The sequence below is a fragment of the Sturnus vulgaris genome, chromosome Z, assembly GCF_052056855.1.
Source record: "Sturnus vulgaris isolate bStuVul1 chromosome Z, bStuVul1.hap1, whole genome shotgun sequence".
NCBI classification, from domain to species: Eukaryota; Metazoa; Chordata; class Aves; order Passeriformes; family Sturnidae; genus Sturnus; species Sturnus vulgaris.
Window position 1 is genome coordinate 43,342,659 of NC_142283.1, and position 72,089 is coordinate 43,414,747.

General features: G+C 39.1%; 1 long non-coding RNA gene across 2 annotated transcripts; it reads right to left on the bottom strand.

Moving 5' to 3' along the window:
- Nucleotides 1-33,044: 33,044 nt before the first annotated feature.
- On the bottom strand, nt 33,045-58,471 carry LOC148219825 (uncharacterized). 2 transcript variants are annotated; one of them, XR_015799638.1, is made up of 3 exons: nt 57,805-58,471; nt 57,398-57,660; nt 33,045-34,184 (listed from the first exon to the last, which is right to left on the bottom strand). It is a non-coding gene; the product is annotated as an uncharacterized LOC148219825 (long non-coding RNA). The 2 variants fall into 2 exon arrangements; XR_015799639.1 differs by lacking the exon at nt 33,045-34,184 and adding an exon at nt 52,558-55,537.
- Between the last annotated feature and the right edge of the window lie 13,618 nt (nt 58,472-72,089).

Consider the following 72,089-nt stretch of genomic DNA (forward strand, 5'->3'; position numbering starts at 1 on the left):
AATCCAGTAGGTTCTGATCCCTTTTCATTCCCAGTTACCAAGTTTGAATTCTTGGTGACAGTTTATTTGTCTTTGGAGGCACTTCAGTGACAAATGTTTAAGGGAGTGTGGGACAATGGTGGAGAACAAGGAGGCAGTTCATTGAACTGACAGTGACCATACAGTAAATAGGGGGAGATTCAAGCTTCACTGATCACCCAAGCGCACAGCAAATCTTTTGTATGCAATCACAATGGACATAACATAAGGTCTCTGTTTACTTTCAACAATATACACCAATGTATACAGACAGGCATATATAACTTTAAAATTGTTACGAAATGAAACCTTACAATGGCGATAAGCAAAGCTCTGGTTTGGCCAAGTCTTTTCATGGTCACATTGGAAAGCATGATGGATTTTACTTAGAATCTCCACTCCTCCTAAAAGCTGTTGGTCTACCAGATCTCTCACTACAGACATGCCTCTATAGAGCACATCTTAGATGGGGCTGCAAAGATGGCTGCAGGCAGCTTTACAGGTAGACAACAAGACATTCCATCTCAATGTGATGCAAAACTTGTACTTGATTTTTGGTTTGTTTTTTCTTTTGAGTACACTGGAGTTTGAGAGGTACTCCAAAAGAGCCAAAGTGCACATGTAAGAAGTAGTGCGACAAAAATTCGTCACCATTTGAGTAATGGAAAATGCTTCTTGAGTGACTGAGTTGCACAGTCTTCAAATGTCACCAAAAAAATTTAGACCTTCAATTGATTTTGTTCCTGTCCGCAGTAATAACTTCATGCACTTCCACACTGCCTGTGGTAACACACCCATTGCAAGTCCTAGGAAAAGTAGGTAGTTGTGCAACAGGAAACATTTTCAAATGGGAAGAGCTATGATTTCATGTCTGTGATACAGATTTGTAAGCAGTAAAGTTAAAAGTTACTGTATTTTACTTGAGGCATTGGCTGTGGTAGACAGTTAAAAAGGCTCACACTGACTGTCTGAATGACATAAGTAATGTGCTATTAGCATAAATACTTTCTAAGACATCCATTTAATCAATTTCTTAAATAACAGAATGATCTACTACAAAATAGTGGACTGTATACACTATATTTTGGCACAAAGATGGTCATTCTCCCACTAGTAACCAGGGGCTCTAAATAAATGATTTCAACAATGTTTTATTAAAGGAGGACAAGAGCCCTCGAGCTGCATTAATCGGGGAGAAGTCGAGTGGCACTTTTGTTATGGAAATGTTAAACACATAATAGTTCAGGCAAACAATGTGGAGCCACTTCATTCTCTCAGCCATGCTGACACCTCTTAAAGAGGAACTGCAGGGAAGGATGTGGGAAAGATTTGCTTTCTGAGGAAGCTTTCAGCTAATATTTTGGATATTTACCTCCAAAATTCAAGCAGTGCAAATGTAACTGAAGGGCATAAAAATAAAACAATAAAGAGGGATGATTTATGCAGCTACCGCTAGTGATGAGAGTTTGATGCTCAAAATCAAAATAGCAATTGACAAGCCCCTCTTTTCTTTAAAGATTTTTTTTTCATGAATTTATTATGAGCCAAGTGGATATTATAGTAGAAGGTGAATGTGTACAAAGAGAGATTTTTGTTAACACACAGAGATAATAGTGCTAATACTATACCTTGGACATACATCAGGGAGCGGAAAGAGGAACACCTAGAATAAGGGAATTGGCTCAGGTTTAGTAGGATGGTCATTAGGTGAAGTGTAATGTGTAGGAAACATAAAAATACATTAATAAAGTGATACAGAGTCTGTATAAAGAAAGATCTATGTTCAAATGTGGTATTTTGAATGGGTGAGAAGAACAAAGGGTAGGGAAGAGGAGATTACTGTTGCGTAGAGAAGTTTTGGAGAATTTATAGTGTACTTGCCAATAAGGAGAAAGAAGCTCCTAAACAATATAAAGAAGTTAGCTGAGACACTGAAAATAACGAGGGAATGCAGAAAGAAAGCTGTCTGTCTCTAGTAATGTTGGCACAGCCAGAAGGTAAGGGTAATGGGGTAATAAGATGAATATTCAACCCTGGAAATGATTCTTTTTCCCATTTCCAGAAAATGGAGATGAAAGTTGTCATCCCCATGTTCTTGGTGTTCATGACAGTGCACCTCAAACACTGTGTCCGGGTTTCAGACCACTCCTCTCTCAAGTTCAGGAAGGATGTTGAGAAACTTGAGGGGCTAGTAGAAGGCCACCAGAATGGCTAGAGTTTGTGACCAACAAGGAAAAGATAAGGGAGCTGAACTTTAGTCCAACTGAAAAGTGAATCTAATGGCACCCTATGGGAAGAGAAGTTCTGTAAAGACTACAGGGCCCAGCTCTTCTCAATAGTGTAAGAAGAGGGTATGATAAGGTGCAGCAGGCACCAGCTGTGGCCAGTAGGTTCAGACTGAGCATTAGGAAGAACTTTGCCAGGAGGTGAAGGAGGTAGTGCAGGACAGAGACAAGTTTCTCAAAGAAAACCTGTCACCTCCAGTGTCTGGTCTTGGCTAGCAAGAGATACAGATGACTTCTAGTCTTGGCTGGAATACAACTTCTGGAAAAAGTTGAAAGTAGATGATCCCTGGAGGTCTCATTAAATAAATTTCTATTATACTGTGATTGTAATGTTGACCTGATGATAGGGAATCCAGGAGGCTCCCTAGTTAGATGTAGAATGAGGTCAGGCTCAAATATGGCATATTTCCATGGAGGTGGTGATACATAGTGATTGAGGAGAGAAGGTAACTGTTACACATGCCCACAAAGCCAGAGAGGAAAACAGCTGAAAAAGAGTCAAAGAAGAAGTTTAGGGGGAAAGTGGAGGCCAAAATATATAATTTAGTCGAGGACTTGAAGACAAGTGCAACAGAGGAAGTATAACACAAGGGAAATAGTGAAATGTAAAGGCATATAGTGAGGAAAAGGAAAGTGTTCATCTAAGAGTAACACTTATGAATTGGAAAATAGACAGTTTGATTGGAAAAGGAAAGATAAGACTAGAAAAAAATTTGGAGGAAACTGGGAGTGCAGAAGGCATGTCTCATTCCTTTGCAAGAGAGAAAAACTTGTTTATAAACATGTTCTTTGCCACAGTATCTTGCTGCCTTGAAACAATAGAAATAAAATACAACTGAACCTTCTCCCTTATAAGTATGTCTACATCCAAACATAGACAATGCAGACACAGTTTGTATTTTTAGCTGAGAGATAACAGTACTCTGTGTAGTCACAAAACACATTCTCATGTAAATAAACATAGCTTGCTAAATGTTCTCTCATAATGCAAAAGCAAGACATCTGTTTATATGGTCATATGAAAATAATGCAATCACCTGCTATTTTATAGTGTATATGAGAATGTATATCTGGGTTCCGCTAGTTTTAATTGTTTAAAAAAAAAGAAAAGTGGTTTAAACAGAGTAAATACAAGTTTCCAGTCATCCACTAGCAATGATTTCTAATTCAAACAGTGATAGAAGCTGAAGAAGTACTGCATTCTGACATATTGCATCCCTACAAAGAGAAAATCAGGGAAGAATGCCAGGAGGCCTGCATGGATGAACAAGGAGCCATTGGACAAATTTAAAATACAAACGGGTAGATTACAGAGCACGGGAACAGGGAAAGGTAGCCTGGGAGCAAAGAAATTGTCCCAACAGCCAGGAAGATAGTTAGGAAAGCTAAAGCACTGGCAGTTGTAACTCTGGCCTGGGACATCAAGAGTAACAAAAAAATGCTTCCTTAGGTACATCAGCAATAAAAGAATGACTAAGTAAAATGTGGCTTCTTTCAGGAGGGATTTGGAAGACCTGATTATGCAGGACATGGAGAAGACTGATGTACTTGATGATTTTTAGCCTCAGTCTTCACCAGCAAGTGCTCCAGTCAAACCCCCCCGAGATGCAGAAGGGGAGACCAGGGACTGGGAAAATGAAGAACTGCCCTCTGCAGGAGATCAGGCTCAAGAACATCTAAGGAACCTGAAAGTCCACAAATCCATGTGTCCTGATAAGATGCATCAGATGGTCCTGAGAGGACTGGCTGAGAAAGTGGCTAAGATACTGCCCATTATAGTTGAGAAATAATGTCAGTCTGGTGAAGTTCTCACTGACTGGAAAAGGGGAGATATAAGCCCCATTTTAAAAAAGGGAACTAAGGAAGACCCGGGGAACTAAAGGCCAGTCAGTCTCACCTCAGTGCCTGGCAAGATCATGGAGTTTCCTCCTGTTCTAAGAGAAACCATACTAAGAGACATGGAAAATAATCAGGTGATTGCTGACAACCAACATGACTGAACTAAGGGCAAATCATTCCTGGCTAATTTGGTGGCCTTCTTCGATGGGGTTGTACCGTAGATCCAGTGGTGGACAAGGGAAGGGCAACAGATCTCATGTGCCTGGACTTGTGGATAGGATTGGACACTGTCCCTTACAACATCTAAACTGGAGAGATATTGGTTTGATGGATAGAATACTCAGTGGATAAAGAATTGGTTGAATGGTCATACTTCAGTAATTGTGGTCAATGGCTCACTGTCCAAGTGGAGAGCAGTGCCCAGTGGTGTCCCCAGGGGTCATACTGGGACTGGCACTGTTCCACATCTCTGTTGGTGACACGGACAGTGGGACTGAGTGCACCCTCAGCAGGTTTGCTGATGGCACCAAGCTGAGTGGTGCAGTCAACACACTCAAGGGACAGGATGTCATCCAGAGGGACCTTGGCAGACCTGAGAGGTGGGGTCATGCACACCTCCTGAGGTTCAGTAAGGCCAGGTGCAGGGTCCTACACCTGGGTTGGAGCAATCTCAAGTACAAATATAAGATGTTGGAGGAATGTATTGAGAGTAGCCGAGGGGAGAAAGACTTTGGGGTGTTGGTGGATGAAAAGCTCAGTGTGACCTAGCTGTGTGCAGTTACAGCAAACCATGTCCTGAGTTGCATCAGAAGAGGCATGAGCAGCAGCTCAGGAAAGGTGTTACTGCCCCTCTAGTCTGCTATTCTGAGACCCTACCTGGAGTACTTCTACCTGGGGTACTGCATCCAAGCTGGGGATCCCAAGCACAAGAAAGATGTTGACCTGTTGGAAGGAGTCCAGAAAAGGCCACTAAGCTGAGCAGATGGCTGAAGCACCTCTTCTATGAAGGCAGGCTGAGAGACTCCAGTTGTTCAGCCTGGTGAAGAGCAGGCCTTGAGAAGACCTTCTAGCAGTCTTTCAGTACCTAAAGGGGAATTACTAGAGAGCTGGAGAGGAACTTTTCACAAGGGCATGTCATGATAGGACAAGGGGGAACGACTTTAAGCTGAAGGGTGGTAGGTTTATATTAGCTATTAGGAAGAAATTCTTTAGAGGTAGTGAGACACTGGAACAGGTTGTCTAAAAAGATTGTGGACTCCCCAGCCCTGGAGGCATTCAAAATATTGATGAGGTTTTGATTATTATGGTCTAGTGGAAAGTTCCCTGCCCATAGCAGGGATGTTGGCACTAGATGATCTTTAAGTTTTCTTCCAACCCAAATATTCTCTGATGCTATAGGTATTCCCAATACACTCAATAGTGACGATTTTCATGTTCTCTTTTCAGGAGTTACAGTGTCCTTCTAAATCCATTCAAACATTTTTGATGTCATGTAAAAATATCTTATAGCAGGAAGTAAAGCAGCAGTCCACAGAAACTCTTATGGCTACCTTATTTTTCATATTGATGTATTCAGGTGTATACCACATGTTTGCAAATTAGTCTGTAGGACCTGGCAAAGTCAAGTATAGGCAGATGTCTATATCAGGAATTGAGGCCATGGAAGAAAATTCAATACAAGACTGTGGATTTTATAGAAAGAGCTGAAAGAATATATGTGCAAAATTGTCCAAAACATTTCACCTTTCTCTGATGTAAAGTCTTGTTTGCATGGTTCCAAACTGTGGGAATTGCAAGCACAGAGAGGTCTCAGGGCCTTGTGCATACAGGCTCAGACATAGAGATGGATACAGTGTTTGACCTAAGACCTTGGAAAAGGCTTGGAGGATAAGGACACTGTAGTGAAACAGACATAAAACAAGAATATAAGTTTGTAATGTAAGTTTGTAGTTTAAGTAGAAATATGTTCAAGCAAACACATTTGCATTATGTAAGAAAAGCAGTATGTTAAGTAAGATAGTAGAAGTTATAAAGTTAGTTTATAACTTATTTCACAGACTTACAGTGATTCATCTTAGGCTTCTAACAAGTTCTATTGCTAAACTTTAAAATCTTCTTCTATCTTTCTCTCTGTGCTTGCAATTCTCACATCAAATCACTGACTCCTGTTAGAGATAGTTTTAGTTTTCAGTAGTGTAACTGTTGTCAGAACTTAGACTTTGGCTTTCTTTCTATACTTAGAGAGAAAGATTACTCAGTTGTTTAAATGAAGCTTATGCGAATCAACAGGCAGCTAACCCTTAGGTTTGGCCTGGTGTAGCTAAAAGCTGGCTAAAACCTACTAAGTGAGCTAAAACCTATTGAAGTGAGCAAAGCTGAGTGCCTGGATGTGTTGAAGAACATCCAGGTATTGCTAGCATGGGGAGGATATATTTGTAGAATGACTGGATAAGAATGATACATGAAATTTGAAAAACTGTGAAATCTTTTCCCTTTTGGGCTGCTCAAACCTTGAGTGCTTCAGTTTTTGGCAATATTAGGCTAAATCTTAGAACATACTGACTGCATGTAGAGCCTGAATATAGTCTCTCATTATTTTCAGGAATAATTCTGACTGTTTTCAAATCTCATTGAGAGCACTTTGGTCAGAGCACTGTCTGGTTTTCTCATGTCTGTGCGCAGTAAGCAAGGAAAAAAGCTGTAGCAACCAAGCTCTTCCTCTGTATTAAGAAACATCCTGTTCTGCAAGTTAGTGAAGTCTGCATTTATGTTATTCATGGGAACAAATTTTATTTTCTCAATTAATGTTATAGGGAAAATTTGTTACTTAAGAGAACTAGTGAAAGCACTGTGTGGTGTTGCTCTCTCAGTCCAGATTTTAAGCCCAGCATTGTCTTAATACTCTGCTGTGCTAATCAAGGAAGATGGTTACACATTGCTAGCTCTGACTCAGTAGATGTTCCTGTTTTGCAGTAGGGATAACTGAGGCAGAAACTGTTCCTAACCCTGTCTTGATTTCTACTCAGGTCCTACTCTCATCCTGGGGTATAGAAATGTTTTAAAATACACGTGCCATTGAGGTGTCTTCCAGAATGCTACATCAGTAGTGCACTGCTGTTTGGAAATTATTTGAGCCTGAATCTCTTTTACTCCTGCTGTCCTTCTGGGTGAGAAGATTAAGAGAGGGTGCAAAAAGCTGCTTAAATCACCTCCTTTCTGACTGGAGACACTTCTGAACTAGGGCATTTCTAAATATCATATTTGCTGCCAGAATGACAGGGGACCCATCAAAGACTTTTACCAGCAGAACTTATTTTTAAAAAAGAGAATAATAGTAGTATATGAGGTACAGTCTTTTGAAATGGTACAAATACATCCTTGACTCATTGTAGTCTGCAGGAACCATGTAACTTCCATTTGCTTGGACTGGTTTTCAGATTCTTTAGTCAGCAAGCTTTATGGCAAATAGTTCTACAAACAGTTAGAGCTGCTTAATATTTTATGTTGTCTGTTTTGGAAGGAGTAGTGTGGAGAAGAGATAAAAATGTGTGATGAAAATAAGCTAAGTGAAAACATTATTTTGGAAATATTCCCCTAACTGTTTATATCTTTTATGAGCTTCAATATTTAATTATCAGGAGTGTATAAATACTGACAAAATTACTATGAATGTATCAAGAGTCAAGGTCAGGGGGAAAAAATATTAAAAGGAAAAGTATTTTCTTCAAGATTGTAGTATAAATTGTTTACATGGAAGATAACATATAAGTAGCCCTAAGTCAGCAAGACAATCTAATGTCTTCTGTCATTAAAAAAATCCCCATTATTTTAGATTCATTAAACTGAAGATATAAACCCTAAGACCGACATGTCACTTCAAAACCAATTTAATCTTTAAAACAATGGCACTTTTATTAAAAATTGCATTTCTCTTTTCTGAGTTTCCTTAAATAATTCTGAGGGTATACATATCTTCAAAGAAAACCATTTAATATCCCAGAGGGATTGGACTTTAAACATAAAGACCTTCGGGAAATTCTGGTCTAGATAAGTGATTTTTTTTTTAAATTAGATGGGTTTTTTTTAAAGTAACTACCTATATTTAACAATAGTTAAATACTCATGTGAAGGAAAAGTGATGAATTGTATATATATACCAGCCAGGCTTGCTTTTCTCCTGAGATTTCTATTCTTCTATTTGTTTCAGATTTGCTTAAGAAAAAGAATGTGAAAGACACGGTTTCAGAAACACACTGCCACTTTAAGAGGATACAACATGCCTATTAATAATTGTATTACTCCTCTATTATTGTTAAGAATAATGAAGGAATGGGAGCGTTGGCCCCCAAGCTGAATTTATCCTGAAATGTTTTCAATTAACTCTTGGCACCGGCAGGAAAGCATCAAACCTTTCCCATGCTGAAATATGGAAAATCTGCAGGGAACATCCCAGCAGGAGTGGAATTTCATTAAAACAAGCACATCATAATTCAACGACTTCTGCACCCTCTTTAAGCCTTTCTATTGATAAGGAGTCCGAGGTGATTTTTATGGATTTGCAAAGAGAAATGATTTCATAAGATCTTTTCAAAGAGTTTGTTTTGGCTGAGGCATTTGAGTTATTATCTGCTCCCTGATGAAAAAAGAGTAAGACATTTGGCATAACTGTGACTACTAAATAAGAGGCAGAACTGAAGAGACTTTAAGCAAAATTTTATCCCTCAGACAGACTACTATAATCTCTGTAGGAACTGGCTCCACAACTATTTTCCCAGATCTTTTAAAGAAAGTATTGCCTTAAAACCTGCACTTTTGAACAAATACATGTGGAGACTAAAGCAAGCTTGGGGTTAGTTACACATTCAAATACAGATGCAGACATTTTAATACTAAATATACCCATGCATTTAATAGTGATATATTAGATAGAGGTGTATATTGATTTAATAATATGCATATTGCTTTGCCCATACATGGGTTGTCTTAAAATGTTTGGCTATCCTATATGTAAATAAAATTAACACGTGTGGGATATAGTGTACTATTAAACACTGCTGAAGGCTTAATACTTGTTTTGCTAAGTGTTGTATGACTTAATCTTGATATAACTCTCTATCCCCTGCAAAATAATTTTTCCTGTCAGGATATGGCAAAGGTATAGAGATGTGAATTGTTGCTCATTACAGAATATTAGCATTTATGTTTATTAACGGGTATGATAATCAAGTATTTTTGCTAATCCCCAGTGAAGGCTCAGGCTGGTTGCATTTAAAGTGTAAGATTGAATGTCTGTGTCACTCTTGGTTTCTCTGTTATGAAGTGGTATTGAAAATTTACAGGAATGTCTTGTCATTTTTTCTACCCAGTGTTCAAAAAAATCACTTGCATATTTGCTGCCATTCTCTCTGTGGCACCACTACTCTTGAGGCAGGAAGAGCATCATGGAGAGTTAGGAAAGCAAGCTGCTGAGGCTGAGATCACACAAAGACAGGTTATGGGGAAGATGCTAAGAAGCAGACGGCACTTTGGTGTGTTTTCCATTGGTAGAGGAAGCTTTTTTTCCCCATCCCTGTCCCGTCCTCCTAAAAGGCTCCCAGACAAAGCATCATCAATACTGACTTGAGTACACAGCCTCTCCTTCTGAGACTAGAGTGGCACATGTTACATGATACCTCGGTTTTACACATTAACAAGTAGTTGTTAGATTCACATGGTTATCCTTTATGGATGACAAGAGCTCTTTCCAGCCAGGCCAAGACCGGAAAACTCATAAAATCAGCCCATGTCTGACTGTCACAATTTCACTGCATGCCTGTTTTTTAACATGAGCAGGAGGACTTAACAGACACATATATACCCATATTTTCACAACAATCTGTTTTTTTCTTCAGCAACGAGGTTTTATTCTGAGATTTCAGTAGAATGATACTCATTTGTAGCTTACAGTTTTTCCTTCACATGTATGACAAATGAAGAAACAACATAGGAGTTAGAATACTAAGGGTTTTATGTCTCTGGATGTACATGGGGATTTTTCTGCCTTCAGTTAGCCATGTCACACCTACACTTCTCACATCCTCGACAGCCTGCAACAAGGAGTTCCACTACTTAACTGTACAGTTTTGAGAGGTTTCTCTCTTCTTTGGCAGGACTTTGCCACCTGACCTTTCCCTTGCTCCACACTGATTTTATAGCACTTTTCCACATCCCTTTTCAAGCTTTCTTTTTCCATGGAACCATTCCATCACTTTGATCATTCTTCCTGCTCTTTTATGTACTACATAGAGTTTTCTTATAATATGGTGGAGATAGGAGGAGCAGAGCAGTAGGAAAACACTCTTTCTCCTTCTTTTAATGGCATCTAACTTCAAGAATATGGAGATGGATTTGAACCAAATGATTCAGAGAATTAATCATGACAGGTATTTTTAGCTTGGGATATCTGAAAAATAATGACCAGAAATGGCTACTAGTGCCCTTAATGCAGTGACTTGGATGCCTCAGTTGAGTTTTCAGTGGATGAGTCTAGTTGAGGATAGGAATGCAATGAGTGCAAGAGGATTAGATTTTACATTTCTGTCAAAGTTCATTGCACGATAGAGCAGGCCCTGCGGTCTTTCCTTTTGATGCTGTTAAAAGATTGATAACATGCTGTGACCTATGCAGACATGAAAATTTAAATTCAGTGAATTTTGTGATGCTTTTGATGCCCAGTAATGGAAAGATTTACCAGGGAAGGATTGCACCACACAATTTCCAGTTTATACTCATTTCCTTTATTTTTAACCATTATAGACCAGGATTTCTTCTGCCTTGGTAGTCTTACCATAGTCCACTCAACGAACATGACACAGATTAGAAAAGAAAGAAACTGGTTGTTAAGGACAAACTCTACTTTGATCTCTTACCTTTCCTTTTTTAAGGAGTTTTTTATGTTCTCACAATTAGAAATCTGACAATGCACTGAACCATAAAATACCCAGATTTTCTTGCTACCCTCTCCTTTTAGACTCCCAATCTTCCTACTTAAATAAAAAAACTAGCATTTCGTGGTTTGGTTTTTTTTCTCTGTTACAGCATCCTGGCATTCTACTGAAAGATTTTCAATAACATAAAAACATTGTTTCAAGGAAGAAGGGAATAAGTTATTTCCTATATTTAGAATTAAATGAGTACCTCCTCAGAAGTAAATTTTCACTCACTGACAATTTCTAAGAACATCTGACAAGATGTAGCTGGTCTGGAGTAGCATTGTGGCTTAACCCTGTAAGCACTGAGCAGCAAACAACCTGTTGCTCACTAGCCACCAGGTAATGAGGAGGACAATCAGATGGCAAAACTGAGAAAACTCATGGTTTGAGATAAGGACAAGTTAACAGTTCAATAGGTAAAGCAAAAGGAGGACTTCATTTATTAATTCCTATCAGCAGGCAGGCATTCAGCCACTTCCAGAACAGCTGGCCTTCATCTTCATCATATATATTTGGAAAAGCAAGCACCATAACCATGAGTGTCACTCCCTTTCTCCTCCTTTTATTCAGTTTTTATTGCTGAGCATGATGTCATATGCCATGAGATGGTCATTTGGGGTCAGCTGTTCAGCTGTGTCACCTTACAGTCTCCTGTCCACCCCTAGACTACTTCCATAGAGGTGCAGTTTGAGAAACACCAAGACACAGAGAAAGTCTTGACACTGTCAGAACTATACTGAACAGTGTATTGTCAAGACTCTTTTGGTCACGATTCCAAAACACAGCACCGTATCAGATACTATGAGGAAAATTAACTCCATTCCAGTTAAACCCAGGACAAGTCTTAGATGACAGGACTAGATTATTCAGGGACACTCTGGAAAACTCTAGACTTGCCCAAAAAAGTGTTTACATACAGAGAAACAGCTGAAAGCAGAACTGTAAAAATTAAATAAATTATTAATGCCACAGCGTATTTCTCCATCCATTACCCTATTACCTTGCACAGATTTTGTTACACTGAATTCTGTTTATAGATGCACATCATGCACTACTTTTTTTTAGTATGCTGTTCTTTTTTCTTTTGAAGTCAAGTTTAATAGTTGATATATTTTAAACACGTCTGAATGTCAGTCATCTCAATAAATATGTCTAAATTATTTGAGATTTTCTTAACAGTACAAGCTGAATATAAGTAAGAGTGATATCCCTTGTCTGTAGTTTCTGTCTTTGTCCTTCAGAGAACTTCACAGAAGACATCCTTTTTTCATTCTCTTCTTGTATGGATTTTTACATGTATGGTGTATGGTAAACACTGTATGGTGATTACTAAAGAGCATTGATTGCCATGTTTGTCTTTACTGTAACCTTTAAAGGCTGAATTATTTTGTCCCTTTGTACATTTAGCGTGTTTTCATTCTGAGTACCTACCTTATAAGAGGTTGTATGCGATTTTCTTTGTGTATACTTTCTTATAAATGTATAACGTAGTTTAGGCTTGTGTTTCTAACTGCATGTTAGAAACCTGGCTGTTTCACCTGGAGCCAAGATTAGTATTCGGTTCTATGGAGAAATGTACTTGTATTTGATTGTAAAAATGGAGGAACTACTGACAGGCTTCTCTGCAAAGTGTGTGAATGCCTTGAAGCACTGTAGCACACTTCCCTCAGAAAGACATTGTGAAATAAGTATGCTGCTATTGTCCCCAGTGTGCAGGTGAGGACTGGAAGTTTAGAAAGAGGGAAGGTGACTTGCTCAAAACCATTTGGAGCCTGCACTTTCCTTGGATAGGTCAATGAACTGCTGTAATGTCTTTGGGGTCCTTTAACACTTGGGAAGGACAACAAAATAATAGTAGCAATTACCACACAATACATATTTTTTGTAGCTGTTGTTATTTAGCTTCACCTCTGTTAAGACAAAATCTTCCATTATTGTCAATAAAAAGATGTGTTAAAATCAGATAGAACAAGAGCCACTTATAATTAGTTGACAAAAGTTATTTTACAATAAGGTTACTTTCACTGTAGTAGGTACTATTTTAGAAACAGGATTTTTTTTTTATTTCCTCACGCACAACTTTCTTCTTTATACAGGCATTAGTGCAGTTACCACACATTCATATCCACTGCAGCCATTCTCTCAGATCTAGACTTCAGGAAGTTCAAATCCAAATAGTTTTCAAATCCAAGCTGCCACTTTGATTTCATCACATCAAACCCTTGTTGAGATCAAACCTTTGAAATGAGAAAAGATTTTTAATCCAGTTACCCCAGATGGGGTACAACTCTCCAGGTCCTGAGAGCTGCAGGATTAGGAATTCTCAAACTCCCCTCACCCACCCATGAACACACATGCAGGGAGCAAACAAGCTGCCCAACTTTACATGCTTTGCTCACAAACATTACTACAAACAAACCAATGTCTAAGAATAGAAAAACATGTTTCTCCCCTGATATAATGAAATATGCACATCCCCAGCATAGTCAGCTCTGTCTTTATCTTGCAAATCTATTTTTTTCTAGTCAAATTATTTTGAAAACTGGTTAAATTTCATAGGAAATTTCATGAATTTCATTTCATTTTCATAAATGAAGCCATTCACTGTCTACCTGTAACATGATTTGCAAATAGATGGAGTGAGATTTCTATGTCAAAATAGCTTTGCTTCACTTTCATAATACAATCCTTAGACTTGGATTTAGTCTTCAGACAACTTTCTCAAGATAAATCTGGAAAGACCATGAATAATTTGTTGTGCATGAAAAATAAAAATAACAATTCCATTATCCTGATTATAATTTTCAGAACCAGAAATAGTTATGCTTCTAGATTCAAATTACATTGGAGGATAATTTGTGGCAATAAAAATTACATTTTTCAGCTGACTGATACATTCTTACAATTATAAGAATTCACATACACTGATGATGTTTACTAACACTATATTATTGACATTTTGGTGACGTCATACTTTAACTATATCCAAAAAGTATGTATGTACTGGTATTAAATAAGTTGGTATATTGCTCTGTGACCCATGAAATAGGATCGAGAAATTAGTCATGAGCAGAGAGGCAGAATATGATGGGTAAAAGCATCAGTGAGAAAACAAAGCTATGTTTAGTTTGTGGCAATTGCAGCTGGCATTTCTCCAAGATATTAAGTGTGTGTCTGTTTCTGTATATGTGTATCTGTGTGTAGGCATGTATGCAATTTTACACACAGCCACACAGGATTTATTCATTATCACTTTTGTATTTATTTTTTTGTTAATTTTGTACTGGTTGTTTTAGTCTCTTTAGGATAAGCAGCCAAAGGAAATGACTGTTCACATTCTTACAAATGTCAGATTACTTAGTGCAGTTTCCATTCCATAGGTAGAAAGATAAAGACAGACAAATAAAGAAAATTAAGCTATAAAGTAAGTAGAAAAAAGTTGTGATTGCTACCTTTCTAAGGGAACAGACAAGAATCAAACAAATGTCTTTTGAAAATGACAAGGAAATAAGGCAATATCCATAAACCTCAGGTTTATGCGGCTTGCCTCCCTGCCTCCCCCCGAATGAAAGTAAAGCAGTTAAACTTTAGTCACAATGAGCAGCAGCCCAGAAGTAGACAGACAGCCACCTCTGTGGGGAAGATTTATAGGGACCCCTCCTGGGCCCTTTGCAAGTCCGATTCATGGGCTCCCCTGACCAAGGCTCAGAGCTGTCGCTCCAAAAAGGGAAGAAGGGAAGGCTTGTCTTTTTTTTTTTTTTTTTTTTTTTTTTTCAATCACCATTTGTTATTAGAACACAGGCTTCCAAATGACGAAGGAGAGAAAGGGTTGAGGGAAAGATATTTTCCCCCTCTCCCTTGTGTGGTCCAGCGTATTCAAAGCAGGGGCCTGTCTAGTTTTACTGAGAAGGAGGAATGAGCTGATTTAACATGGATTGCAGCACCGCTGAGAGAGGGGGAGAGCAACTTCCAATCAAAGTGTGAGCTGTTTTGGTGTCCATGTGTGTGGATGTACAAGCAAGAGAAGTGGCCAGTCTCTAGGCACCTTCTTTCTAAGAACTCAAGGGCAGATAATTGATGTGACAGACAATTCTCCTTAACCCCCTGCCAACAAAACGGCTCTTGGGCAGCTCAGAGCTCTCCTCACTCAATAAAGGCCTGAACCTATCACAGAAAAACATGGGAAAGATTTACTTGTTGTGAATAGCAGCAACACAAATAGGAATAGTGACCAGCTCTCCCCCACGCACTGATGTGTGTAAAGCAACTGAGGTATGCAAGTAAACAAGTGGAATGGTAAGTCCATGGGATGAGTTGGTGCCTGATGTCATTGTCTCTGCTACTACCCGAGCAGAATTATTGTAGTGCTGTGAAAGTGGCTTTTATTTAATGTCTATATATCATTCATCTATGTAGGAGATAAACTGCAAGACCCTCATTCTGCCCCCAGCCCCAGCTAATGGTATCCTACAGATTCATTTATCAAATCCTCTGTTCCAGTTACAGAGAGTACATAAAGAGGCCCATGGCTGCTAAAGCTTCTAAAACAATGTTTTCTGGTCCAGAGTCCTTTTAAAGTCTACTTTTCTTGTGAGCTTGTGTCACACCTGTGACATTGCAAGCAACCACTCAGTAAAAATGGCAAACATTTAATTTTTTCCCAGGTCTGGACACTTTCTGGTAGTCTGGTGAAGTTCAGACTGTGTAGGCAAACATCCTTGTAGCATATTGAGTGATACACTGGCTTTGAACAGCGGGTTTTACCTGGGAAAAACTGGGGAAAGTGAGGAGAAAATGCCAAGTCCTATTAACAAATTAATTCCAGTGTAGAATACCTTAATATTTAATCGAACATACATAAACCAGAGGTGGCTGAATACGCAGGTAGTCAGATCACATCCTCTGCTATCAATATGCACAGAAATAGTGGAACAAGTAAAGAGCTTAATCAAAGTATCCCTGCATTAGAGAGCCCTGGCACAAATAATCCCATTGAAATAATTGTCCTGGGTTAGAATAGAAGGCTAACTGCAAACTGTGCAAGTCTAAAGCCAGAAACTTTTGGATAAGTTATTGCATATGGTGTGATGCAAGCCGTTCAGATGGACAATGTTGTTTACATGTAAATTATATCTATATACCCATTTTTAAAGACTGAAAGAGGTATACAAGTCAACAAACATATTCTTCATATCAAAATGGGGAATTTCTACTTGAAGGCTTTATGAATTTACTCATTTTCCAAACAAAAACTTACTAACCACCGTTGATTTGACTGAAGAGGCATAGGGGCTATTTCCTATCATAACTCAGTATCTTGAGGTATTAGAGATATTATATCATATAGAATAATAATTTTCAACTATTGGCAATCTGCACTCTGTAGTTGTGAGCATCCTCAGGATATTCTATAAGGAAATCAGACCACCAAGCCCAATATCAGTATATTTAAATTCATCTTCAGAAGCTGAAGTTTTCAAGGAATTAAAAATCAAAAGGAGATTTGAAATGACTAACACAGAATATTGGTTGTTAGATTTGCAAAGGATTCTTTCATTTCTGCTTCCTCATCTCTTTCTTCCCCTCGTATGTCCCTGCTCTGTCAGACTAAACACTAATGTGATTAATTTCTCATGCTTTAATAAGCACTTTACTCTCCTGTTCTTTACGGAGGGAAGATGCGGGGCCGGGGGGACAGCAGGGATTGCTATTGCTTTTCAAGCGCGATGCTGCGCCTGCTCTGGGCGTGCTTGTGCATGCGGTGTGCACCAGCGCAGGAGGCCCTGTCCTGTGGGAAAGAGGCATCTCCGGCAAGGAGCGTGATCCTGCCGTGGCCGTGAGCAGCAGCGCAGGGCTGTGCCGGTGCCCGATCCCGATCCCGGGGTGCAGAGCAGCGGGAATGGCGCGGCCGCGTCCGGCAGCGCTGGGAAGGCAGAGTAGGTGCTTGCGCCTGAGTGAGCAAGGACGGCTGCCTTTGCCGCTGGGCCCTGTGGAGAGGAGGAGGAACAAAACCCTCCATTTTGATGGCTCTTCTTCACCCATCAGCTCCATTTACTCAGTCTCAATAGCTGGGGCTCAACAGCAGCCGCGGCAGCAGCTCCTGCCGGGCTCCCACCTCCTCCCTGGATGCGCACTTCCCAGCAAAAAGGAGAATGAAGAAGGGGACAGGGAAAGAGAAAGAAAGAGGGAGAGTGAAGGGGGGAGGGTAGGGAAAGAAAAGGGAAAAAAAACCTTGCTGACACGGGGCATAACTTAATTTTCACGGTGCCGGGACAGCTGTATCGTGTAATCTGCCATGGCATGCCATTAAAACTTCAATGCCTTTACTGACCCAGAAGGGAAACTCAGACCGTGGAGAGCCTTTTGAAAAGAAGTGGTGATCTTTCACGATTTATGAGCTTGTCTTAAAGCAACAGACTCCACTCACTTTAAATTAATCACCCTTTTCAGGGTACATTGAAATCTGGGGTCTCTCAGCTGAAGACTGTGGAGACCTTGTGCCTTATGAATGCCTGCCCTATCTTTATTATTATTTTTATTTCATTTTATTTTTATGCTTACCAAAATGGGTTGGTTTTCAGGGGAACTGTATCTTGCAAATTGAGGTGCAAAATCCAATTACACCAATTCAGTGAAAGTCTGAATGGGGTTGCAGTGCCACTTATACATTCTTATCCCTGCATACATTGTGCAAAGGGGAAAAGAACCTGAGAAGTATGAGGAGTTAAGGACTCAAACACTAATGAAATGTGAGACACCCTCTCTGATTCACCAGTTAAAAGTGAAATAGCAGCAAGTCTTCTGCTTCCATTCTTCACACAGTCCAGGGAACAAAGAGCTGTAAACCATACTAATAAAACCAAAACAATTCTGAAATCATAAAAAAGGCCTGCGTGTTACAAGGAAGTGTAGATAAAACACTTCCTTACTATGTTCCCAGAAAAATTTCTGTGATTTACAAGAAGAATGCCTGGGTATAGGATTCACAGAGGATGTAAATCAGCATCCTTCCATTGTCTGACATTAGTATAATATCTGATTTACTCCAGCTGTTTGTCCGGACTTCCCTGCAAGCACTTATTTTCCTTGGCCAGTGGTATTTCTTAATTGGCATATTATTAATGCAGAGCTGATAAGGGTCCCAGGAATATGAGGATTAAAAGCAATGTAGTAGTGATTTTCACTTCCTTAAAGCTTTCCACATTTAGCAGAAGCAACATGCCTTTTGGTTTTTGGTGAACTTAACACAGAGTAACTTAAACCTAAGCAAAAACTATGTGAATCTATAGGCAGTGATAGAAATAAAGTAATAGATTGAAAGATCTGAAATTAAAGTGGAACTTATATATGGAATCTGAACATCTGAATTAATTAAGCAACCACCATCTTAGAATCCCCTAATTCTCTTAAGTACCATTCATTCTACTATTGCTAGAAGTCCAACTTCTGATAAATTTTTAAATTGTTAAATGTGATAAATACCAGAAGTGGCTACTCAGTATAGACTACTCCATATTTTTTAGGGCTTAGAAGTTTTGCCTGTTTCTCTGGAGTCTGTAATCAGCCAGAGTTAGGGCATCCAAACTCCTTTGCATATCCAACTGTTCTTTTAAAGAGCTATCTATACATACCCTGATGTGCTTGCCCATATTTTTCAGGGCTAGAGTACCCTCCAGAACTCTAGTTTGTATAGGCCAGGTTTGTCTGTTTGTGTTATCTGTCTTCCTATGTATGTACATTGGCATGCTCCTCAGTGACTCTGACATGCATTTCTACCAATGCAGGTGTCCTTTTTCAAGTTTTAAAAATGTATGCTGCTGTGGGTACAGTGTCTTTCTGTGAGTCAGCTGTACTAGATATGCAATAGAAGATTGCACCACATTTCCATTTTGTGCATGATCTGGTTTTATTAGGTGTATTTTCCATCAGCTTGTTACATTCAGATCACTTAGCAGTCACATTTCTAAATCTACTTTTTTTTTTGCAAGCAGTCTACACTCTTGCTCCCTGGACTGTGATCCACTATGAGACATAATGGCAGATACATTCATTCCAGGAAAAAAAATACATATGTTATATAAAACATTTGAGTAAGTCTGTCTCAAGGAAGTAAGCTTAACAGTGCTGAGAAAAATCTATTTTGCCCAACAATAGGAAATAAAGATACCTATTTTTCTGCAGAAAATTCAGGTTTTTTGCATCCCTTCAGACTGTTTTCTTTGATGGTTTGAACATCTCATGCACACAGAGCTTAATAGCATCACAACATTCTTCACTTGCGGCCTGAAAAATCAAATTTTTGGATTTTTTGATCCCTACATTGCTGTTGGTATTTGTAATTTTTAAAAAAAAACCTTAGGCTGCTTCAGGCTTAGTATGGGTATGCATTTATATAAACCAGAATCTACTAGTGTCCTTCTAAATGCTGGTAACTGGAGAACAGATTTTCTGGTTATGCTTTGTCAATCTCTTCAATGAGGTCTAGTCCTGCAGTCAGTCCAGCAGTGACATGATGCTTTTTATCTGAGTCTAGACATAACATAATTTTGGATTGTACTTGACCTGTATTTTTGTCAAGACACAGATGTACAGATCTTTCTCATTCACTGAAAAAAGAGTTAAGAGTGGCCAAACAAAAGCAGATAACAAGTTATTTACAGCCATTAAATCTAGACAAAGCCTTGTTGTGGTTTTTGGTTATGTTGTTGTTTGGTTTTGTTTTGTTTTGTTTTCCTAAATAATGTGTTTATACAATTAATGACAGCAATATTTGGAACATGGCATGGGAGTCTATGTCTTGTGATGCCTTTATTTATTTCTCCACCCTGGCCTGACCTGTCAGTTTTCAATGGTGCTGCACTGCTGGCAAAACACTGGCACCAAAGTGGCAAGTGAGCAATTTTACTGGCTCTTCAGATGACAGTCAGTCATTGATATGGTGTGCTGCATTGCAGACTGCAGGAGGACACTGCACCCAGCGTTTCATCTTGTGGCATTTCATTTTTCCCGAGGAGGACTACACAGGTGCAAAACCTGTATTTGTTTAGAGCATACATTGACCCAATAGGACTTTAGACAGCTCATGAAGTAGCACTCTCCTTAGGTTATGCATCATAAACACAATCGGGAAATGAAATGTTTAGTTCTTTGAGCTTCTTGGAGAAATGACAAGCATCTTGTCTTTGTGGAAGTAATATCTCAGCGTTATGTCTGAAAATATTTCTGCAGTTCTTTCTCAAGGAGTATCTGCAAGCTGTGGGACATAAGATGCTACAGGAAAGGGTGTGAAATAAGAAAGGGAAAGGTTGAAAGACGCTTTATCAAACTGGTGAAGTCATATAACATGCTTGCTGAGATGAGATGTTATTTCAGTTTTGGGGCATTTTCAGAATCAACCAAACACAGTGCAAGAGAGAAGGATGGAAAGTGTCAGCACCTTGCATCCTAAGTGGGAAGTTAAATAGCGGTATAGTTGTTTCATTTCATGTTTGTAGGAAAGTTACATGCAGGTATTTTTCCATTTTAAAGCTTTAAGATTAGAGTATATGTAGGGTGAGATTATAGCTAAAATAAAGGCTTAACACTGAAATTAATTCTTCCTTACAATTGTAGTAAAGACAGCTGAATTCTTTTGTGTGGTAGTAGGAGTTTTTTCCCCTGGAGATGCAGGAAATTAAAGCCATTATATTAGCAATGCATACAGACTGCCTAATTCTTTACAGGATTGAAAGTCAGTATAAATCCTGGACAGAAAATAAAGTACTCAGAGTTAATCACCTGGGTACAGAAATCCATTCTGGTACTTTAGTTGTCATCATCACAGGCCATACACTGCTGGCACTGATGCAGGGCGCTGAGACTGAAGGAAATGGCCCAGCCTAGAAAGTTTTATGCAGGTAAGAAGTCCAATGAAATCCTAGCTTTAAAGTGTTAAGATTTTTTTTTAAATTACTCTCATACCACAGCTAATAAATTCTGTGACAGAAGAAATGTCATACTTGAAAACTTTATGAATGTTATGGATACATATGCCAAGGAAGCACTCTGACCATGGCACAACCATTTAGTACATCATAATATCCTTTTCTTTTTGTTTTTTTTTAAATCCCATGAGGAAAAAAAAAGAGCAATTTAATCACAGAGAAAGAGGTATTCAGGAATCAGGATTAGAATGTGGTACAATAACTTAAGCAGTATGTTCCTAAATAGTCTGAAAATGAAACAGGAACAGTTTTTGAATAGTTAAGTCATCTTTCTCCTCACCTGAAAGTTCTCCACATTTAAGCCAAAAATATATATTTAAACCATTTTACTTAATGTTTTTAAAGTTCATAATTTACTAGAGAATAGTTGTTAGTATATAAACAGTAACTAAAGACACTTAAGTTTGTGTGGATTTAAATGTTCTAGATGTTAAAAAGGAGACATTTGACATTAACAAGCCTCACTTAGACACAGCATGCAAATAGTCTAGATATCCTCCTGGGTTACCAAAAAAGTTTGTGGAGGTTGCCTGAAAAATTTAATCCATTCCTCGTAGGCTTCTGACATGTAGAAGAACATGGGTTTTAAAGGCCTTTTGATTGATCTGGAGCATGCTCTGAAGTTATGTTGTGGAAGAGAGAAGATTGAAGATATAAGGGAGATTTTTAAGAGGTTAAGCATCCTTCTGCAGCTGAGATTATCCAAAGTCTTACAAACTCCCTGGTGTTCTTCCAACATAAATTACAAGCATTTCATTTGAAATAATTTTGGACCTAGAAAATTACACGTGAATTCTGGTTCTTTAGTCAGACTGCAATTTTAATGAAGGTTCATGTGTCTAAGAAGACTCTCACAGAAGGTGAAATTTGTTTTTGTGATTACAGGTTGATTTTCCAGTCTGTGAACCTTTTACCTTTCACTTCTGGATAGAAATTCTGTGTTATGTTCAAGTCAGTATGTTAAGCCTGGGGCAACTAAATTTCCTGTGAAGTTTTATACTGCGTTGGACCTTTCATATTCTGGGTCCAGACTTCTTTGGAGGGTTAGTTAAACCAGAGTACAGCTCTAAAAAGAAGAATATTCATATACTTGGAAGTAAAACTGCATTAGGTGCAATTCTTTAAATTGATTGATGTAATCATTTTAATTTGTTGAGACTTGTGCTAATGAAATATCCATTCATTGTAATAAAAACTTACTCCACTGTAAGAAATTTCGTTTTCTCCCTGGTTTGCTTTGTCTTATTGCAGTTCTCCGCTCTGCAGTGAGTATCCCGCCTTCTGATAAAACTAGCTAAATGGCCGTAGTCCATGGTTTCACATGGAAGCTTATCCTTTCTAGAGCATGGGACCATGTAGTCTATAGGGCTGTGTTTGCAGAGAAATAAACCCATTACATAGAGGATACTTTTGCATTCACACCAGAAGCTGAGAAGTGTCAAAAGGGACCTGTGGGAGGAGGAAAAACTACCCACGAGCCAACTGATGGGAAGACAGTAGAACCTTGCTCCATCTTTGTTATTTTATGTGAGGCTGGATGGCCTTAGGATATGTCATTAACTGAATGTTCTCATGTTCTGTGCATGTCTCTTCAGACACCTGAGGTGAAATGAATGTCACCAAATATGGATGTCTCAGACACATTTAATCTAAGTGATACATGAGCCTTTATAGTCAGTAGAAAGGTACAGCCACATCTGGAAGATGGCTCATTCCACTTCCAGGAATATAGCTAAGATAAGTGATACAAAGTTCCCTTAAGAAATTTCAGAGTTTCTCCAGGGACTTAGTGATACCAAGTGAGAGGAATCTCTTGCCAAGAGACAATATGGCATGCCAGAGTGTCAGCAAGAATCAGTAGAAACAAAGAACCTTTAAGACTGCTGAAAGATAGATTGCACCAGCAACTCAAAATAACAGAAAATAAGTGGACATCACCATGTTGTGACTATTATTTGTCAATGCATAAATTACCAAAGGCTACAATTAGAATAATTGTAGAATTAAATTCTATAATAGAATAATAATTCTCAGTATTGGGAGGAAGTTTGAAAGATAACTCCATTAATGCCTGAATTTCATTGAGGGCACAAAGCTGTTTTAACTACTACACTTTATACACTGGACATTGAGAGAGAAGACTTAAGACAGCCTGCAACAGTTCTGCAAGAAAGTCTTTTGCTTCTTATCGTTTACTGCTCCTTAATTATCCTTAATTATCCTTAATTATCCATTGAGATCAAGAAGAATTGGGCATGATGGAAACAACAGCATGAAAGCAAGTTATACTTTTCCTAAACTTGTAGAATCCAAAGGGTGAATGATTATATGTATTACATAGACATGTCTAGACATGTCTTCAGGTAACTGATACATAAACACTATGTTAAAACTATCAGAAATTACTATTATCTGATTTATTTTAAGGATGGAAAAGGGTTATGACATAAATAATTTTATGGGTTTATGTGCATCAATAACAAAATCTGAACATTTGTTTTGTATTCAGATTTGATCCTTCTATTTCCAGAAGAGAGCACCTAACATAGAATAGTTCTTTATGTCAGAACACGGCAAGATGTCAAGCAACAAGACCTTTAAATTGGAGATGTCCCTAGTTCTCAGTTTTTCTAGAGGACATCTTTGGGTCTACCATTAAAAACAACTGAGTACAGAGGCCAGTCTTATAGCAATACTTAAGATGACCTTTTTCTTTCTTGTTTTAAACTTACTTATTAACATTATTTTTGTAGCACTATTTCCCCTTAATTTTCTGAGCATTTCATTTTGCACCTGCTTTTTATGATGCCTTCAGTCCTCCCTCCCTTCTTTTTCCCCTTCTCCACAGTTCCCTCTCCCCTCTGAAATATGCTGTTTGACTTGGAAGTTCTCCTAATGACTTTAAGGATTAGAAAAGCGAAAGGGAAAGTGAATGCTTTAAAAAAGTGTAGGAATACACCCTTTCAGAGCCAAGAGCAGCACATAGGCAAGGATAGAAAAAAAACAGCGACTGTGCAAAGGTACCTCAAACTCTAGTCCACTTAGGAGAACAGATGTGGAGATTTGTCACTGATCTTTGCAGATACCCTGAAGTTTTTGAAAAACTTTCATACTGAAACAGGTGTGCTCCAGTCTCAGTCCCTGAACACGAGACATTCCCAGGCTAAAAGGAATAATCTTTTTTGTTAATATTGTATCTATATGGTCTTTTGAAAACATCAGGTGCTACTGAAATATTATTATATTCAAATAATAAAATTAATACTTGAAGCATCAAACATTTAACCCTCTCTTTCCCAGAAAACACATAAATACAGTACTGTTCTAATAAATCCTTAATTTTACAGATTTCCTGCTGAAGTTTCTGACTAATGGTAAGTTATTTGTTCAGAAAGATTTTATGATGCTCATAAAAATTCAATCACAGTTTTAAAATAACTTGTAGTTTTTCTGTAACATGATGCTGCCATCTCAGTTCCCAGAGGGTATATTAAATTCAAGTAGCAATAACAAATCATTTAAGCAATAAATAAATAACCTGAGACTGAGTTGTTAAGAGTTAATAGTCTCCCATACACTCAATAGAGACTGAGGCTCCACTCTATTAAAGTGACCCCCGGGGCCATGGGCCAAATTGCACCCAGTTGTTTTGTGGAAGGTATTCATCCCTCACACATTCATTTCCTTCTTTATGTTGTCTCCTTTCATCAGTGAAGGCACTCTGCAGTTCCTGAGTCCAGAGAACAATTACGGTACAGTCTCAGAGAAAAGAAAGAAAACTGGGGTCATAAATATGTTAAATGGGTACGTGGGTTTAAGTGGCTTTGTAAACTAAACACGAGGGAAACCTCAGACTAATTAATGAATATGAAGCGGCATGATAGGAATGTTTTAAGGGGAAATTCACATTACACACATACACACACATACACACAGAGACTTAAAAACATTTTTTTTCCTTCCAGTCTAAAAATTTATACCAGCAGGACAGTCATGACATAACACATGCTTATGTTTTACTGAAATGGTAACCAGGTAGGAACTTACTGCAGAGATATCTGAGCTATCATAATTCATTCTCATCATCTTATTAGGAACTAAATTCTTTCCTCCACAAAGATCGGGCATTTATCATGATAGGGTAGCTGTGCAAAAAAAAAAAGGCAGGAAGATTTATGACTCAAGCCCAAATCACCATTTAACTTCACCTTGTATATCAATTCGTGACCTGACTTATACTCACTGCTAAAATAAGCATGGATTCATTGAAAGCCAGTGGTATCAGAATTAGACCCTATTATCCCAATAACATTATGGGGCCCAAACAGCAGTATTCTTTCAGTTCTAGCAGTGGGACAGTTTTTGCTCTCAGGGTCCTCTCATATGCAAAAGCCAGCAGGAGGCAGAAGAGGGGCAAGAGGATATATGGGCTTTCCCTTACTAATAGTCTTTTCCTATATTTATATTGGTCCAAATTCTGGGGAACTTTGTTCCTGAGATCTATTATAGTTTCTACTTCCAGTCTCCAGTGCTGTCTTCAGGTCAGCAGCTTGCTTCAAAATACTAGTTGATTTCTATGGGGAGTTCTCTGTGTCTCATTTTTGAAAAGAAAAACAACAACAACAACAACCAAAAAAAACCACCAAAAAACAAACAAACAAACAAACAAAAACATGTTAGAAAGCAAAACTATTAGTTTTAGCTGGAATCAAACTCTATATAGCGAAAGATCAAAATACAGGGGGAATATTTTTTTTCATCACAAACCTTAAAGATAATTGATATTTCTATGCAGATTTTTTTGGTATACGGTGTAATGACCCCATAGTCAGTACAACTCAGGGTGGTGTCACCAGCAGCACAGTACAACTTTCCTCTGGAGGTCCATGGCATCTTTGCCTTTTTCAGACCCCCTCCACAGGACACTGCTCACTTGCCATGAGATTGATGCTGTTTTTGTGTCCAGTGGCTGTGCCAAATCCCTGGTTACCCTAGTAAGGTTTAAGGAGGAAACAAGATTCATGGGGACCACAGCTGCTTCTGTGTGCTCTCCTGGAACAACAAGACATGAGATGATTGGAATTGGGGAGAGATGAATTGCTATCCCTGATGCTGTTTGTAACTCCTTTGTGGTTTCCTACAGTGTTTCTGTAAAACATGAGATACTTCCACCCTCAGCAGTATGGCCAGGTGCTCTTTAGAGGACAGGGACCATCTCTGAAGGGAGATGGAGGAGCAGAAACTAACTAGTGTCTCCACCCTTGGTGGAGTGGCTGCAGAGAAATACCTACTTTGCTCAAAACATAAAGCTGTGACTTTGCAGATTTTGGGTGATCTTTGTAATAAATAATGTCTTGCCTGGCAGGCAGTACAGGAGCCTCTCAGTCTGTGAAAGGTAACTAGAGAGCAATCCATACTCCCCTTCAGGTAAAATGGGATAGGCCACCTTAAACTGGTGGTGGAAGTAGTTTGAGGTGCTCTGACTGATTACTCAGGGAGTTGAAGTGGGCAGGTGATCCCTGTCACCTGCAGTACTGCTGAGCTGTAGATGTCTGCCTTATAGGTGGTGTGGAGCTGCTCATAAGGCTCTATTCTGATGATGATGGTCCTTAAAGACCAGATCTGCTCATATCCCAAGCTTTTGTTCTTCCTTTACCTCCAGAGGGTCTGTAGGTTGCATAAAAAGCTCCTTTGCATGGAAAGTTTCAAAATCCATTATGAGTATTTCAGAAGGCTACAAATGACCACAACAGAAGCTTACCATATATTTCATTACTGCTGCAATTAACACACATATATTACAGCATTGATATCTATGATTGACACTTTGTTTTGGTCATAATCCTCTGCTTTCTTTTGTTTCTTATTCTCCAGTTCAGGATACCTAACAAATTTGATCACGTCAGCTTTTAGACAATCACAAATTCATAGGATATAGAGACTAGGAGGCCGCTGTTGATGTCCCTGGTCTGTGCACACATTGCCTCTTATGTTAGGCACCAGGTTCCACACAATTAATGTCAAGGAGACATTTTAGTTGAGTTCAAAAGAGACAAACCCCAGTTCAGAAGGATGACAAAAAAGCCACTGCTCCTGCTAGGCGTGGAGGGGACAACCTTTTGACAAGGCTTTATTCCCGGATTTTGGAGTATGTGGTTTGTAATCTTTATAATATATATGTTACAATAATAAATATGCTTTTAATTTCTCTGTTTAAAAGCACTGTTGAAAAGCAGCCATAACATAGAAAGAGGGGCAATGACACAATTAAACCTGTGCAGTTAGCCTGCAATACTGTCACTATATTATTGACATAGTTACACAGAACAGTATCTATAGTGTTTATTCACCAGCACTCAAAATATTCCCAAGTCAAAGCATCCAATGGAAGGCAATGGAAAGAAATTTTCAGAAAGGAGTGAGCTGGTTTAACTCTTTGCCAGGAAAAGACCATTTTCTTTCTGTCTGTTTGACCAGCTTCTCAGCTGACAAACCACCATTGTCTTCAATGCAGTGACACTGATCTATACCAGCTTTTCAGCTAATGGATAGATCACAGGCCACTTCTGGTTTTTGTCAAGTGTAGTCAAGATTTGTAAGTATTTTCAGCTTTTCTTTTTTTTTACTTTTTTTCCCAGCTCTTTTACTTGATGGCCTATCAGCTCACTGATCTGCTAGTTTAAATGGTCTGAGCAAGAGAAGAGTCATTTGCATCCTATAAATGAAATTAAGGAGTGATTAATGTAAAAGAACTAAAACAAGCAGAAAGCTTTCAAGATCAAAAGCCGTTTTCTGAACACCACCATGTAACAAGTGGCACCACTCCACGTTTAGAACAGAAACAAAGACAGTGCTTTCATTGGGCCATTTTTTCATCGTTATTATTTATTTATTTTTGCTATTCATTCAGCTCAAGACCAAGCATGGGCTGGGAAAGGAATTTAGGATTACAGCCACCCTCCCAACATCAGCAAAACTATAAATAGTGTCCAGTCTTTTATCCTTTGAATACTCTGAAGATCCCTGTGTGTCTACGGAAGTGTTAAGCATGCCGAAGAAGCCCTGAGTGGGGCCCTTAATGAATAGACTTCGTTGTGCCTGGTGATTACACAGGTAGAGGGTGACAAGGCAGACAGTGTCCAGTCCTAACAGCAGTCTTTGTGTTTGGGAGATGATTCTTTCAAACCCTCTGTTCTGCTCTGTCTGATCTTTCTGTTCTCTTCCTAGGTAGGCTGGATGGGAATAAAGCTACATCCCGTTCTCTTCTGGCTTCAGCAAGAGGGCAAGCATGAAACAGACTGAAATTGGCATTTTCTTTCTGGACCAGTGGTTAGCAGTGAGCATGCTGCCAACAAGGCTGAGTGAGGTCTGGAGCTGTTCACCTGTTGCCTCTTCTTTCCAGCTCCCGGCATAAGGCTATGCTTTGAAACCACAGAAACACTGTAACAATTTAGTATTTTTTTTCTGATTACACTGAGAGATGTATCATCTACATTTGGCCTGTCTGAGCTTTTCTATTCAAACCAAATAGAACGCTAGGTGTTAACTTGGTAGTTTCTTCCACTTTGGTAGCATTTCAAGAAAATGTGAAAATGAAAGATGTTCAGCAATAAACCTCAGTCTCTTTCCCTAGTAAAATTGTCAGGATAGTAAATCAAAATTTTTAATGGCTAGGAAAAAAAATCAGTAAATTTAAAAACAAGAGAATGTCTTTTGTGGCATGTCTAAAAACATCACCTGGTACCAGTTAGCTTAGAGAGACACATATGTGACAAAGTTTATAGAGAATACATGGATGCACACTTCAGCTTGAAACAGAGAGCCTCAAAACACACTCTTCATGTTTTCAAATGGCTTCATGTGTGATGTGATCTGTGGCAAGAAGGATAAGCATTGTCATCTAGTCAGTACTGAGAGCTTCATAAATGCTGCCTCAAGCATCTGATTGATTTTTAAAAATCTAAATATATGCAGTTTTGATTTTTAGATACATAGAATGATGAGGACCACATAAAAAACCACAACTGAATTTGCAGGATAAATTATGGTGCATGTAAACAATAACGGATAAGTGAAACAGAAAAAGAAAATCTGCCTTTGAGGTGATTGATTGATCCTGCAGTTCTAATGCCACCTGAAGTGAGGTTAAAAGGAGTTTTGGCACAGGCTGGAGGCAATGAAAATTTGTGCCTAGTAGCCTTTTTGCCTTTTTTTCTTTTTTTTTTCCTGTGGAAGATCAATCTGTCAAACTAAAAGAAAAATAGACTTCCTGTCCATTACATATACAAGTCCTTGAATTATCTTTAGCATTGCCTTTTCATTGAACTGTGAGACAACTTAATTTGAAATTACTCTTTTTGGAAATCCTAAACCCTTGACACATTTCATTAGGCACAAAATTATTACAGTTATCAGTTAATTTGTTTGAAGACTTGGTAAACACTTGTTACAAAGAGTTTTAGAGACATCTAGTAGTTAGCAAAAAAGGGAAGCTGTCTCCAATCCTTAGTTTATTTACTTAGCACTTATTAAGCACCACTTCTGTATCTACCCAAAAAAAGAAATATTTTAAGCAAACCGTAAAAGTAGGCTTGACCCTTTCACAGGCACATCATAAATCAATTGTTAAAGCAAGGGTGAAAACTCTGAAAGAGGTCAGAGGTGGAAGAGAGGTCATCTCTGAGAAGGGACAGTGTGAAAATCCATGAGGGGTGGAGCTTAGCCAGAGATAAAGGCTGGAAAAACAAAATTCTAGCAGTGGCAATGTTCTTACACCATGAAAACGCCAATAAAATCATAACTATCAGAGTGCTGAGGTTATTCACAGATGACTTCTAAGCCTGCAGCTTCAACTGCCAGATCAATGATGCCAGCTCCTCTGCCTAGTGACAGGGGCATTTTTTAAGCACAGCATTTGCTTTTAGCCATACACGAAGTCAGTACAGCACTTCTATTCTGTTTCTCCAAAATTTTACTATTTCTTCAGCTAGACTTTGCCTGACCTAGCTGACATCAGGTCAGAGAGGTTTACCTCAATGACATAACTAATTCTGTGGGCAAACTTTGATAACTTGGGAGCAAGCACTGTATGTTTGCTGCTATTCCCCGAAAAAGCAAGGAAGTCTGCATATGTTTGACTTCAGTGTCTTTGTCTTCCAATGTTAATTACCAATGCACTGCTATATTCAGGACTCCAGACAGACTCAAGGAAACTGTATAGTGGCATGAGATGGAAATAACTCTCTGAATACATTTGGAACAGCGTAAATAAAGCACTACCAACCACACTAATTTGCCACTTTGTCAACTGTGGTTTCATCTCATCTCCAGTCAAAAGGCATTAAGTGGTGCAACTGTAAGATTTGTTCAGTCTTTTACCAGCCTCACAGTTGTTGGTTTGTTGTTTTGGTTTTCTAATGCAGGTTTTAGCTCAAACACAGAATTTCAATGAAGAGCTCTATTTAATCATTTGTTTCTCTCAATAGACTAAAGTTTAAATTCCCAACAATTAAAGTTATTCAGATTTAAATGGGAAGATTTTCTGATTGTTTTGTAACTGCACAATTTATAAGTCATAATGACATTCCTTCACTTTGTCCAGAAAAAACAAAGGCTGATTTATTTCCTAATAACAAAGGCAAATGGTGAGGCTGTATGAAACTGCTTCCTTATTTTCAATGGGTCAGTGCCAGGCTGTTAGGTATGTTTGAGCCCCTCCTCCCATCTATATCTTCCCCTGCAGCAAAGTCCTCCAAAACATTATCAATCTGTGGAGCACACCGCGTCTGGAGTTATGCTGCGCACCCAGATACGGTGCACAGTCCGATACCTGCACAGCGCGGTGCAAGAGACCTGCTTGATATTCATGGTCGGCGTTGATTGCACTGCGCTTACTGCAACACGGCAGGATGCATTCATCTGGCTAATGTATATACCTTCATTGATGCTGCATTGTGATGTAAACAATGTCCTGTTCCTTCCTTATAGTAACCTAATTGACAGCCAGGCATTTTGAGTGCTCCAAAGGGCTATTGTTGTGGTGAATGCGTAACAATAGGATTTCATATAGGTTGGGGCTTAAGAAAAGCACAATGTCCTTTTTCCTGATATAAAACCAAGAATTGTGTACTGGTCAAGAATGGGATAATGGGTTCATCATGGAATTAAGGCTTTAGCTTTGCTGGGAATCAGACACTTATTTTTATAGATACACTTGTTTAAAATCTTCCCTTTGAATTAAATGCATATATTGTCTCAGTAGCTGTATTTTTCAAAACTCGTATCTCTTACTCCCTTGACTGATAGACATAGATAAATAGATGATGCAAAGCTTTAAACTACACTTATTGCTATGTGTTGTCAGCCAGTGGTGAATCTCCTGGTGACTTCTGCAAGGACCAGAAGCAAAGCCACCAAAAATCACACCCTTCATCTGAAGAACAATTTTGTGATGATATTGCTAACAGCTCAGCCCAGAAGTGAGAGTTTTAGGCATAGGAGTTATTTCAAGCCCTTAATTATAAGTGCTTTCTATTCTCTGCCTCCCCCTAGAAACAGAATCTCTTCCTCTTCCATCCTGCATATTGGGATAAACGCTCTGTTTGAAGATCTGACCCTCAGCCTCTGGGGTTGTGAGAAAATATTGAAAAAGAAAGTTGAAAAAAACCCTGATGTTTGGAAGGATCTCACTAAATAAAATGATCTTCGCTGGTTACAGTGCTCTGGTAAGGAGGGCATTGCAGTGCCTTCTGGTTATTAAACTTGAAGATGTTTCTCTGATGGCCATACATTTCATTGGACAGAGGAATCAAGAAGAGGTGGTTGGGAAGACATTTTGAAAATCTGGAATGATCACAAATCAAAGTGGACAAGGGGCTGTCATTTGTGCTGCTTCAAAGAGATTGCTCCCACACACCAGCTGGTGCTGATTCAACCTACCTGATTCCTCTAGATGAATTCCTGAAAGAGCATTTTGTAAGCCACCCTTCCTCATGAGGATGTTTAGTTTCCATAACTGAGAGGATTTTCTTGGATAACCCAGGGTTTTGTCCCTAGAGAAACCACATTTAAAGAGTGCTGAACATTCAAAGCCTCATCTGAAATCAGTCATTTTGACTCTGTCTCGAGTAAGATAACTTTTTTACTTCTGATCAGTTAAAATTATTTAGGCTGAGATTCTCAAAACTGCTGAAGCAGCTTAGGCATGCCTTTCCTACTAAAGTTGAATGAGTCCTATGTTTTCAGACAAAAATTCAACAACACATGAAGATCCAGTCTCTAGCATGAAGTGGGATGACAGTATAATCCTATATACATGGACTCTGGCAGCAGTAAAATCCCATAACTCCTATTTGCTGGGTTCCAACAGATGTAGAAATATATGTGAAGTTTGTACCTTCAAGCACATGGAACTAAATCAAGCCCAGATACTTAGATCTCTCTCTGACTCCTATGTATGTGCTCAGGCAGATGTTTGAATGTTCTTTTCCAAAACACAACATATTTAAATCAAGCTTTTCCCACACATACATTCATATGGTCAAAGTTAATCTTCACATTTATTATTTCAATTCATTGAATATGTTTTAAGAGGTGGGGAAGAGTGGGATTGCAATATTTTCCTGCTCTCCTCTTTGGCATACATGTGAGTCTACATATGCAAACACCTTCCTCTCATGCTCTTTTTCCTGGGATTCCTGAAAAACACTCAAACAGCTTTACACAACTGTTTAGCCACCTCACTTGCAGCTGGACTGTTGTGATGACGGCAGCTGCTAGGCGAAGGATGGAGAAGCTTTTCTTGGCGTCATTGCCAAGTGCATTAGGACAAGCTATCTGCAGATGTTGAAACTTGATTTGGGTGGAAGAGTAATTTCCTATTAGTATTATTACTAGGGATGGGCAGGTTCACATTACCTGAATGGGCTCAGACTCCATAGGCTTGAAAATTCCCTAAATATTCACATGTTATTTATTTTGAGTACCTCTGGAAAAGAAGCAAAACCAGCACGTTTTTTGTCAGGAAAAAAAAAAGAAACAAAATGTCTAGTGAAAAGACATAATCCAGGGTGGAGGACCCAATGCAGTGAAACAGAAACAGAAAATCATAAATAAACCCAGGCCATAGTATATCAGTCTCCTAAATCTAACTTTCTGTAAGTACAGCAGGGATTTAAAGACAGGAACTGACATCCTACAGCCCTGCTATGTAACTGTTTAATGAGTCTCTAAGAATTGCAAAATGAGAGAATAGCTCTGAAGCAGTTTGTTGTTTTGCCAGCCTCTCATTTTTGAAGCTGGTAACATTTTATCCATTTTACACGCCTAAAGTTCCTCCCCAGAGTTTAGCAAAGTCAGTAACAGGAGAGCTTTGCAGGAGATTGCTCTCTAGGGATGGAAAAATATTAGTGTTGATGAGTCTGAGCTGCAAATGATATCTGGGCCGCATATATGAGTGGCATCAGGATAAGTAAGCTTCATTTGCAGCAGCTTATGTCCAAACACAAGAGCACACGTATATCAGTGGAAGTTTTCAAGCAGAAGGCATCGATTAAAGGGGTAAAAGCAAGGAGTAGACCCAGTCATGCTTTAGTCATTAGCTTTTAACTTGAAAGTCAGCTTTAGAGGAAAATGGTCTGAAGAAGAAGCTATCTCAGCAGGAAAAGGTTGAAAATGGAGCATGACATTTATAAAACAGCCTCTGACAGAGCAGAAACTCTCCCTCAGACATACCACAGGTTTCCACATTTCTCTCTAGCAAAGTGCAACATGAGGAGCACGCGTTTTACAGTTCTAAGCATATTTAATACAATGTTTTTACAACAGCTGTTGCTTTCACAGAACTTTAACCCCACTGTGTAAATGCATCACAGGGAAAATACTCTGTTGTCTTGGAGACAGCCTTTGCTCGCAAGTCCTTTTCCAGCGAGCTGGTGTCAGCTTTCAGCTCCGGCTGCATTCCAGGCAGGCAGGCACATCCCGGCCTCCCTCTCTCCTCTGTCTTCATTATTGGCCCCACTGAAGGACGGAGGGCTCAGGAATCCGGGACAATTATCGGAGCTTCGTACCCACGTTTTCCATCAGCACACCTCATGAGAAAACGGAGAAAAAAAAGCCCTTAATAGGGAAGGGGGCAGGGGCAGAAGCGTGGAATTTGTAGATTTTTCTGACGTCCAATTTTTATTTTTTTTTTCTCCCGTTTGGTTATGTTTCGTTTATTGCTTATCAGACCTGGTACAGAGCCAGGTGTCTTTTTCCTGCCAAATTCAAGCCAATTTATTGTCTTAGTTGAAAAGTGTTATGTTACGGCTGACATTTGGAAGACCATTGGAGATATCATGTGACAAATGTCTCCCGTTAAAGGATTCGGGAAACCTTTCCTATCTTTGAGAAAAGTGATACCAGCGAGTGACTTGACCCCTCCAACTCTCTAACATCTGCACCCACTGCTACAGGTGGTACACAGCAAACACTGCCCTCATTACTTGTTTGCAGACACAGCCCAAAAATGTGTTCTAAAACTCTTCCTTCAAAGCAGGACATATGAAAAAGTCATAAGTGGTGAGTTTTCTTAACTCCAGAATATGTGTTTTCATCTCAGCTGTAGACATATGAATGCGGTTGAGGTGGCTGTGCTCTATGCATGAATAAAAATAGTAAAAAATGATGCTACAAATTTCACATATCACCACCAAGTAACAAAGATATTTTTCAAAATGGTGTAGCTGGAACTAATCCTGCAAAGCACTGAATGCCCTTAAATACAGTAAACGTTGAAAGGGCTTAGGTATCCCAAAAGAACACTAAAGTTCTTAAAGAACTAAGGCCCAAAATCTATTAATCTCTGTAATCAGCAAGGTGCAGCCACACCTTTGACTACCTTGCAGACAACATTGCTTTCCTTCATGTATAAGCACTATTTAACTTCCACTATATGTGTGTGCTTGTGTTCTGACATAAGCTGCTGCAAATGGTAGGTGGTGTAAAGCTGATGCAAATCTAAAAAGTACCTATTGTTTGTCCCTGGACATTCTCATTAATGCCCAAATCCAGAATGCACTCCTATCTGGGTCAACATTTAATTGCAGCCTTTAGTAGAAACATACATTTCAGATCCCTTGCTTTAAATGACAATTCCAAGGCATATGTTTAACATTAGGAGGTTTCTTTCCTGAACCAGAGCCCAGAAGATTAGCTGAATGTTTTTTCTAAAGGTTTAAAAGTAAAAATTCCCTGTGTCAGAACAGTTTCGTGAGCAAAGATCTGAGGGAGCCTTTTGTAAAAGGTCCAAACATATTGTCCTCTCTGAAACAGAACAGCCCTCAACAGAAGTAAGAGTTTTGGCTGCTAAACAAAATTGGGATGGAATCCAGAACTGGACCTGCAAATAAGCTCAATTCAGACAAAGGAAAGTTTTAGAGCTATGTAGCATTAAAACAAAGAAGAGATCATAGAAGAGCTGTGTATCCTACAGCATTGCAGAGAGCTCTTACCTGAATTAGGCTGGTTTCTAAGTTTGTATTTTGTTTGAACATGGCACATCACATTGATTCATAGCTGCCGATGCTCACAAAATATTGATTACGAAATGGGGGAAGAGCGACGATGCCTTCAGCACAGGTCTGGGTTAACTGGCACAGACTGAAGCAATGTCTTCCTCTCATGGACAAAGACTAATAATGAAGAGCCCTTCAGATGCAGAGCTACATGACCCAGCAGTGTCTAAGACCACTCTGCTGGCACCCGGGGGGCACAGCACTGCTGTGAGACTGAGCAAAGCCAGCAAATTCTCACATCCAATTCTGCCAGCAAGGGATTTCCCCAGCTGGGCTGGGCAGCCAGAGCAGCAAATACAACTGCAAGTGCTGTAGTGTATGGCTTCACCATTGCCAGAGGGTCGTCTGAACTAGGCTTTCTATTCATCTCTTTGCTCCTGCCCAAGAAAGGATATGAGAACCCTTGGTGCAGTACATAATTCCTGTCCATCTCTTATGATTTTGTCCCAGAGGCACACCAGCAAATAAAGGAAAATAAGATCTTAGAATTTCATCTTCCTTAATTTTCTCTTGCTTCTGCTTATTCTGCTGACACCAGAAAGGAACAATGATGATTTTCCTGATGCATCCAAAGTCACAGTCTAAGCCCCAAAAAGTAAGGGTGAGCAGAGGGTATTTGCTAAGTGTAGCAGATTATGAGCATAGAAATAAAACTAAGAGAATAGAGACAAAGATGCAAGGCAAACGTATCCAGACTGAAGTGAGGAGGATAAGGCCTCTTGGAAGGTGTGTGCACATCTGTCCACAATCTAAAATAATATGCCACATTCTGCAAGTGTCACAGGCCCACCCTGAATAAAGGGGTTCATTAGGAAACTGAACGGGCAAGTGCTGTCAGGCTAAAGCAGACTGAGGAGAGCAACTCTGATCTGAGCTACAGGAGAATTAGCATGTACTTGACATTTGTGTGTATAGCTTTCCTGTAAGGGAGAAGATATTTCTGACTTCAGTATCACACGCCTATTTAAACTGTGCCACCTCTGACTTGGAAAGTACAAAACCTTTCTGAGTTTGTCCTGACAGCTGCCTTTTTTAATTTTTTTTTTCTGTTTCTGGACATTCAAAAGTGCACCTAAAAGTTACACTCCAAATAGGTAGAAGGTTGCAAAGACAGCTGCAAAAATTAATGTGACACTTCAGTTGCTTCCAGTGAATGCTAAGCCAAGGTGAGCAATTAGAAATATATAGTACCTAATCACACATATTTTGTTTTTGTAAAAGGGTGATCCTTATCTGGGTTCAAATGAAAACATGCATGTGAAAGGTTTCTATCCAATCACAGACTATACAATCTGACATATTTCTAGTCGATGTGAAGCAACCCAGCTGGAACACTGAGGCTCTGAATGTTCCCAAATATGCAGGGAGACAGGATTATTAATAAGTGCATTAGCAATAAGCTTGGCTCAGTTCAAGGTATTATATTTCAAAATAGACTTAGGGGGTTTTTTTGTGGTTTAAAACCGACTGAAGTGAGATGGTTGTGATTTATGTAACGCTAGCTCTGACATATAATAATTTTTATAGATTGCAGTCCTGCATTTGTATGTAGTTAGAAGCAAAGATGTCCCGTTATTTTCAAGAAGGAAATACTTCAATGTCAGAGTTATATTCTTGGAATTTCATCTTGGCGTTTCAAGATGTTTAACTGGCATTTTATTTATCTGTGTTCATGACCTCTGATATCTACAGTTTCTTATCCTCCCTGTCTGCTGCCTTCGTCATTTTTGGTGCAGTTGCAGATTCCTAAAAATCTGTCATAAAATGTTCAAGACTTTCATTCTCTTGGAAACAGAACATCTAACCCCATATTATCAGTCAATATATTTCTTTAGCTCTTTCTTTCTGGACTCCAGAAAGAAAAATAAGTGCGTATAGTTCATTATATGAAATCACTGGTAAACAATATTGAGGTTTTTTTCCATTGCTTAGCAAAATATCAAACTAATAAGATAAAAAATTTGAACCGTAGTGTATGTTGAAGCAATGCTATGCTACTTTTGTGGTCATATTTTTCAATGAGATAGGACAAAGGTCCTGATCTTTGAAATGAAAGATTGCATCAAAACTTTCCCAGTCAAGTGGTTAGGTTTGAGCAACAAAAGAAAAACTGCAGCAGGCTGTACGTCCCATTGTAAGATCTCAAAGTGCCTCACTGCATCTCACACGGTCACTCCTGCTGGTTCTGCAGCAGCCTGTGTCAGACAGAACAGCCTGCCCTGGGGCAAATGTCCCCTGAGAGATTGAGCCACAGAAGGAGGTATTCAGTAGTTATAGCCTTCCTTCCTGATACCTGTCCTGATAGACTAATTAACTAAACTTCTAGTTTGTCTTCCTGTTTGACAGTGTGCCAGAGCTGTGTGTTATTAGGTATCGCCAACAGATTATTTCAGTGGCCTTTTCTGGGGAGGCACCTTACAGGTTAAAAAAAACCAAAAAATTTTTGAATTTTCTGCAGTAAGACCCATTAACATTAGATAAGATACAGTGTTACATGATATATTCCAGTAAAAAGCTTTCTGTGGAGGAATTTTCTGTGGAGGAATCACCTGCAGAAATCATGAATCCTCAGATTCAGATTTGATGCACTCAAATGGACTCAGTGATCTCAGAGGTCTTTCCTAACTTAAATGAGTCTGTAATCCTGTAATTTATAGGACCAGTTGCTGAAATTCTTGTGCCCTATCATCTGCTAATGGTGACAAATCCATCATCAGCTGTCAGATATTTGGGAAATAGGTGGAACTCAGAATGAAGTAATTCACACCTGCAGGTTTTAAAAGACTCTTACTGATGTTGGTCAGTCTAAGGAGTACAAATGTAAAGTGAAGGAGGAGATTCCTTCTTATGTGAATTATGTGAATGTTTTAAAAAGATTTTTCCTTGACTAAAGCAAAATGAAAAATTAGATCAGTAGAATCAGAAACAAAATTATTTTCATGAAATGAAGCATTTTCTTATGAGTTTTCATACTTGTTAGTAACATAAAACATAAAAATACCATGTACTAGCATTTGTAATAATTTAAAGAACATCAGGTGAAGTATTTAACACACAAAGTCTCTCAGGTGAATTTAATGCAGATGGAATAGTTTCAAGAAACAGGAACATTCTTTTTTCCAGCAAAAAGACCATTAGATACAGTATACTCCCCTTATCCAAATTAGTTATTCACCAAGGTCCCAGTCAGTAACACAGACTCAAGTTGAGCACTTGTTAGAGCCTGTGGGACCCTTGCCAGAGCTGGGATTGCAAGGCTGATCCCTCAGGGAAGTATTCTAACAATGGTGCTGTGCTGAAAGCCTTTTGAAGGAAGAAAAAAACCCAAAAACCAAACATAAACAACCATGGGAAACCCTCCAGGTACTTCTTGTAATTAGATACAAATTCCGTATCATTTAAAAAGCAAAGAAATAATTACCTTCATTTTTTTATTTGGAACGCTGAAAAAAGCCCAAAACATCCTGCTTTTTGGGCAAGCTCCCCGAATGTGCTGAGGAATGTGAAATACCTACTTGGCTAGTCTGGCTGGAACTACAATTAAACATTTGTTGTGTCTTCTGCTGGTGACAGAGGTGGAAAGAGGGGCATCCAGTGGACAGTTCAGTCGCATGCAGACTAGCCATAGGTACCCAGCCATGCCCATGGCTCCACCTCACCCTTTCCTGCATTTCCAATGCACCATATGGTTTTCAGTCTTTGAAGAGTTTGAAGTCTAGCACAGGTAGTGGTTACTAGTGAATCTGTAGTGTATCTGTTCCACAAATAACAAATGTGTATGATTTCTCTTCTTGAATCACCTGATACTCTCTGACCTGGACTTCCATACAGACACAAAGTTGTTTTGAGAAACAATTTGCATCAGAGTATATGAAATTCATGTTAAATAGCATTTATTTTTATTTAACATATGCATTACATACTAAGCATATGCTGATGAATGATTTCTGAGTTTGACAGTCACTATCACTAGAATTACATTTTCATGGAACCAAAACAATGAGGAGATCATCAGTCTCCTGAAATTATCTGCAGCTCATCAGCTCTCATTATTCTCATTAGTTCTCTTTGCAGCAACATGAACAACTGGCCCACAGAAGGAGTCGCTGCTCTAGTTCTACTAGGTAATACAAGTTTTTTGGTTTAGTTAAGAGAGTGCCTTTAAGGAAGTTTCCCAGTCACTCCAGCACATGGAGTTTCAGATCACTGACTGGTCTCAGGGCACAAAAAATACATTCCCTTATGGTTAAACTAAACTAGAAAACATCACTTAGCAGCACGTTGAATGTATTCCCATTGCTAATGGACATTTAGCACAAACCAGATCAGAGCTACTCTGAAACAAAACTCCTGAAACACATCTGTTGTGAATGTTGTCTCTACAGTACTGCTCATACTGTGCTCTAGAAGTTGTTTACTTACTAGGTACACAGATGTCAGGGTCACTGACGTACATTAGGTTGTTATCTGTGAATGTGATCTTCTGCATTTCTGCCCATCACGGTGTCACAGTTCACACTGTATCCACACAGGATTATTACAGATCATTCTAGATATTACTATATTTAAAGATGCTGTATTTTTTCCTAGTAAGATTCTTTATTTGTTTCCTTAGTCTAAATGACCTTTCAACATGACAGGTGTGCTCAGCTCCTACATCTCAGGCTTTTGCTTTGTGTGGCTTTACCTACTATTTTGGCTCTGAATTCACTTACACACTCCATTCAATAGCAGCTCAAAGACAGCAACTGGACCATAAAAGCATGTGGACCTGACAGTGGATTAATAAAAAATACAAAAACACTATATAGAAAATTCCACTATCTCTTCACTTCAGGCAATCATTTCTCAACTATCCTCAAACTGCTGACAGACTCTTCTGCTGTATTTGCTTAGACAAAATGTGCCCAGCAGCCAGTTATCTCCTTTTCCCAGAACCACAACAAGAGAGCACCCTTGTCCATCATCAACGACTTGAAAGTGTCAAATGTTCTCCTAAGCTAGCACTTGCTTTTTGCTAAGCCATGCAGTTGTGTTAGAGTGTTCTGTGTAATCCATGACTTAACGACATGGAGTCTTGACTTTTAAATCAGAACCTTGTTATTACAGTCCTATTGTTAGCCACACGTGGCAGTATTAGAGAGATACTATTGTGTATTCTGACTTTGTTAGGAGATCTAAACCCTGCCTTTGATGCTGTGTGGTGATAAAATATATACAAAAGCTTGAAATGCAAATACATTAATGTATATATTGATCGGAGGATTTACAGCTTTTGTAGGGTCCTAGAGAAAAAGACAGGTGGTCTTATGTGCTGCAGTTGTTATTGCCTCAGTTTAAGATGCACTTAGATGCTTCAGAGGAAGATGCACTGAGGTAAAAAAAAAAGGTGCTATTTTTACTCAGTAGTTTATGTTAAAGGTTGAATTTCAACAGCCTAGTCTTGTGGACATTGAGAGTTTCATCAAATTGTAACAAATATTTTAGTACAAAACCACACTTCTACTACAAACAAAATAAGCAGCCACTGAATCTTCTTTTCGTCACCAAGACAAACAAGTGAACTAAACGTTACAAAAAACCAAAATTTTACATCTGGGAAGCAATCTGGAATTAAATAGCAAACACAGAGTGGTTAAGCCTGTAATTTGATACATTTTCTTACTTTATTCTAAATGTTGTTTGAAATATAGTACTATGTACGCTTGATTTACACCTAGAGTTAGGAATGTGCTCATATGCTACTGTTCTTTATGTACGGCTTTTGGCTCTGGCAAAAAGCATCTGTTTCACATGGCAGAAAATTGGAATGAAATTGACTTGGTTTAAATTAGTTCATTATGTGCTAAGTAGTGGTTTGGAGCTGTGGGTGTCATTGAAATGTTTTTCTTGTCTATAGAAAACTAGGAAATTACCTAAAGTAAAGGTGGAAAATATTAACCAGTGCCAACAGCACTTGAAAAGAATGGCTGGAGGTGTCAGGTCTTCACTATATGAATCATGTCAGATTATTAGCTGCCTTTCCTGAAGTGCACCTGTAATGGAGGGGTTTTGATGAGAAATAGATTTTAAAAATATGTGAATGATAAATGAGAATATGAGTTGTGTGTCATGTAACCACAAGATTTACCAAACACCGTTAGGTCCATAGCAAATTGTAATTGAATCCCACTGACTTCTTGGGACTTACAAAGAAATTCAAGTAAAAAGGACATTCCTGAAAGAAATACTATCATAATCAGCATTTCAGTAGTTCTGCTAAAAGTGTTTTGCTGTTATACGGGACATGTGTTTTTTAACGAAAATCTGCTTTTACAAAAAGTGCACTTCAGTGATTTGAATGGGAGCTCAAGGGGGTTCTGATAGTCTGCTTTCATGCAGTACCATCTAGGAGGCATGGAGAAGTGGTGACTATGCCTCTTCCAAGGAGCCAGGAAATCTGACTGTGAGCGATCTTATAGCAGGAACATCAAATTTCTGATCTTTGGCCACTAACAGGTCACTAATGTCATCAGGACATTCCCAGACACTGAAAACTCACCCTAAGCAAGTGAGCCAGCTAGTCAGCTACTTGAGTGATGTGCTGAAAAAAATGTGCTGTCTCACATGAAGGAAAACAAAACCAAATCCAAGTTTAGAGATCAAGGCATCTATTTCTCTAATTTTCACCTTAGAACATGTCAGTCTGAAGCCAATAAACACTATCCACAGAAAAACATGGCTACTGAGCAGCAGCCCTTTGTCCAGGCCATTGCTCCTCTTCAGAAGAGATTGCAAAGCAATTACTTAACAGCTTTTGGGCTACCAGGATGCAGAACAAAAACTGATACTGATTTCTTTTCTCTCTCAAAGCTGTTACTTTGTCGTACACAAGCATTTGACATAAGCAACTATTTATTTATGTCCTCAGACATACCAATCATAATTCTCATCAGCTCTCTGCTCCCGTTCTGAACTAATGCTAATTTCTGAACTCTGCTAATTCTCTGCAGCCAAAACCCTCAAGTCTCTGGATACAGCTTTGGTCCCTCCTCTACTTTAGTTCAGTGAACCCTCTCACCTACCCCAAAAAATCCAAAACTATATTTGGCATCAACAAGAAGAATCCTAATGGCAGAGGACATAGTTTTGGCACCTAATAAGACCTTGTAATGCTGCATTCAGAGCCAATCTCTGAAGCACAAGAGGGGTGTAATATATTTGGAAAGCACACATGAGGGAAAGCAAAATGCTTAGCTTGGCAGAGCAGTAGTCTTAGCAGAAGAGCTTAGGAGGACTGTGACTCTGGAGCAGAAAGGAGAGAGCTGGGATATGATATGAGACATCTATAAAATCATAAAGGTAGCGAATAACTTGGATATGTGGATCCTGTCCAGTCAATTTCACACTGCTAGAGCTAGAGGACACTCCATGACATTCATGGATCACCTTAAGTCAGATGAAAAGGTATTCATTTACAGAGCACACAATGAGCTTCTGGAAATTGCTGTCAGAGGAGGGTGAGAAGGCAGGTAGCACCAGCAAGGCTTCAAACAAGAACAGGACAAATTTGTGTGCAGTATCTGTAATCTATATATGAACACTAATATGGCAGGGATATAGTCTGTCTAACCCCTTGGTGATGCTGGGAAAGAAGAAGAGGAATGGCTCCAAATTGTCCAGGCTCACAAAGTCTCCTCCAAAATAGTACCTTCCCTTATGGATAAACATATTGAAAACTGTTCTGAAGCTGTAGACAGGTTACCAGCATTTAGTAGGGTCCTTGAAATGTTTCATCTGTAACACAGCCTTCAACACAGAAATCAATACCAGAGGCTAGAGCTTTCTGTGGCATAGGTGGAAATTATTCCTTTTTCCCTAATTTCCCTTTTCAAAATTGTGACAAGTATTCTTGCTATGCAGTATCTCTGAAGGTCAACTGTTGTTCTGCTTCTCTGGAGACATGGCTTTGGTTATATCTGAAAGATATCATACGTGTTAAATACAGTGTCATCATTGTCATTGTATCTCTACATATCTCCTGACAGTAAAACACATTGAATTCAGCTAATTTACTTTTTAATCTTGGATATTAAATATTTAACTTTTCCTTTTTTTTCTTTTTGTTTTAGAAAGAGCCATTGCAACCTTTCAGCCTCTTATTGCAATAGGGAAAAAAAAGCTTGCTAATGTTTTCTGTCCCCAGCTGCCTGACAATTGTCAATCACTACTTATCATAGACACAGGATTTATAAAATAATATATAAATAAGATTCTGCATTCATGCATGCATGAATTCATGCATGAATTCTGCATTTTCTAAGATATGTGGATTTTTTGGCATACATTGATTTGAAATTTGAGTAGTATCATCAGTGGGACTGTGATATGGAAAGAAAAAAGATTCGGTGGTGTACAAAATTTGCTGCTCACAGACTATGCCCTGTTGTGATTGACATCCTTATGTTGGCAATAAGATTTTTATAACTGGAAAACAGTCTTTGACTGTAGAGAACTGATTAGTAATTTCCTTCTTACACTGGATCCCTGACTCTTGAATTGACTGATACACATGTAACACCAGATCTCAGATCACTTAGCTCCATATGCATTTTAGAGGTCCTATACTCCAGATTTGGTATGTAAACATTTGTCAGTACCATTTATCCCCCCTCTACACACCCCTTTTTTTCCAAACAGACTGGATTACTGCAGCATAGTCTGCAATAACTTGTACGGTTTATATTTAGCACTATGCCTTCTTCTTTTCTTTATGTTTATGGAATTACTTCTGCTCTTAAACAGCAAAGCACACTACCCGTAGACCAGGCCTGTGTTCCAATCTCAAACTGGAATTTCTAGGCACAGCACTGTCTGAAGCACCAGGTCTCCTTATGCGCATTAAGATACCTCTGAAAGTCCAGGGCATGCATATGTCACTGTGACCACATGGGCTTATTCTTTAATAAGCAGCAGCAAGCCTATCAGTAATAATGGAACTGTTCAAGCAAGGACACTTGAATTAAGAAAACTCTTACCTACCTACAAATTTGCAGCCAGTGCTGGAGGAAACTCTGAGGTTTACATATCTGCTGTGGATGCACATCTATATCTCACCCCTAGCCTCACATCCACAGACTGCCTATGCAGCTCCCCTGCTTTCTAGGTGGAAAACCAGGGATCTAAAGATACTCTAGAGAGAGACACAAGATGCTGAACTATTATACCAGTTATATTATACTACTATTTTGCCAGTGTCAAACACAGGGCTAAGGGTTTGGAGAGCTGAAGGTCTATGAGACGGGCATAGGTGCGTAGGAGAAGGGACACACACATGTACAGGCCCTTCATAAAATTCTTGTCTTAGAGTTTACAGTTTGAGGAAAAAAGATGGCAAAGTCTTGGTGTTATTTTGTTTCTAGTAGAGATGCCTTGTGAAATCAATTTCTCAATATGATAGACAACATCTGAACTTTTGTGTATGGAAACCATTCAGAGGAACAGACCTTCAGATATTTTCAAGGCAACAGAGCAAGGCTTAACTTTGTGCAATGTCATAAGTCATACTTTTTGGGATCCTGGAAATTTTGTCAACAGCAAATCAAAGACCTTGCCACAGATTTTAAATAAAGGTATAAACTCTCAGTTTTAGCATGGTTTCTCCTTGATGCCTTTCAGGATAAACAGTAAATGAAATATCAACTATATAAAAGTCACATTTTTTTGCCAGGTAACTTACTCTGTTTTCATTGGAATAACATGGAAAGTTTGGAAGACATTTAATTAGGATTGAAATCAGGCCCTATTAACTAGTGAAAGGCCCTTAATTCTGTGCCAGCCTTGATTTCCCAGCATCAGGTGGCTGGAAAACTGTAGGTAAAGTGCAGCTGAAGGTTAATTGTTATAAAACACAATAAGGTCAACATAATTTAAACAGAGTAGTTTTTTCCATCACAGTTTACACTGTCTTGGAATAAGTGGAATGACATAGAAGTGATGCCCACAATGAAGGGGAATTCAATCCTTTCTGACTCAGAGCATGATATATAAAACTCTTTTCCCCAAGCAGCTGATGTTTCAGCACTGAAGGCCAATCCAGCTACTAAAGAAATGTATTAATTACAGAGACAGTGTTACACGATGGATGTGAGAAATTTGCATTTGCTTTGCTTGCAACAGAAACTTCTTACATGACCTAGAGAAATTTTGTGTTGTGTTTCAGAGTAACACTTCATCGCCTTCCCAGGGGCATTGCCAAGATGAGGGTCCGAGTTGCTAGCAGGAATGACATTGCTTGAGAGAGGTGGTGCAGTTCCTGTCCTCTGGGGGCAGGGGTGGCCGAGCTTTGACAGCCACATGGCTGTGGATGGGCTGCTGGCTTGCGTGGATCAAAGACAGCACTCACAGGCCAGGTGAGGGTGCAGGAGCTGATGGGTTTAATCAGCTAACTGGTTTCAATCAGCTGTAAAATGGGAGAGATGGTAACTCTGTTAACCATTGTGACTCATCACTTGGAGCTCTGAATATATCCTCAACTTGGCTATTCTGATGGTAGTAATGCAAAAAATAAGTATTTGCTTGTATAAGCAAATAAAATTAATGTAATTTGTACTGTTGTTTTTTTTTTTTCTTTTTTGCTCACGTTGTGTCTGTGTGAATCACTGGTTGCTACCCACTTCCCTACTTTAGCTGGGAGCTGTGTATGGGACAGTGGCAGCTGCACTAGGCTGAAAAAACAAATCCAAGGCAGATATAAGGATCTCCATTCCAATTGCAATTGTGTGTCGAAACAGACTGGGGACATAATGATATTAAAAATAGGAGCATGAGCAGCATAAGAACTGCAGGAGCTAGGCTAGGTACCTACCTCCCAATACCTTCTCTCACAATAGTAGGGATAAGAGGCAGTTTGTAGGAATACAAAAATTTACTGAAGAATTGTTTTCATTCCCAAAAAACTAAGCTGAGAAACAGTGACTTAGAATAGAGCAAAGCTGAAGAGCCACATCTCTTGAGCATTAAATTAAAAAATTACCATTAACCCCAAGAAGGGAGCAAGAAGATTTTTGGAGATTTATGCAACAATTTCCTCTTTTAAAGTAGGAGGTTTTATTTTCATTTGATGGTTTATCTTGTGGCACATATGAAAATAGCCTTATTTCCTGTTTGGTAAGCAAACACAGAAAACAAAACATGGTCTTTGGGGCTGAACTTTGTTATTCTGAGTGCAAAGAGTCAAGGAACATGGAATAAGCACTCTTCAGCTTCATGGATTTCTTCCTTGCTAGCAGCTGGTCAGTCACAGGTGCTGGCAAAAACCCCACTAACCACTGAAATGTACTGGGAAGGCCTTTGTTTTTCTATCACCACATTCAGAGAGTTCCTAATTTGCTCTGGTTTGAAGTACTCCTTGTGAATACAGTGAAAATGGAAAGAGCTATAGAAGGAATATGAATAAAAACAGAAGAACTTATTTGCAAATACAACAGCTAAGGAAACAATTGTGCAATATCTGCGCACAAACAACAGTGTATGGGGTGAAATTTGATTGTTATTTCACTTTCTAGCCATGCTATCCCTCTACAAATAGAGTTGTAGCATGTCTGTCCTCTGGTATGTACCAGAGGAGCACATGGAGAGCTAAAAAAACCCCTTTTTAGTGGGTGTGGGAGAGTTCCTGGACACTCAGGAAAACCACAGGATAAATAGTCTCATTACTTCCCATTACTTCTGGGGGACATCCAATAACCTTTGTGATGCCAACACCTTGCCACAGAATTTTCCTGGAAACTGGAGCCCTAGTGTGCACTTGGTTCTCACAGTAGCACCAGGAGGCCAAGAGAGCAGCCACCAGGCATCTGAGGTAGTGCTGGGAAATGTCTCCAGCAGGAGACAGAAAATCATGTTTGGAGGTAACGTGCTACTCCCATCCCAGTAAAAAGCATCAGGCTATAGTCACAAATCACCTATATCAGACAGTGCCATTTCTGGGGCTGGACAGTAGCCACAGGCCAGAGGGAAGCAGAGGTTTCACTGTGGTGTCATATGTGGGGAAGTTTGTTTTCCATTATTTTTGTCTTTACAACCTAAATGACATTTGCTGTGCCAGGAACCTAATAATTTGGAAAATCAATTTTCATCAGTTTGAATTTTAAAAGGCCATCGTTTTTTGTAGGGTAGGGGACAGTAATGAAATTTTCGAAAGAAGAAGGCATATTGCAAAGTAAAAACTTAAAATGATGGAAAATAGAAAACAGCATAGGTTCTGGTGTCCCTGACAAATCTGCTCTTACTCCATGTCCCACTACAAGTTTGCACTTTATACTTCTTCAATACTGATACAAGCTTTGGTGGACATAGTAAGTGGCAGAAAGAATAAATATCCTTTTGAAAAAAAACACAGTTTTTTTCTGGCCACATCTGTATTTCCAGATGGCATTAACTGAGTACCAATATGAAACAAGTTATTGCAATTATCTCGTTCTTCTAGCAGAAATATATTTTCTTGAAGAGAGATATTGTGTGAGGCATTGCATGGAAACCACAGAAGTTGTCTAGAATGATGATATTTTCATCTCTTTACTGAACAAGACTTGTGGCATTATGTTATAGATGATATTCCACAACATTTTTTTCTAATAACCTCTGTTCTTGACAACATTTGACAGTTTCGTCTATGCTTGTACCTAGGTGTGTGTAGGTTTCAGATCTATGTTCCTTTAAGGCCTTTCATAGTTCTGTGCCTTTTTTTTTTCATTTACTGTAGTATAGTAAAGCATGGAACAAGTACTGGTTTCTGGAGTTACATTTTTTCAAGTGCATTCCAACTTCTTCAGACTTGTCAGATTCAAGAAAGGAATGAGAGATGAGTGCATGAGTGCAAAGCGAGGGCAGGAAGATGAGAATAACGTAGCCTAAGGAAACTTAAAGCTTTGTTCCAGGTCTATGTAGAAAGACAGACAATATGAAGTGGAAGATGAATATCCATATAGAGGTCTGAGTGAAAAATGGCATAGATATATCTCCCAAGGTGTACAGTGTTCTCAGATCCTTCCAGGAGAACAAGATCCTTATATTACTTGGCTGCTTATCTGCTATTTTCTGGGTGGCAGTGGATAAGATCTTGCTGATGCCTGTGAGAATGATTGAATTCAACCTTAGGCAGAAGATTGAAATGATATAGATAATCCGTCCCTACAGTAAGCTTGGTGGCCTCAGATAATTTAATTTATGGACTGCTTTTCTTATTGTGCAAATACTAGGAGAAACTTGCATTCACCAGTGGCTTGATCTACAAAAGATGCTAAGTTTTTCCAGCTATGATTAATTTCATGTAAAGTTGTGGGTGCTTGCACCTCTGAAACTCAAGCCTTATGTGTGATGCATGAAGAATCTGCCACATTCAGTTTCTCACTATCCGGGGGCATAAAGGTGATTGAAGGAGGAGAGAAAAAACAACAACCCCAAACTTCATAAACATTCATTAAAGTCCATCATCAGTATCTAAGCAGCATGATAGCATAAGGATATGTCAGTTGTCACTTTGTAGCATGCAAGTTTTATTCCCAAATCACCCCAGTAACCTAAACAAGAAAGGCAAAATGCACAAAGAATATGGCCATCTGGAATACATAATGTGGAAAGATCTGCAATGCATTATATGGTCTGGAAAGTGGCTGGTCGAATTCCAGAGAGCTAAGATAGACTTCAAAGTCTGGCCGCACATCAGTGAAACTGCTGATCAGCTCAGATATTTAAAGTGGGTGTAGATGAATGAATTTATTACATTTTTTATCTGTTGCATTCATATGGGAAAACATGTCTGTGGACAGGTTCTCCACTGATTTCATGCTTGGTTCTTTTATTTGAACTGTATAATATATTTTCATAATTTTACATCATATTGCAGTTTTACAAAAGGCGTACTCTCCCATAATTTATAATGCCATTGTACAAGAGAGAAAAAAAAGCCAAAAAGCTCAAATAATAGTAAAGAGTAAGATATGACTCAAATACCTTAAAAAAAGGTTAGACAATTTTCATTTTTAAAATCGAAAGACAAATCAAGCTGGGTTTCCACCTTTGTTCTGTTTTTAACTAAACACAAATACATCCACCATTTTGGATTTTTCATATTTTAACTGCAAACAGCTTCCTCCTAAATTAATTGATATGTCTGACCCTTATTTACCCAGACTTTCAGCTTCTCTACATTTGTTGAAGAAAGGGAAAGAAAGATGAAGCCACAAGTTCATTGTTTTCATGTGCTGATCCTGGAACTTGATGTATCAGACCTGGGATTTGATGTCTTTAAGGTGTATTTTACCAAGCCTATGGATGAGATAATGAATCTCCAAATTAGATCATCTCTAATGGCACAACTGGATTATTCTAGTCTTCTTTTTCCCCTATTGAATGTTGGTTTTGTTGCAATAGCTCATATAAAACATCCTTTACTACCTTTACTCCAAAGATAAAACTACTCAAACTAAGCATAATCTTATTATTTTACCTGTTATTTAGGCATAGAATTTAACTATGGGTCTTAAATTTTTACTGTAAAAAAACCACAATTCTGTTCATGAAAGTTTTTTCATAAATTATTTCGCTCATGTCAACTTTTGTACTGAGTATTTTTCACCATGCAATTCAATTTCCTGTTTTTACAGCGCAAGTGTCAAGTAAACTGCGGGGAAAGCTGTTTTTAATTGACTTTTAATTATGGTGTAATACATGCACAGGACTGGTTGCATGGAGTAAGAGAACTATCCATGCGAAATACATTTGTGACTAGGATTTCAAGGTTTTGCATTCCCTGGGCCTGTAACAAAATCCCAGTTTATTTCATGCAGTTTCCCATCCTTCAGCTAGGCTAGCACTCAGCCAAGAAAATGCAGCAAAATTCCTTCAAATACTGTCTATAGCCAGATCAGCACATAGAGCACAGCAGAAATTGCACTCCCTCTTAAAGCTGTCTCCTCCCTTTCAGGAAGATAAGAATAATTGTCTCAAAATTGTGATGACCCTGGAAGACAAATTATGCTCTCCACAATATTTTTCCTAGTCATTAATGAAGTCACTGAGGGAGGTGGACATTTTCAGTAAAATGGATGTGGTTAAGGACTAATAATTGCAGTTAGAGCAACTGTGACTATAGATCACTCGATTATTTCAGTGACCATTTCCCAGCCAGGGGACTTCCTCTGAAGTTCTCTGAAGCCTTTTCAGCAGTGCATTCTTCACCAAACCTCAAAAGTTGAGGTTTTAGGTGAATTACCTCATTCTTACCAACAGCTTTGAAATATCCGTAAGGGCAATCCCTATGGACATTTGATTCATCAGCTTCCTGTTTCTACTGAAACACAAATATAAGAAATAATCTACTACGGCTGAAGAAGAAAAAAAGAAAGAAAGAAGTTGGCTGAGTATTTAAAAATTTTCACACACCACGGAAGTTTGGGTGTCATTTTCCTCATGTTTCATTCATACCTTTAAAAGAAGAGGAGAGGAAAACATGCACTTAATCAAAATCCCAGCCGTACTTCCTGAGCCTATGTGTTTTGCAGATGGGAAGACTTAGAAGACAGATTGGTTTTTAATCAATGTTAAATAAAGAAGAGCATCTGCTTCATGTAGTAAAAATGTACCCTTATAGTCCCAGTTATATGGCACAGCTGCTGCTGACATCAGTGACAGGGAAGTGTGGTGGTAGCACAATACAGACCAAAGGTGGGAAAAGGGGTACCTGTGACAGAAAAACTCAGTATTCAAGAGTTTGTTTACCACACCTAGGCACAAAACACCAGATGAAGGGAGCAATTCCTTATAAAATCTATGAAAAAAACCCAACCTTCTTTATTATAGAAATAGATCAAAAAACCTCAACTGCTCGAATAACTTACCTTTCTAAAATGACTGTGGACAGGGTCTAAACTTTGTTGTTCTGTTGCAGTCTCACTGTCTTTTAAGCAAAGGAGAGCAAAATCCAAAATGGCTTGGGTAATTGGCCAGAACATTTTATTCCCTAGCACAACTTGCTATTTGCAAGTGAAGAAATTCCTGAGGATAAGGCACTAGAGCCATATTTGCCATATAGCTTAAGTACACTGCCATGATCTGTTCCAGTTGTTTTCAAGCTTGAGAAAATAAAATTGCAAAAACCATAAAAACAAGGTGTTTTAAGAACTATGAATAGAAAACAAACATAATAGTTGATATAAACAACGTATCAGTAACTTGAAGGCTTACTTTTTATTAAGTCATCCAGAAAAAATATGCAAAGTTTTATGTTTACAAACATATAGGTTCACTTTTAGAACGAACCATCCACATAAAAGAAATGTTTCCTAGATAACTAGTTTCCAAGAAAAATATTTCAACCAGCTGTATAAAGGTATGAAAAACATGCTAAACTAAGAACATGAATCTGTGTGCAGTAATGTTCTAAAGGGTCTGAAGTATACTGGATGTAGATATTTTGGGAAGATGTTTGGAACTCATGTCAAAAGATATGGCTGTTTAGATGAAAATCAAGTGTCGCTCCAGTTAATCATAATGGGATTTGATTTTAAAGCTTCTCCAGGCCTACCTTATAAATTGGACTACCGAGGGCTGTTTAGCAGAAGCATAAGCTAAAATCATACACCATCCACAAAAGAGTACTAGCAGGTAAGAAAAAAGTCTGAACAACTGCTCCTCCCATCCCACCCCTGCAAAAAAATCCATCAAAACCAAAACTAAAAAAACCAAACCAAACCAAACCAAAAAACCCCAACCCCCCCCAAAAAACCAACCAAAAAAACCCCAACACAAAACAAAAAAAAAACCCCAAACCAAAAAAACAAACAACCCCCCCACCCCCCCAAAACCCCCCAAAAAACAAACAAACAAAAAAAACCCCCAAAAACAAAAAAAACAAAAAAAACAAAAAAAAAAAAAAAAAAAAAAAAAAAAAAAAACAAAAAAAGGGAAAAAAAGTCAGGGTCTTGCTTAAGAGTCTCTAGGGCCCAGTAGTCTTTGTCTTCTGAGCATTTTCTGGCAAGTCATGGCCTTACTTTGGCAAGTGTTAGCCCAGTTTGAGGGCAAATACTTGATTTTCTTATCAGCTACCTGCTGCTTACTAAGAGCATAATCAATCTTGTCTATGCTTGCTAAAACATGTAATTCCAGAGGTTCTAGAGTAATTTTTGGAGTCAATTTTAAGGACAGAGGATTTTAGCTGAAGATATTTAGAGAACTAAAGAAATCCAGATTATCTTCACCACCATTTAAAAGAAAGGAGGTGGGAAGCTTTAGATGTATCACCTCCTTGCTAACAAAACAAAAACTGCTCTGTAGTAGCCAGGAAAAAACAAATTGACCCTTCTTCTTTCTAGGGGGCAGAGTACTCCTACTCCCCTTTCCCAGAAGCTGTTGCTTCCAGCTCCTTCCTAACATAGCTGTGGGTTTTGAATTAAATCCCTGTATTATGAAAATTAGGAAGGGAGTGTATAGGAGAAAAATGTCCATATATAAGAAATATATTAAGGCTAGCACTAGAAGGAGAAAAGGGGAACTTGAGAAAAGTGCTAAATAATGCATCTGAGGTGTTTCTTGGGTTATAAAGTCTTACATGTCTTAAAATGGTCGTATATGGCAGCCAGTCAAGACTAGGTTTTCCAATCACTGAAAGTTTACTGAAGTCTGAAAGCAGGACACTTATCTGCTCTGTTTGGTTTTACATGCATGCCTTTTCTCTTTCATCTTCTTGTCTTGCTTCATGTTTTTCCTATTCTTGTTTAAATGTTTCAATTTTTAGAATGTCCTAATAATCCTTTGAAGCATTTAATTTCCTCTTTGCCAATCTAAGCCAAAACACATACTATATTCCATTTGTCTGATGTTTGACTATGAGGTTTTTTTTGTAGCTATGCTTGCACACACACACACACACAGACACACACACACACACATATATACACACAATGCAGGCACACACATACAGTACTTCAGAAACACACCAATCTGTTACAAATCTGAAAGCAATCTTCAGCCCAGATTCCTCAGGAGCTCATTCAGGAAGCTTTTTCAAGGGCAACAGAAGAATATCTCTTGTGTTCACAATTATTTAATGGAGAAACATCTAGAATGCTTTCAGAACTCCATCCAGCAGAAGATTGTGTGTCCCACTAGAAAACTAAGCTTTCTCTGAGAACCACTGATGATGAAAAGCTGTACTTATTTTGCCATGCAAACTATGCAGTTTTATGTGTACTTCCCTTAGGAGGTGACATGGAAAAAGAGACCTAACTAAAGTCTTCTGATCTAATGCCCAAAATATATTGCATTTATTTGCTTTATATATTTTAATGAAAAAAGGTGTTTTGAAAATGTTCACATTTAGACATAAAAGAACCCAAATAATTTAAAATAATTACATTGCAAATGTCAGTTTTTCATAAATGAAGCAATGAAGCATATAGAGCAGGAGCAGGGCGACATTGCCAAGCAGGTACCCACTTTATAATGCTCCACTCCAGCAGCAAACATTTTCAAAAAGTAAATCACTGAAGGGATATTATATTTTTGTGGCTGCAGTTCATTTCTTTTCTCCTTTGACTGGTTTTGAGGAAGGTTTCAGTGCACTTAGCTTGGTCTCCAGGCAGTCTTGCAATGACTGACCCCCACGTGCTTCTCCACTCCCCCATCCAAACAAGAGCTACGCAGTTTCCCTTCGTGCCTGCAGTCACGCAGGAGGACAAAGGTCCAGAAGGGAGGAGAGAGTGTAGAACAATTAAATTCTCACAAGGTTTTCCAGGCTCTAACCTTTCTCTACAGTGTTTTCCTTTGTAGTTTGTTGGGTATGCTAGAAAAAATTTGCAAAGCAACAGGGAGCTCATCCATACAGAACAAAACTTACAGATTCTATCAGTATATGGGTAGGTTTATGTAAAAAATAAATATTTTTTTCTGATTGTTTTCTAGAAACTTGCATGTTCTCTAGAAACCTGCTTCTTTCTCTATTGAGAAAAGCAGCGACAAGTTTTGCTTTATGATTGTTTCTGATTTCCAGAAGGGTCTCCTGCAGCACAGTCAGTACATGACATGAGACATATTAAGCCAAGCAGTATGCACTTCTTTCCAAAAAACCCCAGCCAGTAGGACACTTATGATGGGTTTTCTCCATACAGAGGGAAGGCCACTACAATATAAGAAAGAAACACAAAAGGACTACTTGTTCCAGATAACCCACACTAAGTCTCTGATGAGCTTTCCCTCCTTCTTTCCTCAGGGAGCCCCAGATTGGCTACAGACAAAGAGAAATACTCAGTATAACACTGAATTCTGAGAATACTGAGTATAACACACCTGCACTCTGTCAGGAAAACATTTCGCTGTGCTAGTCCAAAAATTATTTGGCAGAAATCTTACTATTTTTTGTTTTGTGTTTTTATCTACCTTAAAAATGATACAGGGAATAATGAAGTCTCAACTCCAGCCGAAATGAAGAGGATCAGTTAACACATATACATCTCTTTCTTCATGTCTGGCTGTGTTGCCTTTTGCTCAGCGTGGAAATGAAACTTGAGATAACTTTACAAAGGAGATAATATAAAAGAGGATCTTTATATGAAGGCCTTCAAGAGCAGTTATGGAAAGATGTTCACAAAAGCCCAACCCCAGGGGTGAGCACATTTTATAGGTTTTAGGAAACCAGCATAATTGATTAAAAAAGCACCAGTTAGGAGGACCAATTCACCCCCAGGTCAAGTCCCTTCTCTGGAGCCCCCCTTCAGCACCAGTTGTATTCTGTCCATGAGAATGCATCTCCAAGAGTTGTTCTGGGCCTTGCTTCCCAGGAAGAACCAAGATAGAACTGGAGCCTTGTACCCCCTGGGGCTTGGAGCTCTGGAATTTGTTTTCTATTTCTGCTTAGGGAAAGTCCATGGAAAAGTACAGGGAAAACTAGTCACTAGCACAATAGGCTACAGAGTTACAAATATATGTGTGACAAATACAGAGAACATATAAGAGAAAAAAAGGCATAACCTAAATGGCATCATTATCCCCTTTGTTTAGAGACTAACAGGACTCCATCTTGTTTAGTCTCTACTCCATATTTAACTGTACTACCAGTTTATACAACCAGTCATCCCACTGATTGTTACACAGATGCCAACTAGAACTACCACTACTATGAATACTTTTTTATCCAGACTTAGTTTGGTTACCATGATGTGAAGGTGTTAAAGATACTAAAGGTTCAGTGGGCTCCTTTGAGAGCTACCTGGTGTAGAATGCGTTTTGCTTACAAATTTTAACTAAATCCTTAGACATTCTTTCACTCTGATCTGCCTAAGAACAACAGCTAGTGTTAATGATTTTGTGGCTAGTAGGAAATTAGGAGCCATTCTGTTTCGTAAATATTATATTAGGAATCACAGTCCTATGGACAGAGTCCTATGGACACAGGATCTTTATTTAGGGACACAATTTAACAGGCCAGATTCTCATATCCAATACCACCTTGGCAAGTTGTTCTTATGAAGAGTTTTTTGATATATTTTGGACTAGAGCTACATGAAAATTTTTAGGGCCAAATCTGAATAATGGTTACCACAAGAGGCACAGAAAAACCTTCTAATCACATCATCTTAATTTGAATCAGTCTCTGTTTTCCACTTTCCTCAGGAATAGAGGTCTTCCTAACTCTGAAGCAGTGAAATCAGGGTTCTCTGTGAGCACCTCTGGTTTTGATGAGGGTAGTCAGGACTTGGAATGGCCCCTTCTACTTAGCTTGTAAGATTATTATCTCTCCATTTAACATAAACTCAGTCTCTAGGCTGGAACAGATGGGCAAATATGTCCAGATAAATTTCTGGAGCTTCTGTAAAGTGAACTAAAACACTGTTAAATACCTCTGTAAGTCAATTTTCCCCTTCATAAAAATTTCTCCCATAATATATACTATTTGATATGGCCTGCCATGCAAGATTTCATAAGGACTCGTGTTGTCGTTCTTCCCTGACTGCATGCTGATTTTAAGCAAGGCTATCAGCAAGACTTGAACCCATGTCACAAATGTTTCTGAGATTTTACTTACCTGTATTTTGAGCGTTTTACTCACACAGTCAGCCTCACCACTCATCTGGGGTGAGTAGGGAATTTACAGATCCCAAACAATTCCCAACATTTGTTTAAGTTCCCCAATCACTGGGGGACCAACCCCAAAGGAAACCCAAACCTTTGGAATTTCATAATTGAGAAAAACTTTCACCATCTCCCTTGCTGTGTTAGTGCGACAGGGGTAAGCCTCAGACCATCCACTAAAGGTGTCAACTAACACCAGTATACACTTGATTCTTTCTTTGCTTGGTAACTCAGTAGAATCCATTTGCCAATAATCTCCTAGACTATCTGCTTCTGTTATTTCTAAAACAACATATTTGCCCATGTTTGCATTGTTCCTGGTGCAATAGTCTATTTACTTCCCTTGATTTCAGCCTTTGTGCCAGAAAACTGATAGTCCTTTTGATCACATTTTGGGCAAACCTTGACAACATGATTTCCTTTTGGAAATCCTCTTTTCCTTAGTGGAACTACTATTAAGATGGCTTTTTCTGCAGCCCCTTTTACTATTTCATCAGCCATATGATTGTTTTTTTTAAATCTAGGAGTTGTTTATTTTTTATTTTGCTGGGCTTTGCAATGCATAAAAGCTGTTTCACTACATTCCCAAATACTCTGTAGCAGTGCACAGGTCTGTTCAATGTATTCTATTCCATTACCTTGAATAGTTGCCAGTCTTCTTCCCTTCAGATGACTTTTCTCAGTTCTAGATCTTTCATTGATGTGATCAGTTCAGCTCTGTGAGCTGATACATTTGATGGCAAGGCCTATTGCCTGGTTGCCAAGTTACCTGCTTCGTGGTTGTCACTGCATCACCTGTAGTCTGTTTACTATCTTTGATGAAGCTGCTCTCATCTGCACACAGCTCTCAGTCTGGCACATCCTTCAGGTCTGGTCTGCTGGAATAGGCTTCCTCCACGGTCTGCAAACAGTCAGATACATTATCAGTTAGTGCTGGGAACAGAGACATACTATGACTGACAGCAAACATTTTCAGAATAACATTACCCTGTTTCAGTAACATGGCAGAGAGTACATGTCACTGATGTTCACAGAACAAACTTACAGGGGGTTGCATGCAACTGCTGGATGTAGCAATTCTTGGCTGCTGGTTGGATGAAGCAATTCTCAGTTGCTGACTTCTCCAGTTCTCCAATTTCTTTGCCAGCTGACCTATGAATACAGTTGGGCTGTGCCTTAAACCCTCAGGCAGGACTGTCTTGGTGAGCTGGCTCTTTTTCCCTCTTTCAGGATCCTTCCATGTAAGAGCAAAGAGCCCTTGGCCTTTCTAGTTCACAGGGATGCAGGAGAAGGTATTTTTAAAATTCAATTCAGTAAACCATTCTAAACCATCTGTTCTTTTCTTCCTTTTTCAAAATTCCAATTGATCCTTTTCAGGAGAGTTTGGCAAATAGAGAAACTGATAGATCACTCAGTGTTTTTCCAAAGGAAGAAAGATCTCATTTCTCTTACCCCTCTGGCATTAACAGTCCTTTACAATGTCTTGGTTCAGTTTCCATTCTAAGCTATTTGCTAACTCCGGACTCTGCTTACTTACAGCTTGTTTTAAGGAAGCCTGAAAATGGCTTCTTGCTCTTTGGACTCGGTGTTTCCCTTTTGGGTGGCTAGCAGGGAGACAAAGAGCGCTTGCTGCCCGGCGCCGCCCGCCGCCCGGCCCGGGCACACCTGTCCGGGAACACGGCCCGGGCTCGGGCCTGCTCACAGCGGCTCTCGAGCCTCTCCGAAACAACACTCGTTACTATGGAAACTGCGACATAAAGTCGCTCCTGCCTACAAAGGTGACATCAGCTTTCTCAAGCGACTGAATGCCTTTGTCCTCGCTCTCCGCGGCAGCAAAACCGGTGCCGCAGATTTCACACTCCAGGTCTCGTCCGGACCGGCACTGGCGGGCCCAGGGCCGGGCGGTGGCTGCGCAACGGCGGCCCCGGTCCCGGGACCGCTCCCCCGCCCCATGCCTCGGCCATGACCAGGGCAATGGCCGGAGTCGCCTGGGCCCCTCTCAGAGCGGCTCGTTCCCTTCTGTCCCTCACGAGGAGCGTGACCTCCCCGCTCGCGAAGCCGTCCCGGGAGTCCGGGAGCCTCCCCTCCCCTAAAAACTTCGAAAAAACCTTCCACAGACGGAACAAAGGAAGTGGGGGCACTTCCCCCCTGCCTTGCAATGGCGCGAGCCTAGCTTTTCCCGGCCGCTCCACAAATCCTGTGGGAAGTGGGGATTCCTCCCCTCCTGCCGCCAAGGAGAGGGCCAGGCTCTCCCCGGCCGCTCCGGCCCCAGCCGTGCCCAGGCCCATGCTCAATTCAGAACCCGCACGTGCTAAACACGAAAGAAACTTTCGCATTGTAATTTTCTTTTCTCCACCAATGAACAATCTCTGCCAGTGGCAAACACACACACAAGAATGCCCCGCCTCCTCCGCAGCCGATCTGGGGCAGGTTGGAAAAGCGGCGAAAGAAAAAAAAACACTTCTGAGAAACCACTCCAAAAGCAAATTCCCTCGCCGCCGCGGAGGGCTGTCTCGGGATTGCTAACAATTACTGGCCTTACACAAACACACGCAGATATAAAATAAACTACATACTACACAACAAAAAGAGCTACTTTTATATTACCTCCTGCGGGATCTTGGAACCATGGTGTCTCAACCTCAGGCCATTGTCCAGAATTCTTGAGATTGCTGGCAGGAAAGAATTCATTGTAGGATGTTTTCGGTCCGAAGGAAAGGACCAGGTTCTCCCATCCCGTCTGGGTGTGCCAGAATAATTGTTGCCTTTTGCCCAACCTGGAAATGAAACTCGAGGTAATTTTACTAACGAGGTAATATAAAAGAGGATCTTTATTTGAAGGCCTTCAGGAGCAGTTATGGAAAGATGTTCACAAAAGCCCAGCCCCCAGGGGTGAGCACATTTTATAGGTTTTAGAAATTTAGCATAATTGATTAAAAAAGCACCAGTTAGGAAGACAAGTGGTGATGAAATCCCCTCCAGGTCAAGTCCCTTCTCTGGAGCCCCCCTTCAGCACCAGTTGTATTCTGTCCATGAGAATGCATCTCCAAGAGTTGTTCTGGGCCTTGCTTCCCAGGAAGAACCAAGATATCACTGGAGCCTTGTACCCCCTGGGGCTTGGAGCTCTGGAATTTGTTTTGTATTTCTGCTTAGGGAGAGTCCATGGAAAAGTACAGGGAAAGCTAGTCACTAACACAATAGGCTACAGAGTTACAAATATATGTGTGACAAATACAGAGAACACATAAAAGAAAAAAAGGCAAAACCTAAATGACATCAGTTGAGAATGCTCACTTTTGTCCTCAGAAGTTAATGAAGATGTTACAGAACCTCAAGAGTGCGCTTGGTGTCCAAGTACAGCATTAGATGCCTTCTGATCATGAATTCAAGATGTGAGTTATATATAATTTTAGAGAAATTGCATAGAACTAAGAATATTTCTAAGATGTATGATGTTTTATTAGAAGAACTCTGTGCAATTAATATTTTCAAGATATATTATTTATCATTGTCCTTATACTCTTCTGAAAATTACAATATAATGGAAGAAGTAAAAATTAGTGCCATTTTAGCTGTAGCATTGCCTTCTACATGAACAAACAGGAGAAAATTCAGCTATTTAAGTATATTTAGTATAGACAGAAAAAGAACAACCAATGCTTTAGAGGCATACCATCTTATATAAAAGAGCAGAAATCCCTTTTTGGCTCTGAAATTCTGTTCACTTTGTGCAAACAAGTAAATTTATCAGCAAGAAACACAGTATAAGGGAAAAGAGACTGATATAAACCAGGAAGAAAGTCTATAGGAGAACACTTCTCTCACATATAATATCTCACAAATAAACCGAACTTTTGAGAAGATATTATTAGCCCCATGCTACTCATCAAAGAGAGCTTTTTAAAATAGCTGACTTACAAAGAATAATGACATTAACAAATGTTTCTTAATAAAATCTTAATTAAGGAAAGACTTCTCAAAGCCTATATTCCCTAAACACTTCTACAAGAAATTTAAGTTCTAACACTAAATTTAATGCTGCCATAGTTATAAGTAGATTCCACAGGTGATAAGGATTTTTAATGTATCCGTTTACTCCATCCCATTTGGGCTCAACAAGGTTCTTTATAAAATGGTCACACATGCTGTACAGAGTTTTTTTTTTCTTGTAGTGCTTGCTTTATATTTAGTAGTTTCTGTATAAATATTTCCCTTCTGAAATGAGGGGGTGTGGGGGTCAAGCATTTTCTTTTGTTTTGTTGGGGTTTTTTTGTTGTTGTTTTTAGTTTGTTCTGTGAAACTAGGGACCTTGATGGAGATCTTTTTTTTTTTTTCCACTGTAATATCGTCTCCTTCTGTGATGGTTAAGGGGTTAATATGTTGGCATAAGGTATTGATCAATGCACAAGGGTAAGACCGAACCTAAGCTCTTACTTTGGTTGTGCTGGATTAAACAGACTCGTACCATGCTTCAGTTATGATCCCTTTATTCCTTCAAAGATCTGTACAGCAGCTGAGCTTATCACAAGCTTGGAAAAAACCCCCTAGATTTTATTGGCATATGAAACCTAGGAAACAGCAGGTCCTTGATTCAGGTCTCTGCATGTAAGTGTGCAGCTCAGCTCTCTAGGGACAATAGGCTGCAATGTTTTAAATAATGTAAGTAATTCAGCATCTGTTTCTTACTGTAGTTGGTGGGCTGTCTCTAAACTGAGAAGGGCAGTTCTTCAGTCAAAACACTGAAGAACAAAAGAATGAAGTAGAAATGCCCTTCAGTGGCTTCTAACATAACTGATAAATGCTCTTTGTGTTCCTGTATCTGTCAGGTATGATATTAAACTTTCTCTGGCTAATCCTGGCTATAGGATCTTCAGACATATAATAAAATCATAGTTTTTCAGTGAAATTACCCATGGTTTGAGTAGAATTTTGAAAAATTATGGATTTACTTTCTGTATGGAAAAGCCCAAAAGGAACTGCTTTGTGGATTTGCAAATGTGTAAAATACTGGTTTGTGGCTTTAGTTTCTGTTCCAATGTATTTTTCTAAATATTAGTCATTTAAAATTCAAAGTGCATTAGCTCCTGTATGCTTGGGATTATGTTTTTAAAAATATATGTGCATATTTCTAACTGAGCTTCAAAATACATTGCTGTTCTTTAGTTGATATGAGTTAAGCCTATCAAATTACAAAAATCAATTTTTTACCGTCTTTTTTTCCAGATGAATATCTCTATGACAAAAAAGTACAAGAAAACAACATACTAGTGAATTCTCTCATTGCTTACCCTATTATGAACATCAAGTTATTGCCAGATTTCTTATGTGACTGCATGGAAGACCCCAACTGCAGATGCCTAAATGTATCTATGGAAAAGCTGTGTCACACAGTTTGATAAACTCATACTTGTAACTTTCAAGTGTTCAGCTACAAAGTAAAGTAATATTTTAAAGGCAGTTTGTGGGTTGTTTAAAGAATTTTTGTGTGCAAATGTTACCCAATGAAGAGAGTTAAAAAGAAATGCACTTTCCAACTAAATGTACCCAATAAAGTCTAAATGACGCAAAACACATCTGGCTTCAGGTTTTGCAATGCACTCCATAAATAAATTTTGATTAGTCACAGGTTTGCAAATCTACAAAGCAAAGTTGTGACCAGTGTCTCTGCATGTGGAAAGCTACTTACAGTATTCGGCTGAAGACCTTAAAAAATTTGGATTTCACCAGCTTTGTGAACTTTTTTATGGTTGTATCTGAACTGCACTTTAACTTTTGGCTTGCTCAATATAAAGGACAAAGCAAAATTCAAAGCTAAAAGTTCTGTATAGGTAGAAGCAAGAGAAAATGATCATGTCAACCAATAATGCCTTCACAGCCAAATTTGCACAACACTGCTCTTGTTTTAATTTGCCTTTTAATACATGAGCAATTTGTATTTCAAAACTCAAGCCCAAGCACTGGAATCAGGATTTAAAGCACAAGATTTTAAAAACCATGTCCCAGATTCAAAAGCCATTCAGATCTGTATCACTGCAAGTAGCTTTTTCATTTCATTGTCATAAGGAAACAATCTCATTCCAGTACTTTGCAATTGCTCCAAGATTGTCAGAAGAGATTTGGCCTCATATCTAGAAGTAAGGAGGCAATCTCAGTAGAGAGGGTTAGAAAAAATTGTGTGGCCAGAGGGCAGCCTTGATAAAAGAGAAAGCAAGAAGAGGAAGATGCTTGGAAGTAGATCTCACTGTCAAAGTGAATATCCAGTCATCCCCTTCTGATGCTCAGTAAACACAGTAAATATCTTCAGAGGCAGAGCTTCAACATTACTTTTCTTTTGCTAGAAGAAAGATAAGGAAATTTGCCCATAATTAATTTTGCACTAGAGTACAATGGAAATAAATAACCAGAGGAACTTGCTGGCATATAGTCTCCCAAAAGAGACAAAAAGCTATAGGAAGTAAGGGAAACATAGGACCAAAGCCACCTTTGGTTTTATCCTTTATCTCATCTACTCTAGCTCATCTCTGTGAATGATCTGGAAGCAATTATATATGTAACCCATTTTGTGATATTTCAAACATGTCCCAGATGTCACCCGTCAGTATCAGAGTAGGGAAATATGTTTATGGGGAAATGCAATAGTTGCAATTTATGGTCTGACAAAGTCAGTATAATTACTGATTAGTGAGTTAGTGGGTTTCTGGTATTCTGCTTCTACTAACCACTTTTTTCCCGTCAATTGAGACATCTCATTTTGCAACTTCGAAGATGCTCAGAACGATGTTAGAAGACAATGAACAGTCAATAGACCTGCATTTTAATTTAAACGATACAAGTACAAATACAACTACTATTCATCCCGGCTAGAAATTTGCCTTTTAAGTTATGAAAACCATCATTAAACTATGCTGTTATTTCCAGTGCTTGGGCACAACATTAAAAATTCTTGATTTATATAAAGGTCAGATCCTCTACAATTGGAAAACATCTGTTTGAGAAGTTTGGTCAAACCAAACAGGCACTTCCGCAGTCTCTCACTGCACTAGCCAATAAAATAATAATAATAATTTTTAAAAATTATAGTGAAGAACAGCAGATGTTGAGCTCATATCTTTGGCTTTTCCAATGCTGCAGAAAAAATCAGATGAAAAGACCCAGTGGTAATATATTTGAAATTGATTGAGGTGGCTGCAACTATTTTGCACAGCCTTGTTGTATACCCAAGACCATAAATTCCTCTCCAATTGAAATACACTGTGCCACAGGTTTTAAGTGGCAAAGAAGGGAGGTTGGATGGGAAGACAAATACAGGGCTGAAACAGTCTGAAACAGTGGAAGAGACAGGGTGAAAGAGAAAACTGAAGAGCAAAAAGAAGGGGCAGGACTCTTCACATGGGATGGCACTGTGTTGTACAGGCATGCAAGTGAGTATAAGCATGACAGCTACTTGATGACTGGTTGAGCAAGGCCAATACAAGAGATGGGATACATATGTGGCTCTGCAGAGCACATACGCAGAAGAGCCAGTTGAGAGTTCGTCCTTATGACCAAACCACAGTCACTATGGGCACCTCTAGTATTATTTCAGATTCATAGCCCCGGGCATGACAAGGGTGTTGGTCCTGTGCTTTCCAGCAAGAGTGGACCAGAAAACCTGGATACCCCTGCCACAGATGGGCAGGGTCACAAGGCAAGAGACTCAAAGCTTACAAGTCTCAGCAGATCTGCTCATTTCAGCAATGGCCTTTGAGAACCCTTCTTGAGAAGTTTCTTAACAACCTGGCTTTCTGACTGAAGGAGCTGCATGGCTTCATCATAAGGACCCTGCTTTTCTGTAATCAGGTAATCAGGTCCAGGCTCATGCAAGGTGGGCAGGTGTTCTGGAAATAAAAATCCAGACTCATCTCACTGAGAGAGTTGGGAGATAGAGACACTCGAGGAGTTAAACTGAAAATGGACTGTATCCCAGGGCTCCCAATGAATATGCGTGGATGTTGATTTATTTTTGTTGATCTATTTTGCCTAATGTAACTTGTAATGAATCGTAAGAGTAAATGAGATGCAATGTGCATATTGTGTCAGGATCCTTTGTTTTCTGCTGCCCTACAATAACTGCTAAGCCAGGAGAGTCCTAGAAGGTACTTACCTTCCTGCTGGCATTCGTTACAGATTCCCAGAAGCAGAATACAGCTCTCTGTAGCACTGTAGCTCTGTAGTTTGAACAATGCAATGACGAATGGCCAGGATATGCAGGGACAAGGCAGATATCTTCACAGTTAAGAAATGGTAAGTCCTCCCTTGAGAGTGAAAAGTTTGGAAGGCCTGTATTTGGAGAAGAGAAAACCTCATTGAGTTCTTGTACAATGCTGTGATCTTCCAACCAAAAGAACAAAGGATGTGTCTCAAAAGATTGCAGAGGATATGGCTGTACCCTGATTAAACTGAAGGAAAAATCTTGAGAAAAGTCACGGTTATATAGCGACATAGACAACTCTATTGTAATGTAGTCCTCAGAATGGAAGTACACTTGAAGTTCCAGGCGTTCACTTTTTACAATGAGATATTAAATTTCTGATCCCTGCATTCTTCTCTGGTTCACAAATATGTGGGCTGCCTGCAGCCACTTTGCATTCATGAGAAGGTTTGACTAGATCTCCAGAGAAGTGTCTAGAGGCTGTCTGAACTCTGCTCCTGGCACAAGATGTTGTGGTGAAAACCCAGAACTGGAAATGAAGAGACCCCATGCTGCCAGCAGTATGCTGGCCTGTGAGCTTAAGCAGTCTGCTTTAGAGATTTCAAATAAATGTTTTGAAACTGGAATAACTTCAGTCGCCTGTCTCTTAGGAGGGCATGAGGGGAAATTGGATTGCAGAGATGCAAGAGAGGCTGAAAGAGAATGCAGCCGCTTCTGATCCATTGTCACAAACCCAAAGACAGGTCTATTTTGTTACAGTAAGAAAGAAGAGATAAGCAGTTCACAGCTAAACCATGTCCTCTGGCTCAAAACTTTATTCTGGGATGAAAACTTGAGGCTCGCTTATTTGTCTTCTCTGGGCAGGCTGAGGAGCAGCCTTGTACAGCCATCTTATCCCGTGAAACAATGGAGAGAAATTTGAGAGTTTGGCTTTCCATTAAGTGTTTGTCACCTACAGACAGGAGGATCTCATATCTTCCTTGCACGAGCTGCCTTTAACTCGAGACTTTTCTGTTTTAACTCCTCAAAGCAGTCCAGTTTCTGGAGAGGAATAATTGTGCTTTCAAAATTGCAGAATCTATCATCAGTATATTTCCCTACTTCACAGTTATTTTTCATAATTTTGGATCCTTTGCATAAAGTAATCATCTCTTCAAAGGCTTAACATTGGTATTGAAAAGAAGATAATTAAATACATCCTGACAAAAACAAATAATAGAACAGTCTAGAAATGTGATCATGTCTGTTTGCAAGACTAGGTTATTTTATTCATCCACACTACTAATATCCAGATTTGCCATTATCATTTCCCAAGTTTTACTGAGGATAAAAATTTTTCCTGTGATGAAATATTTCCTCTAATTCAGCAACCAATCTCTTACCAAATAAGAACTATCGAGATACATAAAATGAGACATATTCTTGGCCTGCACCTGTCTGTCCACAATAAATAAAAATTTTAAAAATAAATATGGTGTTGATTATAAAAAAGCCTCCAGCACTTGCTAATTGGAAATAAAAAACTCAGTCTGAAACAAGAACAGAGATAGTACTGGTTAAAATTCTTGGAAAAGTTATTAGCTTCCCTATGTATTTCTGATTGCCTGATGGTATTGATTTCTTGCAGTTAAAAGACATAAATGTTATAGTCTGCACATTCAGCAAAGTAATAATTCTTTCCTTTCCTTTTTCAGGAAAATTCTTAAGCAGATACATAGTTTTAAACCAAATCCTACAGAAGTCAGTGACTGCTATACCCGAAGTTAGCCCCGTGCCAACTTCGTTTGAGGAATGGTCCTACTGAACCGGAAGGATAAGAGCAGATTTCACATGCTAGCAGCTATCTGAATCACCATGTGGTGGTGAGAGTAGAAAAGCATTTGCAGCTGTGTCATTGGAGTGCCAGAGGGATAGTTTGTAGTATATTGCAAACAGAAAGGCGACCAAAAACTTTGAAAAAAAATCAAACTAAAGGCTGACCTTGTCTAACACCCTGACTCCAGCAGTGTCTGATGCCAGGTGTTAAGGAAAGAGGCATATTTATTTTGATCACCTTCCTAATATCCAATGACAAGCCGTTCAGTAATTCCTGGGCCTTTGTAAGCAGTAGCCTCCCATTAGATTTTTCTTCTCTGAATTTGTGCATTTCTTTCTTGAAACCTCATACACTTAATATGCCCACTGCCCTGATGCCCTCTTTGTGAAGCACCCTGCAAAGGTGTTTTGTGTTTTGTTTTCTGCACTCATCTCATTTGATGTCCCCTGGTTTCTGCTACAGAGGAAATGATGAATGCTTTTTCCTTGTTATATATTTCCCATATATAAGCACTAGTTGCCTTATTAGGAGCTACTAACAACAGCAACCTCAATAGCCTTTCCCTTAGAGCTCTAGTTTAATTCTTTCTTCAGCAAAATCATTTGACCACTCTTGTTTTTTCTCTTTGCCTTTTCCATTTCTTCTATTTCCTTAAGGGACTACACTGTATTCAAGGTGTGGGAGAACAAAGGTTGTGACATTTTCTACTATGGTGGTTTTTTCCTTATATAATTCCAAGCACACAGATTATCATTTTAACCCATATATAACAGTGGTTGAGGTTTTTTTCTGTGAAAACCAAGATCTTACTTCCATAGAGAAACAGTCCCACCAGAGCTGCTCAAAGTATATGTTAAGCTGTAACTTTTTAAACTGACAGTATATACAGTTATCTACACTGAATTTCATATGCTGTTTTCTTATTTTATGTCTTAATTCTATTAGGCCTTTCTGTAGTTATTTTTAATCAGGCTTTATCCCTACCTCCTAACTAACAGACAAATCTAGAGATTCTGATGTTTCACTCCCTTTTCCAAATCTGAAACCCTTGTTGGCTCCATTGATGACCACTTTCCACTGTAAAAAACTACTATTGGTTCCTGCCATCTAATTTTATCCCTTCTTTTAGTTATGCAAGGTTTATCCACCGTATCCTAATGCTGATTAGATTCATGAAGAATCTCTGTTGAGGGAGAGTCCTGCTGTCTGATGCCAAGAAAAGAGCCATGCATCCTCCTTGTCACACTGCCCAAAAGTAATAGCAGTACCAAAAAGTTCCCTTGTCAGTAACTCAGGTTTTGCCCCAGTTATCAGAACCTAATCAATGGCTTCATGGACATAGCAGTTTTGTTCCTCTTTGTTCAGTGCAATGGTAGGGAGATGCCTGTGCTCTCTGTCTCTAATGAAAACTATTCACTTCAATCTCAGATGTATTAGGACACATAGAAGATCCAGCAGGTGTAAGCAAGCATATTCTTCATCCTGAAAGATTTGTCACTCTGGGAGCTTTTCTTTGCTTTTTATAGACCTCTCAGCCTTCCCTGTGATCTGTCAGCCAAATTCCAGAGGTATCTCTACCATCCACACTCCCTTTCCACCTTTAACCTCTTGCAATTGTAAATGTTCCTTAATGTGACACACAGCGTAGCTCCTGTTCCAAGTGCTTGGCATGGTGACAGGACAGTTGTTCTCCCTCTCTCTCTGGGCTGTGTGAATGTTCAAAGAATTTTTAACCAGAAGGCAATTGCTTGAGGCAAATTTAGCATATTTGGGTAAGTGTCAACTAGAATAACTGTGTCCTCCCTCTCTCAGTTCTTGAGACTGTGGTTAGGGAAGAAAAAGTATGGGTATAATTCATTGTATCTTATAGTAGATATACTATCTTATACCACCTGAAAACCAGAAGTAAACATTTTATTTACACATTTTTATTCTTGCTTTTCTGAGGATATTAACAGTTACAATGAAGTTTGAGATACAATGATAGCAAAGGCACATGGGAGCTGGGAGTTGGGCCAGTCACTTCTCTGACACACAGGTCTGGTTTGAAATAAAATCACAACGACTTGCCAGTGTTCAGAAAGGGAAGTCAGAGGAACTCCATCTGAAATGACTTAGGCTTATGTTTAGCAATCATGGTAATACTAACATCATATGGATCCCTGTATAGTACCTAACCAAAAAATAAAAATTTTTGAAAGTCTCCTAGATAACAGGAGACATGTCTCTATTGTTGCATTTCCCCTTCTTTTTTGGCCTATGTGTTTTGTTAATCTGTTGCAAAGTATTTGAAGTCCAACTTTGAGGGACAAACATAGTGCCAGTAAAATGACCGCTATGATTCATTTTGCTCCCACAGCAGAAAATTAGAGTAGAAAAAAATATTTATTTTCTATCATTCATTTGCAGATATAAGAGAAAAATTAATCTTGCTTTCTTCCAGAAGAGATTCCCCTTCTGTGACTGTTGCTGAGACCTACACTTCTTAGGTAGCGGTCATCTCTTTTAGTGTTTCTATTTGCTACAAGTTTGTCAGTAGAGTTTTTGCTGCAAGTTGCCTGTCAAGAAGGTGAGAGGAAAAAGAAGAAATAGCTCTTCACTAGCTCTTCAGGTTACCAATTATGAAGGTCTCCTGTTTACATTTTGGACAATTATTTAGGAAATCTCCCTCTGAAATTAAAAAGTATCTTGGGACCAGCATATACCGTTCAAGTGAAATCATGCTGTTATTTTCCTCTGATACATAGCTGAAAAAAGGTCTGGATTTAGTTATTTTTCTAATATAACATGACAGGTCCCAATAGGACCCAACTTAAAAAAAGCATTTCCCCTTCGCCCCATCTCATCCCATTTAACTGTAATGAAGCAACTGTTCAGACTATGTGACACCTGTGAAAATACAAGATCATAAATACCATGATGTCATTGTAAATCTGCAAGAATTAAATAAAATTACGAAAATTGCAGTGTCTTTATTTCACACCATGTATCACCCACAAAGCAATCCTGAGAGCATGGGTGTCGAGACAGTAAGAAGCTCAGCACCGAGCCCGGAGGAAGGCAAAACCTCTGCTTGTGGGGCTGAGTCATGACTCATTGCTATCATATGATGTCTGAAGCCCAGGTTTCCATTGAATTCAGTAGACTTTTAATATGGCCCCAAATGCATAGCCTGGAGTTTCATCTTATATATATGCTACATTTTCCCTCTGATTTAGAGATTTTGTCAACCTGCAAATGGCAGCTCTTAGGCCAAGACAGTCCAGAGTCATGCCATGCCATGCCATGCCATGCCATGCCATGCCATGCCATGCCATGCCATGCCATGCCATGCCATGCCATGCCATGCCATGCCATGCCATTTTCCTTCAGTCTTTGAACAGTGGGCTCCAAAACCCAAATCCAAGAGCTTTGTTTAGTCTGTGGGCTATTTTCTGCCCTGTAGAAATCACCTGGGAACCACACTTAAGCTTTCTCCTCCTGTGCCTCTGAAACCAAGGCTCTAAGCATTACAGCAGAAACTAGAGGTTTTCAGGGCTAGGATTTCAAAGGGCAAGAGCTGTGTTTGTGCACACAATATTTGAATGCACACTTGCATGTTTAATCCCCGTCACGTGCAGGAGAAAAGGGATGGATTTGCATTTGTAAGATAGCTGTGTCATGCCCCAGAGCTCATTTGGCCAAGGCTGCCATCTACCACTTTGTGTGAGCCTGTAGTTTGCATCTGTCCATTTTGCTGACAGTGTTGGGTAATGTGTGGCTCCAAGAGGGATAAATTGGTCTTTAATTTTTGACAGCTTGCCCTTGTGCCTTTTCTAGCCATCTGGGAGATTCCTACTCTGAATTTGTCCCTGTGCCAGGGCTTCTGCCAAGGTTTGGGTGCTTTCAGCTGTGTCTGGTGAGGCTTCATTTCTCTGCACCCACATATAGCCTGGAAGGTGGCTCAGTCTTTTCTCCCTTCCATTTCAAAGACCCAAGGCTGAAGGAGCATTTCAGGAGAAAACGTGCCCTGATCATAAGGATCATAACGATGGAGAGCTTGATTTTCTGAAGGTATGGTTTGAATAAATTATGTCCTGCTTTGGGGCATTTTTCAGCATGAGATTGATGCATGTGCTTTCACTTCCATGAACTACTCTCTGTTGAATAGATGAGCTCACAAAAGAAATAATTAACATAAGAGGAGGAAAGTGGGAAACAGTATGCTCAAATAATTGGCATTGCCTTTCCTTCGGACATTTCTGCTGACTTTGTGCCCTTTGTGGCTTCACACTGTATAGTTTTCATGTAAATCTTTCTTCTTCATTCCCCACAAAAGTATCCACATATTGGTTCATAAATACCCTGCTCTTCTCTCAGCAGACAGGTTATTTTTCAGTCACAGTTTCTCATTCCTTCTGCTTCCAGAGACCTCTGAAAAAAGATACAAACCCTTTATAAATTACTTTAGCCTCCTGCATTCCATCTGCATTCCAGATCCATTAGCATCTGTATCTGATAATGGCACATGTTTATCTGTATGGTAGCTTGGAGTTTACAAATATTCAGACTGTAGTGCAATCATCCTTTTTCTTTTTTTGGGAGTAACAAGTGTACTGTGCTTTGAGGGTAACTGATAGACTATCAGATTTGTGGTCCTTAAAGGGTTAAAAAGGCTAGAACCAGTGTGAGAAAGCTCTTTTTTTACAACATTTCTAACAAGCTGAACAAAATCCAGGCCTTTTTTAATGAGCACATATTTTATACAAATAAGCTCAAACGAGCTTACCCATCTCTAATTAAACTAGAAAGGAAGCATTTGTCCTAATTGGACTGCATAACTGAAGAATTAATTGTGTGGCTGCTTAGAATTGCAATCTTACGGCCCAATTCACAGAAAATACCTTCATAGTAGGACATACACAAGTTTTCTCCTGTCTTTAACCAACACATAAGCCCATGTGTGATATTGATGCTTTGGTTTTGTCTTTAGAGAAAGAATGTTCACACAGACACACATGGGTCTTAGCAGAGGGTATGTACAGTATTTCAATATTCTAATTAGGCCACGAAAGAATAGTTCTCTGTCACTGTAATTAGGTACTCACTTAATTCCAACAGTGAAAATGCTGTGCTAACTTATTTACGAATATCAAAAGGCTGACTATTACATTGACTTGGTTTCTAGAAACTAAAAGCCTGATATGGGAATTCATATTTCCTTCCAGTAAGGCCTGGCTCTGTGCATAACATTGCAAGAAGCTCAGGAGCTATTGGAGTCACATCTGCCATGTTTGAGGTGTGCTCATTAAAACAGAGGAGTAACATGGATAAACACCTCCCT